At 45.2% G+C, this 62533-nt stretch overlaps 1 protein-coding gene and 1 pseudogene across 6 annotated transcripts; one reads left to right on the top strand and one right to left on the bottom strand.

The window, feature by feature from the left end:
• Positions 1-1891: 1891 nt before the first annotated feature.
• LOC124023944 lies at positions 1892-20011 on the top strand (annotated as a pseudogene). Its single transcript, XR_006836808.1, has 11 exons — positions 1892-1969; positions 2171-2488; positions 9536-9550; positions 9665-9710; positions 9797-9883; positions 10013-10071; positions 10232-10274; positions 10449-10492; positions 10536-10703; positions 14922-15056; positions 15208-20011. The product of XR_006836808.1 is annotated as an E3 ubiquitin-protein ligase TRIM71-like (transcript).
• A 2702-nt stretch (positions 20012-22713) lies between these two features.
• Positions 22714-38812, bottom strand: LOC124023946 (CCR4-NOT transcription complex subunit 10-like). 5 transcript variants are annotated; one of them, XM_046338110.1, is made up of 20 exons: positions 38617-38812; positions 37961-38004; positions 37590-37751; positions 37253-37403; positions 36911-37050; positions 36555-36656; positions 36150-36227; positions 35960-36043; positions 35532-35649; positions 31886-32044; positions 31463-31665; positions 31237-31358; positions 30876-31055; positions 30604-30684; positions 29160-29273; positions 25035-25165; positions 24833-24868; positions 24573-24697; positions 24362-24437; positions 22714-23513 (listed from the first exon to the last, which is right to left on the bottom strand). In XM_046338110.1, the coding sequence occupies exons 1-20, from the start codon at positions 38633-38635 to the stop codon at positions 23347-23349; spliced, it is 2292 nt and encodes a 763-aa protein (XP_046194066.1). In that variant the 5' UTR covers positions 38636-38812; the 3' UTR covers positions 22714-23346. The 5 variants fall into 5 exon arrangements, with proteins under 5 accessions (XP_046194066.1, XP_046194064.1, XP_046194065.1 ...); XM_046338108.1 differs by having other exon boundaries at positions 24573-24700; positions 38617-38810; XM_046338109.1 differs by having other exon boundaries at positions 24573-24700; positions 36911-37047; positions 38617-38809.
• Positions 38813-62533: the final 23721 nt, after the last annotated feature.

Here is a 62533-nt window from a genome sequence, read left to right as displayed (position 1 = left end):
TCAATACACTCCTGTCCTGACTCCGGTGCAGACAGTGTGGTGTAGGAGTGCCTGCTCCCAATAGAGAAACAGACAGGAAGTCTTTACTCAGTGGAAGGCCAGTCAGAATGTTGTGACGTTAGCCTTCAGCAGAGCAGAGTCATCTGGGAGACATGTTGAGGATGGACTACACACATTCTCTCTGTATTCCCACACCCCCACAGACACTTTCTATTTGTTCTACCCATTCATCCTCTTGTCTACTACTTCTCTCTACAGTCTCTGGTGAGAACGTTGAATGTTACAGAGAACACTGTAACACCAGCTCAGTGAGATGGTTGAACATTCCTGCCTTGTAGTGGGGCAAAGAAATCCAGCATCTGAATAGCCATGACAACAAGTGGTTAAGAGCGTCTGCTAAATGACTTAAATGTAAATGTAAATGTAAGTAGGTTGGGTTGAAGTTAACCACCTCAGACATAGAGTGCATCCCAAATGGCACCCTATTCTGTAAATAGTGCACTACTTTTGACCAGGGCCCATAGTGTGGACATAGTTTTGGTTAGATTTGTATTTATTTTTCCCTGCCAGCCGTTTGACTAGAAACTCAACTCACTACGATACCTTATGTAACTTATTGTCTAAAAAGCAGTTTCCCTTTTCTAGTTGTGAATGGCCTTTGGTCAGAACAAGTAGGAGGTCCATATCCATTCAATGTTTAAGCTGAGAGAATGTTGTGCTCTCTCTCTCTCTCTCTCTGTCTCTCTGTCTCTCTCTCTCTCTGTCTCTCTCTCTCTCTCTGTCTCTCTCTCTGTCTCTCTCTGTCTCTCTCTCTCTCTGTCTCTCTGTCTCTCTCTGTCTCTCTCTCTCTCTCTCTCTCTCTCTCTCTGTCTCTCTCTCTCTGTCTCTCTGTCTCTCTGTCTCTCTCTCTCTCTCTCTCTGTCTCTCTCTCTGTCTCTCTCTCTCTGTCTCTCTCTCTCTGTCTCTCTCTCTCTCTCTGTCTCTCTCTCTCTGTCTCTCTCTCTCTCTCTGTCTCTCTCTGTCTCTCTCTGTCTCTCTCTGTCTCTGTCTCTCTCTCTGTCTCTCTCTGTCTCTGTCTCTCTCTCTGTCTCTCTCTCTGTCTCTCTCTCTCTGTCTCTCTCTCTCTCTGTCTCTCTTCTCTCTGTGTTCACTTTGTTCCAACAGAAGGTCACAAGGTGGAAGGGACGGAAGCCCGTCACTGCATTGTTGCTGTTGTCTGTTTCTCCCTCAGGCTTGGGGTCAGGGGTTACGAGGGCGTGGCCACTGGTTGCCATGTGATGACAGTGTAGAACATTCAGTAAAGACTCACCAAACCCAAACCTTTTTGTAGATTACATTAGGATAGGAAGACTTGATTATTCTATAATGAGGAAATTTGAAAGTTGCTGGTATGTTTAGGCCTTGAGTCATTTGGATAGCCAACCTAGTTTGCTGTGCAGCTTAATGCATTCCTCTAAAATGTCATATAACTCATCCTCTAATCAACAGGACAATAAGAGGTTAGTGGTTAGAAGAGAAGCCTTTTGTGTGATGACACTCCCATCCTGTCACTAACCAGTTTAGTCTCTGTCTGTAATTCATCTAATGTCAGGACGATCTGATGAGACACTGCTACAGGCTATAGGTTCATGTGTTTTCAGACATTGTCTCAGTCACTGAAATAAAAGCCACTGTTGCCGTTATTGACTACACTGACAGCTATGAACATTCAGTCAATGATTCCACAGTACATTAGACAGTTAACTGGGGGAGAGGCCCATCTCTCATTGACTACAGGGGCTGCTGAGGGAGAACGGCCATAATAATGGCTAGAATGGAAGAGTGTCGAACACAAGGAAACCATGGGTCTGATGTGGTTTATACCATTTCATATTCCTTTCTAGCCATTACTATGAGCCTGCTCTCCCAATTAAGGTGCCAGCTACCGCCTGTGATTGGCTACCATCGCTCCTACCAGTGCAGTGAACTCGTGAGGAATCTTGTCTGGTTTGTCATTCTGTCTAGCAGGGGATCTCCTCTGTGAACCAACCTCAGTCACTATTTTATTATTCTGTTTCAGTTCTTCTTCCTCTTCCTCCCTGTGAATCTCTTTTTCAACCCATTTCATGTAAGAGAGGAGCCCCTCCCGGTGCTTTGATATGGAAAACTATTGAAAACTGCCCTGGCCCAGCCCCAGTTTATCCCGGCCCAGCCCCAGTTTATCCCCAGCCCAGCCCCAGTTCATCCCCGGCCCAGCCCCGGTTCATCCCGGCCCAGCCCGGTTTATCCCGGCCCAGCCCGGTTCATCCCGGCCCAGCCCGGTTCATCCCGGCCCAGCCCCGGTTTATCCCCGGCCCAGCCCGGTTCATCCCGGCCCAGCCCCGGTTCATCCCGGCCCAGCCCGGTTCATCCCGGCCCAGCCCGGTTCATCCCGGCCCAGCCCCGGTTCATCCCGGCCCAGCCCCGGTTCATCCCGGCCCAGCCCCAGTTTATCCCCGGCCCAGCCCCAGTTCATCCCCGGCCCAGCTTAGGACCTAACCAGAGAGAGAGAGTGGTTCCTTTCCTCCTATGGTAGGACCAGACCTTCATCAGGAATGTGGAACGGTCTTCATTAGGGATGAGGAAGGAGGCCTGACTGGCAGTATTACTAATAGACCTCTTATGTAACAGAATTAGAAGGCAGACAGAAGAACTGGAGATCTGTTGTTTTATTCCCATGGAAAGTTCTCTCTCTAATGTAGCTCTATTCCTCCTCGTTCAGCTGGTTCTGAAGGTGGATGAACATTGTAGATGTTGTCCATATTGATTAGTTCTAGACCAAACCTTTAATACACGTTAAAGTTCTACTGTAGGCTACACATGCACAACCATTGCATTGGCAGGACTCAGGTCTTTTAATGAAAGGAATTGTACATCTTTTCTCCCCGTGACTATAAATCTCTGTGTTGAAGAGACTTTGAAAATAGTTTTAATTTGACAGCGTGGACGTTTGGTTTCCCTGCTGGTCCTACAAGGCGGCAGACATCAGCAGACATTGCATTAACGATGGGGCCCAGCCTTCACATTGGGAATATCAAAACCATGTCTAGCCAAAATAACTCTGTTTATACGTCTCAAATGGCACCCTATGCCCTAGATAGTGCACTACTTTTGACCTGCCCCCCTAAGGTAAAGTAGTGCACTATGAAGGGAATAGGGTGCCATTTGGAACGTAGACTCTGTGTTGCCATAAAGCAGGCAACACGGCTGGCGAGTCAGTGGAACATATGTCTGAACATTTAATGCTGTTGTATGAAGAAGACAGATGGAACAGTCAGTCCAGTCCAGGGACATAAAGAAAGCAGTTGGAATGGTCTGCAGATTGTGTTTCTGATGAACAGTGGGAAGTAGAAGGGGGATTCACTCAGTGTGGGTCACGTTTCTTCTTCTGCTGAGTGTAGATTTTAGTACAGATGGAATATCACCATTGTAGGAAACAGAATTGGTGTACACACAGTCACAGCTGTGTGGAAGTGTTGGACACATCGATCAGTGTAGAGCTGGAGCTTGTCAAAGAGAGATGTGTCCGTGACACTTCCCTGTAGTTGGGTAGTTCCTTCACTCTACCAGTAACCAGGGGCTCATATGGGTATGTGTGGGAGGGGGTAAGTGTGTGGACTGTAGGGTAGTCCCCCTCCCACACGCACAGCTCACATGGAAGCGCTTTCATAATTTTATATACAAGAAATGTCTGGCATGGCATCAAAGCAGCTCTTTCTCTGGGATGGGATGGAAGCCCTGTTCCTAGACAGTGAGGGGCTCTGAAACGTCTCATGTGTTTTGGCTCATGGTCAGTCCATGAGGAGGCACAGTTCTTTACTAGGGTTCTGAAATTCTGGGAACTTCCCCAAAAACTTTTCCAGAAATCCTGGTTGGAAGATCACTGGAATCGGGAGGGAATAAGCAGGAAATCTGAACGCTCCAAACAGGAATGTGAAAAACCTGGTTTCGGTAAAGTTACACTAGTGTTGCTAAATTCCTGTATCAGAACTGGAGGTCATCTACACACAGAACAACTTGGTGTATTGCTTGTAGTGTTCTATTGTAGAGCTGAGCCATAGAGATCAAGTCCTGCATGTTGGAAGAACACCCAAGCCAACAAACAAATCAAATCCAGTTTTATTTATGCATAAACATGGTCAGCAGATGTTATTGTGAGTGTAGTGAAATGCTTGTGCTTCTAGTTCGACCATGCAGTAATATCTAACAAGTCATCTAACAATTTCACAACTGCCTTATACACACACCAGTGTAAAGGAATGAGTAAGAATATGTACATAAAAATATATGGATGAGCGATGGCCGAACAGCATAGGCAAGATGCAGTAGATGGTATAGAGTACAGTATATACATATGAGATGAGTAATGTAGGGTATGTAAACAATATTTAAGTGGCATTGTTTAAAGTGTCTAGTGATACATTTATTACATCCAATTTTCATTATTAAAGTGGCTAGAGATTAGTCAGTATGTTGGCAGCAGCCACTCAATGTTAGTGGTGGCTGTTTAACAGTCTGATGGCCTTGAGATAGAAGCTATTTTTCAGTCTCTCAGTCCCTACTTTGATGCACCTGTACTGACCTCGCCTTCTGGATGATAGCGGGGTGAACAGGCAGTGGCTCTGGTGGTTGTTGGCCTTCCTGTGACGTCGGGTGGTGTAGGTGTCCTGGAGGGCAGGTAGTTTGTCCCCAGTGATGCGTTTTGCAGACCTCACTACCCTTGGAGAGACTTACGGTTGTGGGCAGAGCAGTTGACGTACCAGGCGGTGATACAGCCCGACAGGATGGTAAAAGTTTAAGTGTTTTTGTGACGAGCTGAATTTATTCAGCCTCCTGGAGGTTGAAGAGGCGTGGCTGCGCCTCTTCTTCACCACGCTGTCTGTGTGGGTGGATCATTTCAGTTTGTCCGGGATGTACACAGAGGAACTTAAAACTTACCACCTTTTCCACTACTGTCCTGTCGATGTGGATGGGGGACTGCTCCCTCTGCTGTTTCCTGAAGTCCACAGTTATCTCCTTTGTTTTGTTGACATTGAGTGTGAGGTTATTTTCTGACACCACACTCCGAGGGCCCTCACCTCCTCCCTGTAGGCTGTCTTGTCGTTGTTGGTAATCAAGCCTACCACTGTAGTGTCGTCTGCAAACGTGATGATTGAGTTGGAGGTGTGCATGGCCATGCAGTCGTAGGTGAACAGGAGAGGGCTGAGAACGCACCCTTGTGGTGCCCCCAGTGTTGAGGATCAGCGGGGTGGAGATGTTGTTTCTACCCTCACCACCTGGGGGCAGCCGGTCAGGAAGTCCAGGGACCCAGTTGCACAGGGTGGGGTCGAACCCAAGGTCTTGAGCTTAATGACGAGTTTGAGGGTACTATGGTGTTAAATGCTGAGCTGCAGTCATTGAACATTATCCTTAAATGGGTACCCTCTTGTCCAGATGGGTTAGGGCAGTGTAGTTGAGATTGCAAGTCTGTGGACCTATTCGGGCGGTAAGCAAATTGAGTGGGTCTAGGGGTGTCAGGTGGAGGTGATATGGGTCCTTGACTAGTCTCTCAAAGCACTTCATGATGACGGAAGTGAGTGCTACGGTAGTCATTTTGCTCAGTTGCCTTAGCTTTTTAAACAGGAACAATGGTGGCCCTCTTGAAGCATGTGGGAACAGCAGACTGGGATAGGATTGATTGAATATGTCTGTAAACACACCAGCCAGCTGGGTGATTGTGCACTGCTGGACAGAGCGGTACGCACTCAGTCATGGTGCTCTCTGTCTCGCTCTCTCTCTCAGCTGATATTGTCACCCTATTTGTCTTGATATGGGGGTCTTACACACTGTTTTCAGCCTGGCTGTGTGTGTAGCGCTGTGCGCGTGTGACTTCTGGGAAACCGGATTAGCACGGACAGGGCACCCTGGGGTTGTGTTGATCTGTATTTGCTCTTATCTTACAAATGCTCTGTCCAGGGACAGTCACTTAACAATGTTTAAAACAGTGATTACTTTTTATCTGTATGCTCCATGCTCTGTGTGTGTTTTACAGTGTTTATAGCCAGTATAAACTTCATCAAAATAGTCCCAATTAATTGAAGATAACCCAAGATACACGGCCATTCATTTAGACATTTTTATGTTTGCTGCAGCATGAAAATGTGTGGCCAAACAGCTGAAAAAAAACCCCTACTAAACGTGGTGTTGAGGGCTGTGTTAGAGGTTGTCAGCCTGTTGAGGGCTGTGTTAGAGGTGTTAGTCAGCGCTGATGGTTGGCCTTTGTTGTGGGGAGCAGAAAGGCACCTCCGAATCCATTGACATTTTCAAATGGCTGACTGGGAAGAGGGAAGGGGCCAATGGGTGAGCGTTATGTACCCCGACCCATGCTGAGTGATCCATCATTTAATTTGAGGGCTTTGTGGTGCTGAGTGGACTAAACACACACACACTCGTACTGAATCTCCAGAACTAACTCCAGAGCATCCAGTCTAAATGAACTCATTGTGAAAACTCTCTGACAACTTAACCTCTGCATTAAACCTTAGTATCGTTAGGAGTATGTCCCCACACCAGCACCAAGTTATATTATGACTGTTGCTATAGAGACATGTACTATACAGTGCTTGAATGGATTTCTGGATACGTACCACACATACATACATTTGAGTGGTAATACATAGGAACACAGCTAAGATAAACATCTTCAGGGGCTCTGTATTGTAAATATTGATGTTCTTGGCAACAGACCAATGTAATTGTTTATTGGCCTCCTTTCTCTATACAATGTAGTGATTGGCCTGCATCACTCACCCTGCTTTCTCCATCCTATCCTGTACGCTCTGCCCTTTCACTCCTGCAGTGATGGGAAAAGTAGCCAATCGTCATACTTGAGTAAAGGTATCTTAATAGAAAATGACTCAGGTGAAAGTCACCCAGTAAAATACTACGTGAGAAAGCCAAAGTATTCTGTTTCAATATACTTAAGTATCAAAATTATTATTTCAAATTCTTATATTAAGAAAACCAGACGGCATGATTTTTTTGTTTTTTTAAATGTATTTACGGATAGCCAGGGGCACAGGGATCAATACTCAGACATCATTTACAAACAAAGCATTTGTGTTTAGTGAGTCCCCAGATCAGAGGCAGTAGGGATGACCAGGATGTTCTCTGTTTAGTGAGTCCTCCAGATCAGAGGCAGTAGGGATGACCAGGGATGTCTCTCTGTTTAGTGAGTCCTCCAGATCAGAGGCAGTAGGGATGACCAGGGATGTTCTCTGTTTAGTGAGTCCTCCAGATCAGAGGCAGTAGGGATGACCAGGATGTTCTCTGTTTAGTGAGTCCTCCAGATCAGAGGCAGTAGGGATGACCAGGGATGTTCCTCTGTTTAGTGAGTCCTCCAGATCAGAGGCTGTAGGGATGACCAGGGATGTTCTCTGTTTAGTGAGTCCTCCAGATCAGAGGCTGTAGGGATGACCAGGGATGTTCTCTGTTTAGTGAGTCCTCCAGATCAGAGGCTGTAGGGATGACCAGGGATGTTCTCTGTTTAGTGAGTCCTCCAGATCAGAGGCTGTAGGGATGACCAGGGATGTTCTCTGTTTAGTGAGTCCTCCAGATCAGAGGCTGTAGGGATGACCAGGGATGTTCTCTGTTTAGTGAGTCCTCCAGATCAGAGGCTGTAGGGATGACCAGGATGTTCTCTGTTTAGTGAGTCAGAGGCTAGGGATGACCAGATCAGAGGCAGAGGCTGTAGGGATGACCAGGGATGTTCTCTGTTTAGTGAGTCCGTCTGATCAGAGGCTGTAGGGATGACCAGGGATGTTCTCTGTTTAGTGAGTCCTCCAGATCAGAGGCTGTAGGGATGACCAGGGATGTTCTCTGTTTAGTGAGTCCTCCAGATCAGAGGCTGTAGGGATGACCAGGGATGTTCTCTGTTTAGTGAGTCCTCCAGATCAGAGGCAGTAGGGATGACCAGGGATGTTCTCTGTTTAGTGAGTCCGTCTGATCAGAGGCTGTAGGGATGACCAGGATGTTCTCTGTTTGGTGAGTCCTCCAGATCAGAGGCAGTAGGGATGACCAGGGATGTTCTCTGTTTAGTGAGTCCTCAGATGAGAGGCTGTAGGGATGACCAGGGATGTTCTCTGTTTAGTGAGTCCTCCAGATCAGAGTCTGTAGGGATGACCAGGGATGTTCTCTGTTTAGTGAGTCCTCAGATCAGAGTCAGTAGGGATGACCAGGGATGTTCTCTGTTTAGTGAGTCCTCCAGATCAGAGGCTGTAGGGATGACCAGGGATGTTCTCTGTTTAGTGAGTCCTCCAGATCAGAGGCTGTAGGGATGACCAGGGATGTTCTCTGTTTAGTGAGTCCTCCAGTTCAGAGTCAGTAGGGATGACCAGGGATGTTCTCTGTTTAGTGAGTCCGTCAGATCAGAGGCTGTAGGGATGACCAGGGATGTTCTCTGTTTAGTGAGTCCTCCAGATCAGAGGCTGTAGGGATGACCAGGGATGTTCTCTGTTTAGTGAGTCCTCAGATCAGAGTCAGTAGGGATGACCAGGATGTTCTGTAGGGATCTGTTTAGTGAGTCCTCCAGATCAGAGGCTGTAGGGATGACCAGGGATGTTCTCTGTTTAGTGAGTCCGTCAGATCAGAGGCTGTAGGGATGACCAGGGATGGTCTCTGTTTAGTGAGTCCGTCAGATCAGAGGCTGTAGGGATGACCAGGATGTTCTCTGTTTAGTGAGTCCGTCAGATCAGAGGCTGTAGGGATGACCAGGGATGTTCTCTGTTTAGTGAGTCCTCCAGATCAGAGGCTGTAGGGATGACCAGGGATGTTCTCTGTTTAGTGAGTCCGTCAGATCAGAGGCAGTAGGGATGACCAGGGATGTTCTCTGTTTAGTGAGTCCGTCAGATCAGAGGCTGTAGGGATGACCAGGATGTTCTCTTGATCCAGAAGTGCGTGAATTGACCAGGGATTTCTCTGTTTAGTGTCCTAATCATTCTGACCAGGGATGTCATGAGTACTTTTGGATGTCAGAGAAACTGTATAGAGTAAAATGATGACCATTATGTTTCTGTTTAGGTATGTAGTGTAGATACAGGGAAAAATATATACTTATGTAGTATTTCAGAAGTATTTTTACTTAGGGATGTACTTCACACCACTGCACTCCTGCTTCCTCTCTTTTATTCCTTTCTTACCAGGGATGTTCTTGTTTAGTTCCTTTCACTCCAGGGACTCTGCTTTAGACAGGACTGTAGGGTCCAATGTTCACTGAGTGAGTGTGATGCCATACAGGATGTTCTCTGTTTAGTGACAGATCAGAGGCAGATGACCAGGGATGCTTAATGTCAAAACACTGAGTATGTGATGCCATAGATCAAGGGCAGGGCTGTAGGGCCAGATCGAGGCAGAGCCATAGCTTAATGTCATTGTTACTATTACTCAGAATGGTCAGGACCCTGAGTCATCATGTTAGATACTGTACAGAATGTGACAATTGTGACAGGGGTTGTGTGCTTCTGTGCCTCTCCCTCTGCAGGTTCTGTTGCTGACTGTCTGCTCCTGTGCCTGTCCCTCTGCAGGTTCTGTTGCTGACTGTCTGCTCCTGTGCCTGTCCCTCTGCAGGTTCTGTTGCTGACTGTCTGCTCCTGTGCCTGTCCCTCTGCAGGTTCTGTTGCTGACTGTCTGCTTCTGTGCCTGTGATCCCTCTGCAGGTTCTGTTGCTGACTGTCTGCTCCTGTGCCTGTCCCTCTGCAGGTTCTGTTGCTGACTGTCTGCTCCTGTGCCTGTCCCTCTGCAGGTTCTGTTGCTGACTGTCTGCTTCTGTGCCTGTTCCCTCTGCAGGTTCTGTTGCTGACTGTCTGCTCCTGTGCCTGTCCCTCTGCAGGTTCTGTTGCTGACTGTCTGCTCCTGTGCCTGTCCCTCTGCAGGTTCTGTTGCTGACTGTCTGCTTCTGTGCCTGTTCCTCTGCAGGTTCTGTTGCTGACTGTCTGCTCCTGTGCCTGTCCCTCTGCAGGTTCTGTTGCTGACTGTCTGCTTCTGTGTCTGTTCCCTCTGCAGGTTCTGTTGCTGACTGTCTGCTTCTGTGCCTGTTCCCTCTGCAGGTTCTGTTGCTGACTGTCTGCTCCTGTGCCTGTTCCCTCTGCAGGTTCTGTTGCTGACTGTCTGCTTCTGTGCCTGTTCCCTCTCCAGGTTCTGTTGCTGACTGTCTAATTCTGTGCCTGTCCCTCTGCAGGTTCTGTTGCTGACTGTCTGCTTCTGTGCCTGTCCCTCTGCAGGTTCTGTTGCTGACTGTTTAATTCTGTGCCTGTCCCTCTGCAGGTTCTGTTGCTGACTGTCTAATTCTGTGCCTGTTCCCTCTGCAGGTTCTGTTGCTGACTGTCTAATTCTGTGCCTGTTCCCTCTGCAGGTTCTGTTGCTGACTGTCTAATTCTGTGCCTGTCCCTCTGCAGGTTCTGTTGCTGACTGTCTGCTTCTGTGCCTGTCCCCTCTGCAGGTTCTGTTGCTGACTGTCTGCTTCTGTGCCTGTCCCTCTGCAGGTTCTGCATTTCTTCTGTGATACGTGCTCCGTGCCTGTCTTTAGGGAGGCCAGTGTGGGTTGTCACTCGGGCCACAGCCTCCTCTACCTCCAGGATTCCCTGCAGGACTCCAGGACCCTCACCATCCAGCTGCTGGCAGACGCCCAGCGGGGCAGGCACGCTGTACAGGTGGGTACTGGGATGCAGGGCAGGCACGCTGTACAGGTGGGTACTGGGATGCAGGGCAGGCACGCTGTACAGGTGGGTACTGGGATGCAGGGCGGGCACGCTGTACAGGTGGGTACTGGGATGCAGGGGCAGGCACGCTGTACAGGTGGGTACTGGGATGCAGGGCAGGCACGCTGTACAGGTGGGTACTGGGATGCAGGGCAGGCACGCTGTACAGGTGGGTACTGGGATGCAGGCAGGCATGCTTTAAGTGGGTAATGTGATGCAGGCATTCTGTAGGTGGTGGGGACTCTACATAGATCTATAGGGGGATATACAGAGGGGACTCTACATAGATCTATAGGGGATATACAGAGGGGACTCTACGTAGATCTATAGGGGGATATACAGAGGGGACTCTACGTAGATCTATAGGGGATATACAGAGGGGACTCTACGTAGATCTATAGGGGGACATACAGAGGGGACTCTACGTAGATCTATAGGGGGACATACGGAGGGGACTCTACGTAGATCTATAGGGGGATATATACGGAGGGGACTCTACGTAGATCTATAGGGGGATATACAGAGGGGACTCTACGTAGATCTATAGGGGGATATACAGAGGGGACTCTATGTAGATCTATAGGGGGATATACAGAGGGGACTCTACGTAGATCTATAGGGGGATATACAGAGGGGACTCTATGTAGATCTATAGGGGGATATACAGAGGGGACTCTATGTAGATCTATAGGGGGATATACAGAGGGACTCTATGTAGATCTATAGGGGGATATACAGAGGGGACTACGTAGATCTATAGGGGGATATACAGAGGGGCCTCTACGTAGATCTATAGGGGGATATACGGAGGGGACTCTACGTTGGTCTGTGTATACAGTGTGTGTGTGTGTGTGTGTACGGAGGGGACTGTGTGTGTGTGTGTGTGTGTGTGTGTGTGTGTGTGTGTGTGTGTGTGTGTGTGTGTGTGTGTGTGTGTGTGTGTGTGTGTGTGTGTGTGTGTGTGTGACGACCACTAGTCAGCTCTGACAGTTTGTATTCAGAGTCTTGACGGCATCAGGAGCAGAATGGATCATTAGTGTCCTCTATCACTCCAGCCTCACACGGCCCGGAGAATGGGAGTGGGAGGGCGGGAGAGAGGAAGGAGAGCGGGCTAGAGAGAGAGGCCATAGTGCCCATTTCTAGCCCCTCTAATACTATTTTGCGTCCCAAATGGCACCATGTTCCCTACATAGCGTTCTACTTTTGACCAGAGCCCTATGAAGGGAATAGGGTGTCAGCCCGTGAAGGGAATTAGGGTGTCAGCCCCGTGAAGGGAATAGGGTGTCAGCCCCGTGAAGGGAATTAGGGTGTCAGCCCCGTGAAGGGAATAGGGTGTCAGCCCCGTGAAGGGAATAGGGTGTCAGCCCCGTGAAGGGAATTAGGGTGTCAGCCCCGTGAAGGGAATTAGGGTGTCAGCCCCGTGAAGGGAATAGGGTGTCAGCCCCGTGAAGGGAATAGGGTGTCAGCCCCGTGAAGGGAATTAGGGTGTCAGCCCGTGAAGGGAATAGGGTGTCAGCCCCGTGAAGGGAATTAGGGTGTCAGCCCCGTGAAGGGAATTAGGGTGTCAGCCCCGTGAAGGGAATTAGGGTGTCAGCCCCGTGAAGGGAATTAGGGGTGTCAGCCCCGTGAAGGAATTAGGGTGTCAGCCCCGTGAAGGGAATTAGGGTGTCAGCCCCGTGAAGGGAATTAGGGTGTCACCTGGGATGCAGACAACCACTCAGAACATTAGGCTTCTCCTTCTTAGTCGGCTGGCTGGGAGGTGGGTTGTCCTCCAGCTGTGAATAGAGAGTGAAGGGTGTTGGGAACAGGATGGCTTTGGGAGGACGGACACAATGGAGAGGAATTCTAGGAAGACACTTCCTTCCCCCGCCCTGTCCCCATACACCCCCTCCCTCTCCCATATCCCCCAAACCAACTCACTCACATGCCAATGAAATATGTATGCCCCTCCCTTCCTCAAAACACAATAGAAAAACACACCCCTTCAGCCCGATCCTACCCCCTTCAGTTCTGCTAAATGGCATACATTACTCAGTTGGTGTTTTGAGGCTCACTTAACTTGAAGACCTAATTCACCAAATGCTGCTAACTCAGTCTAGGTTGAGTGTTTTTAGCTCCTGTGAAGAGGCTGTACTATGACAAGGACCAGCCTGATAATCCATTATTTCCTATGAAGAGATTTCATGGGCTGTGTCCCAAATGGCACCCTGTTCCCTATGGGCCCTGGTCAAAAATAGTGCACTACATAAACAATGGGTCCAATTTGGGACACACATAATGTTCATGGGCTTGAATGGTACAAAGCCCGAGCTGTAGAACTCTGTCCTGAAAGGTAGAAGACCTTTGGCCTAAAGGGTTACATTAAAACACCATCATCTCCATTTGCTGCCTTTTTCTGCCCGTTCTGCCACCCCCTTAACCTCTGAACCAGGATTTGTTATCCCTATAGATGACGTCATTGGTGCTTTCTCTCTGATTGACACCACCACCCTGGTAGTACCCCTCATTCCATTGGTTGAGCTCAGTCCTGCCGGGACGGATCAGGTTATGGACGGTTGTCAGCTTCCACCTAGTGAGAAGTTAATTGAACCTTTTTGTCCTAGTCGGTCACACTTTATATCAAGGCCATTTAGCAGACACTTTTATCCCAAGAGACTTAGTCATGCTTGCATTCACTCTCCCTACAGTTAAAGGCATGTCTGCTGATTAAGCATTTTGGTAGCAGATCTTAACACAGTCTTAACTTAACGCTCTGAGCTTTAGTTCCGACCCCTATATCCACCAGAGGTGCCTCTATAGAGTGACTTCATGATGAGGACCAACTACTGTGTGGAAAACAGCTGCTGTGTTGGCCTGGGGTCAACAGCCTCTCTCCACCAGTAGTACTGGACCCAGTCTGAGGTATTTAATTCACTTAACCAGCTGGCCTCCTACTGAAAAGACTGAGGTCACTCATCAATTCATCCACTGATATGGAGGGGAGGAGAGGAGAGCCATTTACACCATAGTCTCATGATAACCAGTAGCTTGCTGGTCCCTGGTGCAAAAAGGTTGAGAAACACTGACCTCCTGCATCCGGTGAATTGCAGAGCGCCAAATTCAAATTCAAATTAAATTACAAATTAAATTACAAATATTTCATTTTCCTGAAATCACAAGTGCAATACACCAAAACATACCTTAACTTGTTGTTAATCCAGACGGTGTGTCAGATTTCAAAAAGGCTTTCGGTGAAAGCAAACCATGCGATTATGTGAGGACAGCTCTCAGCAGACAAAACATTACAAACAGCTAGCAGTAGATTGGTCACGAAAGTCAGAAAAGCAATAAAATTAATCACTTACCTTTGATCTTCGTATGTTTGCACTCACGAGACTCCCAGTTACACAATAAATATTAGTTTTGTTTGATAAAGAGTCTCTTTATATCCAAAAACCTCCATTTGATTGGTGCGTTTTGTTCAATAATCGTGCGGTCACGACGGGCAGACAAAAATTCCAAATAATATCCGTAAAGTTCATAGAAACATGTCAAATGTTTTTTATTATCAATCCTCAGGTTGTTTTTACAATAAATAATAGCTAATATTTCAACCGGACGGTAGCCTTTTTAATAGAAGAGAGAAAGAAAAGGTATCGCTCCCGGCGTGCGCGCATGCACAAATCTGAGGACATCTGGCTATCCACTGACGCAATGTGATCATTCTCTCTCATTATTTCAGAATAAAAGCCTGAAACTATGTCTAAAGACTGTTCACACCTTGTGGAAGCCATAGGGAAAGAATATGGTTGATATCCATTTAAATGGAGGATAGGCTTGCAATGGAAAAGAGTAGTTTCAGAAAAACAGCACTTCCTGGATGGATTTTCCTCAGATTTTCGCCTGCTATATCAGTTCTGTTATACTCACAGACAATATTTTGACCGTTTTGGAAAATTTAGAGTTTTCTATCCTAATCTGCCAATTATATGCATATTCTAGCTTCTGGGCCTGAGAAATAGGCAGTTTACTTTGGGCACGTTTTTCATCCAAACATCAAATACTGCCCCCTAGCCAAAAGAGGTTTTAACCTGTCAGGACTTAACCTGTGAATAATGTGTCAATGTACCATTCAAAGGTCATGCTACATTTTGTCCCCACTAAAGCAGTTTCTTAATGATTTACCTGCAGCTGAGCATTGAGAAAGCACAGGCCGTTGCTGAGCAGGTGGAACTGAAGGCCATGGTGGTCCAGTCAGAGGTCAAAGCCATCACACAGCGTCATAAGAAGGCCCTAGAGGAACGAGAGTGTGAACTACTGTGGAAAGTAAGTTGGTTTTCTGCTAAGTAGTATCATACTGTAGGACCTACAATACATTTACACATTCCAGCAATGTTACAAAACCTGACAAGTGTAACTATCTTTTCTTTCTCACTTCTGTCCCTTTCCCCTCTCCCTCCTTTTGCCCTCTCTACAGGTTGAGAATATCCGTCAGGTGAAAGCCAAGTCCCTCTATCTCCAGTTAGAGAAGCTGCACCAGAACCTGACCAAGCTGGACAGCACCATCTCTACAGTAACCCAGGTCCTAGAGAAGGGCAGTAGTCTGGACCTGCTGCTGGCCAGAGAGAGCATGCTCCTCCAGATCACAGAGCTTAAGGCCCTCAGGGAGCTGTTACTGCCGCAGGATGATGATCGCATCCTGTTCACCACCCCCGACCAGACCTTGCTCCTCGCCATCCAGTCCCTAGGTCTGGTCAGCTCCGGGGCCTTCGCCCCCCTCACCAAGGCCCAGGGAGAGGGGCTTTGTCGGGGCTTGCAGGGTAAGCAGGCTTCCTTCACTGTGGTGGGGTATGATCATGATGGAGAGCTCAGGCTGTCTGGTGGGGACGGTGTGTCAGCTGTGGTGGTGGCGTCCGATGGTAACCTGCTAAATGCTGAGGTGACCGACCATCAGAACGGGTTGTACACGGTCAGCTACCTGCCCAAGGTAGAAGGAGAACATCTGGTGTCAGTCCTTATCTGCAACCAGCATATCGAAGGCAGCCCCTTTAAAGTGCTGGTCAAGTCTGGCCGTAGCTATGGAGGTATACCCTTGCCGGTGGCCTCGTTCGGCAGGGAGGGGGACGGAGATGGGCAGCTGTGTCGCCCCTGGGGGGGTGTGTGTGGACAAAGAGGGCTACATAATCGTAGCTGACCGAAGCAACAACAGGGTGCAGATCTTCAAGCCGTGCGGTTCCTTCCACCACAAGTTTGGTACGCTGGGCTCCAGACCAGGCCAGTTGGACCGACCAGCTGGGGTGGCCTGCGACAGCCAGAGGAGAATCATCGTTGCCGACAAGGATAATCACCGCATCCAGATCTTCACCTTTGAAGGCCGGTTCCTCCTCAAGTTCGGGGAGAAGGGAACCAAGACCGGTCAGTTCAGCTACCCCTGGGACGTGGCGGTCAGCTCGGAGGGAAAGATCCTCGTCTCAGACACCCGGAACCACCGCATCCAGCTCTTCAGGCAGGACGGCACCTTCCTCAACAAGTACGGCTTTGAGGGGGCTCTATGGAAACACTTGGACTCCCCCAGAGGCGTGGCCTTCACTCAGGAGGACCACCTGGTGGTGACAGACTTCAACAACCACCGTCTGTTGATCATCCGGTCGGACTGCCAGTCGGCCCGCTTCCTGGGATCAGAGGGAAGCGGTAACGGTCAGTTCCTGCGGCCGCAGGGCGTAGCAGTGGACCAGGAGGACCGCATTGTGGTGGCTGACTCCCGGAACCACCGGATCCAGGTGTTTCAAACCAACGGTAATTTCTTATGCAAGTTGGGGACTCAGGGTAGCAGCTTTGGACAGATGGATCGCCCATCGGGTATAGCTGTTACTCCTGACGGAAGGATTGTTGCCGTGGACTTTGGAAACAACCGAATCATTATGTTCTAGGCTAGGCAGTTTGTCTGCTGGTTTGCAAAGAAAGAAACATTGAAGAGGAGATTTTGAGACACACCCAGCAGATGCAAATGTCTTTGTGAGCAAATGGAGACGGTAATATTGAAACTTGACCTTTTCTCTCAGCTTTACCTCTATTTTGAAAGAGCAAATCAATGGAGAACATGAACCGCTGCCAACAAGGGGTTATTGTCATAAGCTGACATTTTGAACCCTATAGAAGGCCTTCTGTGACAGTATCTGGCTCGACAGTTGTTTTTGCTCCTGATGTGTGCGTCAAAATCTCTGATTTTCTCAGGGAATTTCTTGCATTCTTGAAATACTTCCACTGCATCATACCTACCTCATGTAGCTGTGTATGAATGTACTCCTTTATTATTTGATGGAGATTTTGCTAGTGGAGTTTTGATAAAGTAACTACCTCAATGCAAGAGAAAAGTATAGTTAACATGAAGCAACATTTGGTTGATATTTGCACAGAAAGCACTCACACATTTTCTCTAATTGTTACTGTTGACATAAAGCGTGTGAAATCCCAGAATGTTGCTGAGAACAATGTATTTCCTGTGTTACATACATGTGGAAACGTGGAGTCAGACATTTTTTATAAACTCAGCAACTGTTATTTTTCCATTTTGTTTTTAAATATGCCTTCATACCTCTGTAAAACCTTTTTTACCTCATGTCACAACCACATAGTACCTCAGAACTCCAGTGTCCTCAGGTCAATAGTATGCTGAGTCCCAAATGGCACCCTATTCCCTAAATAGTGCACTACTTTTGACCAGGGCCCATAGGGCACTGGTGCACTAAATAGCGAATAGGTTGTAATCTGAGACTCGTCCTGTAAAATGGATTCTCTCCACAAAATGGCTGCTGCCAGTTTGCTATAGGCAGGTTGAATATTTGATATCAGTGACCATTGTCAGTTCAGTCAGTTGTGTGATTTCAGGGAAAAAACATTTAACAAGGAATTGACCATCTTGAATTGGGTGAATCATCAGAATTGTTATTTTCTGGGCATCTATGAAGAATTGTGACTTGAAACTACTGGCAATCATCATTGTTGTTAGATGAATGAATACATGTCAGGATTAATATATCCTAAGGCAACTAGTGCATTCGGCCACAACATAGTGAAGATTAGACAATGACACATTGGTGTGGGTTAACTTGGATTTAATCTCAACCATGTCTGAACCTGAGTCTAAATCTATTTACTGATATCCATTTAGAAATCATTGAAATCTGTGTAGACTAACTTTCCTAAGAGTAGAGGGGTCTAAGAGTAGTGAAGTTTCATTCTGATATTTTTTGAAGAACAACCTTTGTGCACATGTTTGGTGGTTTAGATTGGCACCCTAATGACGCTACCATGTTCCTTTCTTTGTGATCGTTGTTTGAAAAGTCTATCGTTGCCTCTGGGCCTCGACTATGTTCCCGTCAAAGAAAGTCATCCGTTTAGCTTTTTTTCCTTCAAAATAGAATGCGTCAATCATGGGAAACCGCGAGAATATTGTTTTATCCTGGTGGCAAATAAAATAATTTAAAAAAGTAAAACTGACCAGTAAATGAAGTAACAGCATTGATGTTGATCTTCATTGCCTCCATAGTGTTTTCAATAGATATTCTCCGTAGTAAAACCCCTAGCTGCTTGTCAGTTGCCTGATTACCCACTCATGTAGCCTACAGGTGGCTGAGTAACCAAAGCAAAAGGCTCCACATAAATAGAATTCCATCAGCTGCTGCTCCCACACCCACATTCACCCTGCTCTGAACTGTGATGGCAGGGAGTCTGTTGGTCACATTAGACGTTGGAATATCAGTCAGCACAGCAGTTCCTCTCTATTGTATGTACCTCTGTCTGAGAGAACATAACCAAACCAGGTCATTCATGGTTCCACAGTGGCTATTAACTACAGAACATCAAGAACCAGTAAAAATGCAAATGTTAAAATTGAATTCATTTTTTTTTCACCAGCTGTAGCCTGCCCTGTGTTATAAACTAGCTGTTCATAGCTATTAATATTGTGCTTATAGCTTGAACTGTTAAAGCCAAGTCCCACTCTCCTCCCTCTGTGTCTCTGACTGTGTCTAATGGGCCAGTATTTCCTGTCTGTTGAGCCACATTGCCGCAAGTGCTGGTTTACGAGGAGAGCTCGGTTCTTTTCCAAATGGCACACTAATCCCTATACAGTGCACTAATTTTGACCAGAGCTTTATGAGCCCTGGTCAATAGTAGTGCACTAAATAGGGACTAGGTTGCCATTTGGCACACCTCTGTGAGTTGGTGAGGCACCATAGCTGTAGGTCTCCAGCTGCTCTAACCCCCAGAAGAGCTGGAAGGCATGCAGCTCGCCAGACACACCTCATATCTCTTTTACCTTAATAATCACAGCTGAATGTACAGGGGGACCAGTGAGACGTTGGGCTCCAGACACGGCTTACTCGGTTACATCCTCTTAATGATTCAACCAAAATGGCCACTTTTTAGATGTTGAGTTTCCAGGTGTTTTAGTGGATTATTCACATTGACACTGTTCCAGTGTTGTAGCTTGTGCCTTTTGATATACAGAAGATAAATTACACTGTTTCTGGGCAATTTGTGACCAGCAGGAAAGGCATTGTGACAAAAACAAACAGTATAAATGGACTATTTGAGGTAATAAATATAACTCTTATAAAAATGGCACACCATCACTGTCATTTAGTTGTTAAGTATTTAATGTTGTCCTTGCTGGTGTGACCCCTGGAATATAAAAAAAATAATAATGATATATATCTAACCAGGCAAGTCAGTTAAGAACAAATTCTTATTGACAATGACAACTCACTGTTCCCCGGTAGGCCAACTGCCTTGTCCAGGGGCAGAATGACAGATTTTTACCTTGTCAGCTCAGGGATTCGATCCAGCAACCTTTTGGTTACTGATCCAATGCTCTAACCACTAGGCAACCTGCCACCCCATATATACCTCATTATACAGAAAGATATAGGTATAATGTACATCTTTACCTCAGTATTACTGAGCTACGCCCATTACCTCATTGCTGAACCGTTAATACCTCGTTGGCATGGTTGCATTTTTCAAACCTCAGTTGAATTGCAGTTAGATGTGTGGTCTTATAATGTACTGTTGTTACACTAAAGAATGGAAAGGGAAGGCTTGGAGAAGTTATGAACAGTTTGATCAAGTAGATTAAACCGAGGACAATGCTGCTTCAAATCCACACTGATCTGATGTATTTTCAGTACATTGTTGGTTCCTATATTGTTCCTATAGTTTGAACTTAAGTTTGCAGTGAATGTTTCTTAAAAGACCTCAAGGTCTTGACACTTAGAAGACAAGACTTGTATATTTTAATGCATGACTCAAAAGTAATTGTGGAAAAGATTTGTCACTGCTTTTTAATTATTTTAGGGTTGTAGTATGTTAGGTTGAGGAGGATGGCTTCCTTTGACTATAAGATTGCATCTATTTTATGAATAGCCTTACTGGGCTCAATCAAGTTACCTCATCATGTCAAACAACAGATTTCAAATAGAAATACATTTGCCTTAAATATTTCAGTATTTAATTAGGACCCTGATTAGCTACTGCTGAAGCAGTACATAACACTATACTAGTAGAGGACATTCAACATGTACTCTGTCTATACTTCCACAGTTGGAAGTATCACAAATAATCAAGAAAACTACCAAGGGCTTAAAGGTAACCTTTGAACTTTGTTATTTACCTGTTTCTGTAGTTAGTTTTTTGTCGGGTTGCAAAATTCTGGTAACTTTACAGGTTTTCAAGAATTCCAGGTTGGAGGATTCCGGAATCAGGAGTGGATAAAGAGGGAGGGTATCTTCTAAAGGGGTTTTCTGGGAATTGGGGGAAAGTTTATTTGCAACCCTAGCCGGAAGTATACTTTGGGCTCCATTTGATCCATATGGTGGAAATTCAGCCCTATAGAGAAATGAAAGGCAATGTTCCCACATTTTGTGGAGACTGGCAGCGTTAACCGTGAATGCAATGTCGACTCAAATCAGAAAGGACCTTTTTCCATTTTAATTGCGCTGAACTTCTTCTGTGCAGATTAAATGGAGCCTCAGTCTATCCAAACTATTAGAAATGGTCTGTGTTCCATCCTCCACAGTGAGGTTGAGCAGTATGGGAGGATTCCAGCATTAGTACTTTTCTTCTCATGGAGATAAACAACCGAAGCCTATCAGTTCATAAGAACATGGTCTTAGACAAATTGACTACATGATCATATTAAAGTCAAACTCCGGTAGGTATAATGCTAGTGTTCCACGTTTTGAAAAACTCTCAATAAGCAGCTTTTACCTATTCTGATGAAAAAAATGTTTTTAAAATTACATAAGTTCCAACTTTAAAATGCTTAATCAGATAATTTTGGGTGGAAAAAAAGTACTGACTCAAACAGATTTGTTTTACTTTTCCAATGTATAATTTTTGTTGGTGTCTCATAGTAATGTGGGGAAAAATGTCTCAAGGAAAAAATATTCTGTATTGTGACAATTCTATGCTGTTGTGAAATATACATTATACTGTCAGATGTCTCTGATCCTTAGTCCTAGTCAGGCCATTTGAGCATGGTGCATGGTGAACGGGGTATATTAATCATTTGATACTTTAGGCCATTTACTCTGGAATTGTGTTCAACCCCAAAAAATTCACTGTATGAAAAACGTTGGTCGTTTGACCCTTTTGTGGGGTTTATATAACCTGGAGTCGAGCCTAAATATTGTGCAGTTTCAGTTGAAGTGAAATGGAAGGCTGCTCCATATAGATTCCACTTATGAGTGTTTGAAGGGGATAGCAGTGAGATTAGGATACCCTATACCCTCTATTGACTGGTTGGAAGTGTTGGTGAGCCCTAAATACCACCCTGTTCCCCAGAGCACAGGTGTTAAACTCATTCCACGGAGGGCTGTTTGTTTTCACGTCTTCCTTGTACTTGATTGAGGAATTTAGGTCACCTGGTTGTCTTAAGTTTTAGCAGACGCTCCTATCCAGAGAGACTTGCAGTAGTACTGGTCCCTCGCGGGAATCGATCCCACAACCCAGATGTTGCTAGTGCCATGCTCTACCAACTAGACGCATGGAACCTGGGTCGTCTAGGTCTTAATTGAAAGGAAAAACCAAAAGCCTGCAGACACTGGACTAGGCCTTTCATGGAATGAGTGACACCCCTGCCCTATAGAGGGCACTACTTTTGACTAGAGTCCTATCAAAAGTTGTGCATTATATAGGGACTAGGGTGCCATTTGGGACTCAAGAAGCATTTTGAAGGATGTTAGGCGACTGCTGTTAACCTGCCGTATGCTTCTCGTCTATATGGACTTAACATTTCCTATGCAGTTTGGGACTTCAATAAAATGGGGTTCTTGTATGCAACATCCATTTCCTGATCCGTCTCTTTTTGAGTCCAGTTATTCAGGCACTGTAGAATAACAGAAAAGCAGTGTGTCCACATACCAAGAGGTGATCAGTGACCAGGCAAAGCCATGTGTTTATTAGTGAGGATTATTCTCATGGCTCAGTCTGGCAGCAGGGAAGGGGAGGCTTTAGGAAGTAACACCCCAGTCTCCTTTATCTCATCACCTGATTTACTTAAGGTACATTACAATGGGTGGTCCAGGTCTCATGTCCCATGTGGGGGGAGGCCGATGACAGAGGGCACCATCAGACCAACTCCTTGAAATTTGCGTTTGTCTAAAACTTCACTGTTACATGTGTACATTACCTGTATTTATACATTGTTTTAACAGGAAAATATCAAGTTGGAGTGTGTTTAATGGCACCCTATTCCAAATCCGATGGGCCCTGGTCAATCAAGAGTTGTACTATGTACCAAAACCAGATTTTAGTTTGTGTGGTCCTTGTGCCTTCCTATAAAAGGACAGACAGCAACCTCTTAACCCCCACACAAAGCATATTCCTCCTCTGACATGAGAGCAGCACAACTCCACCTTCTCCCTCCAGGGTCTGAAAACTATTACAGACCCACCAACCATATAAAATGCAAGTCAGCTTACTTCTGTAAATAAAATTTATTTTTTTATACAGGTATTTAATTTGCCCCAAGCAAAAGTCAGTCAGTATAGATCATAACGGATGTTGCTGTCACAAATGGAAAGTTAAAACTCTCAGAGAACAGAGAAATCATGTCAGATCTGCCCCAAAGACACTGCAGGTGATAGCCACTGAATAAAGGCTCCATCCCAAATGTTACCCAGTTCCTTATATAGGGCACTACTTTTATTAGGGCCCCATAGGGCTCTGGTCAAAAGGAGTGCACTTACATAGGGGATAAGGTGTAATTTGGGCCATGAACGCACCCTTCATCCACCCGACAGGAGACCTCTGCATTTCATACCAGGACCTGACCTGGAGGGGCTCCGTCTGGGCGCTGAGGAGTTCAAATTTCCCTAGATACAGATATAGGATCAGCTTCCTCTCCACCAATGTTAATCTTAACCATTAGTGGGAGGAAATACAAAGCTGAGTCAAGATCAGCATCTAGGGACAACTTCACCCTACACCGGCACTGAGTTGGGGTCAGCTTGCCTTAAATAAATAATACACTGAGGTGAAGTGATGAGAGGTGGACAGGTGCGTGTTGCTGTGCAATGGGGCAAGGAGGGTTAGGGGAACAAGGGTTGAGGACTCATTTGCGCTGGACTGTTGTGAAGGGTGAGGGCATCTGGATGGGTGGTTGGACAGGCTGGAAGGAGGAGGGAACAGGCTTCTTTCGTGTGTCTGGAGAGGGCGCCTGGAGCACTGAGGGGAGGAGCTGGTTACGTTTGATGATCTGTAGGGCGAGCTGTGTGTTCCCTGAGAGAGGAGAGGAGAGGGGTGGGGGGTGGGGGGGGGGGGGGGGGAGGGGGTGGGGACATAGAGGGGGGGACATAGAGAGGAGAGGGGTGGGGACATAGAGGGGTTGGGGGGTGGGAACAATGTGAGGAGAGGGGGTGGGGGTGGGAACATAAAGTGAGGAGAGGGGTGGGGGACATAAAGTGGGAGGGGTGGGGACATAAAGTGAGGAGAGGGGGTGGGGACATAAAGTGAGGAGAGGGGTGGGAACATAAAGTGAGGAGAGGGGGTGGGGACATAAAGTGAGGAGAGGGGTGGGGACATAAAGTGAGGAGAGGGGGTGGGAACATAAAGTGAGGAGAGGGGGTGGGGACATAAAGTGAGGAGAGGGGTGGGGACATAAAGTGAGGAGAGGGGGTGGGAACATAAAGTGAGGAGAGGGGGTGGGAACATAAAGAGAGGAGAGGGGGTGGGAACATAAAGTGAGGAGAGGGGGTGGGAACATAAAGAGAGGCAGAGGGAAACGGTGAGATCATACACAGCTCTTAGTAAGGTCATAAGGTCCTGACCCCTGCCCTTTCTACACTGGATAGAGGTTGACTGACAGCAGTAATCTGTCATCACTGCCTTTGTGCCAGAGTGTGGCCTTCGGCATTCTACCTGGAGAATTCTAGAACTGGAATGTCAAGAGTTTGACATCAGTCTCAACACTTCCTTGGAACCCCTCCCCCTTACCTCATACTATGCTAGAAAACAATAGTCAATAAGAATCTATAAAAGACAACTATCATAAGGGCCATATTGGGAAACCCGAGGGCCCCACATCACAACTTTGCAGGTGGGAATGAGACCCCAGAGAGAAGACTCACCGTTCTGCAGCTCCAGGTAGACAGCCAGTAAGATGGCTTCAGGAGGAATCTCCTTGGTGTTCACCATGGAGGCGGCCTGGGAGAGAGGAACAGGTTCACAGACATCTAAACACAGTCATGTTTGGGATAATAACACATCTGAATGGTTTCAAGAGATAAGTATGTACTGTAGCTGTGTGTGTGGTCGTGTGCCTGCAAGTATGAACCGTACCTGATGCAGGCACTTGCGGGCCTTCTCGTACTCACTCCTCAGACAATAGGCACTGCCCAGGTTGAACAGCATTATGGCCCGGGCTGAGCTCACTGTGCTGGGGTAACACAGAGGAGTCTGCTTCCCTGCTGTACCAACACACAACACACCCTGTCAACACATGATCACTGGATGTCACCTCACACACAGATGGGGAGTCTCTACTGAGACTGCAGGGAGTGTGTTAGGTGATAAGTGTGTGTGTGTATATATACACTCACATGACTCGACAGGCTCCAGATCCCCTTTATCTGGCCCTGTGAACACAAAATCAAACAGTGATCCAGTCATCATGTGACTCAGACATCAAACCATCATGTGGTAAAATGGATAGGTCATTTCAGTTAGGGCAGAATACTGGTTGGGGTGCTGTGTTTTCCAGCAGAGCCATCGATTGGAGGAGGGGTGGGTGTGAGGACTAACCTTGGTCCTGCTCGCTGGACAACACCCCCATGGAGACATCAGTGACATTCTCTGGGTTGAGGTGACCGATGGCCTCTGAGATCCGGTCCAGGGATATGAGGGCCTCTGCAGCATACAGGTGTCCCAGGAACCTGGAACAGAGAGACATTGGGTCAGACAGAATCAGATCACTAGTATTGGGGCTTGTTCATGGGGATGTGAACATAGCTAATCATATATACTGTCAAAAAAGGTGATCTACCGTGAAACTTCAATTAACAGCCTGGGCGTTAAATCACTCAACACAACACACTTCTTAGAGACAGGCGGATATTTGAGCCGGATTCTTTGTCCTTAATGCACACAGCTTTTGCATTGTTAATTGTTTAATTCCAGCATTATTATTATTATTCTTTTTTGAATTTTACCCCTTTTTCTCCCCAATTTCATGGTGTCCAATTGTTGTAGTAGCTACTATCTTGTCTCATCGCTACAACTCCCGTACGGGCTCGGGAGAGACGAAGGATGAAAGTCATGCGTCCTCCGATACACAACCCAACCAAGCCGCACTGCTTCTTAACACGGTGCGGCTGGCTTCCGGGTTGGATGCGCACTAATGCGCCGGAGGAAACACCGTGCACCTGGCCACCTTGGCTAGCGCACACTGCGCCCAGCCCGCCACAGGAGTCGCTGGTGCGCGATGAGACAATGACACTCCTACCGACCAAGCCCTCCCTAACCCGGGCGACGCTAGGCCAATTGTGCGTCGCCCCACGGACCTCCCGGTCACGGCTGGTTACGACAGAGCCTGGGCGCGTACCCAGGGACTCTGATGGCACAGCTGGTGCTGCAGTACAGCGCCCTTAACCACTGCGCCACCCGGGAGGCCCAATTCCAGCATTATTTTAATCAATTTCCTACACGGTCAGGTTTATTTTGTCTTAGTATGCGCCTCTATAAAAATGTACTAGTCTCCTTTATGACTGTGCATTTTCAGCAGTTCTTACTTTTGCCACTAGAGGGTGGTCGGACAATTTCTGTACTCCTAAAGTTTAGTGTTTTTGTGCTGGCCGGTTAGCTAGCAGTTATTAGTGCTTTCCTCCTGCCGATAAAAACGGATGATTGCCATAATTGATTTTTTTTATGTCACAAACCAAACATTAAACCTCGTAAACGATGAATGGTAATCACGTAAACAGTTAATTTGCTGAAATGTCTGCTGTTGCCTAGCTATTAAATGGGACTGGTGGCTATTTGATACTGAGTTTTACAGTATGTACAGGTGCGACCTAATATATTGGCACCCCTGCACTTTCCTTAAATAATTCCCCTATTCTCAAATCAATTTGACATAACGTTTTTTCCCCCGAACATTGTTATTGGATTTTCAACATTGCAGAACCAAATTTGGTTTTGTAAACTGAATTTACAATTTAGAAAATAAAGACCAACGACAAAATGATTGGCACCCCGGAGCTGAAACTTGCACAGCCTTTAGCCAAGATAACGGCAGACAAACACTTCTTGTAGCCATCAATGAACTTGCTGCACCTTTCTACTGACAATTAGGCCCCCTTTCAGCAGCAATCTGCTCTAATTCTTTCATGTTTGAGGGGTGCCCTCCACCTACTGGTGTTTTCAGATCTCACCATAGGTTATGGATGTACATGGTGTGGTGACCAAAAGTTTATTTACGTATTTTTTAACTTATTTTAGAAGAAATACATTAACCCTCCACATTCTGGGGTGAGGAGGACAGCAGGATACCCCCCCCCCTAGTCTGTCATTAACCCTCCACATTCTGGGGTGAGGAGGACAGCAGGATGCCCCCCCCCTAGTCTGTCATTAACCCTCCACATTCTGGGGTGAGGAGGACAGCAGGATACCCCCCTAGTATGTCATTAACCCTCCACATTCTGGGGTGAGGAGGACAGCAGGATACCCCCCCCAGTATGTCATTAACCCTCCACATTCTGGGGTGAGGAGGACAGCAGGATACCCCCCCCCTAGTATGTCATTAACCCTCCACATTCTGGGGTGAGGAGGACAGCAGGATACCCCCTAGTATGTCATTAACCCTCCACATTCTGGGGTGAGGAGGACAGCAGGATACCCCCTAGTATGTCATTAACCCTCCACATTCTGGGGTGAGGAGGACAGCAGGATACCCCCTAGTATGTCATTAACCCTCCACATTCTGGGGTGAGGAGGACAGCAGGATGCCCCCCCCCCTAGTATGTCATTAACCCTCCACATTCTGGGGTGAGGAGGACAGCAGGATACCCCCTAGTATGTCATTAACCCTCCACATTCTGGGGTGAGGAGGACAGCAGGATGCCCCCCTAGTATGTCATTAACCCTCCACATTCTGGGGTGAGGAGGACAGCAGGATGCCCCCCCTAGTATGTCATTAACCCTCCACATTCTGGGGTGAGGACAGCAGGATGCCCCCCGCTAGTATGTCATTAACCCTCCACATTCTGGGGTGAGGAGGACAGCAGGATACCCCCCCTAGTCTGTCATTAACCCTCCACATTCTGGGGTGAGGAGGACAGCAGGATGCCCCCCTAGTCTGTCATTAACCCTCCACATTCTGGGGTGAGGAGGACAGCAGGATGCCCCCCTAGTCTGTCATTAACCCTCCACATTCTGGGGTGAGGAGGACAGCAGGATGCCCCCCCCCTAGTATGTCATTAACCCTCCACATTCTGGGGTGAGGAGGACAGCAGGATGCCCCCCCCCCTAGTATGTCATTAACCCTCCACATTCTGGGGTGAGGACAGCAGGATGCCCCCCGCTAGTATGTCATTAACCCTCCACATTCTGGGGTGAGGAGGACAGCAGGATACCCCCCTAGTCTGTCATTAACCCTCCACATTCTGGGGTGAGGAGGACAGCAGGATGCCCCCCCTAGTCTGTCATTAACCCTCCACATTCTGGGGTGAGGAGGACAGCAGGATGCCCCCCTAGTATGTCATTAACCCTCCACATTCTGGGGTGAGGAGGACAGCAGGATGCCCCCCCCATGTCATTAACCCTCCACATTCTGGGGTGAGGAGGACAGCAGGATGCCCCCCCCCTAGTATGTCATTAACCCTCCACATTCTGCAGTGAGGAGGACAGCAGGATACCCCCCTAGTCTGTCATTAACCCTCCACATTCTGGGGTGAGGAGGACAGCAGGATACCAAGGAAGGAGGAGGGGCTGACGGGAAGTCTGTGGTCATGAAGTCATTAAGTAGTCTGAAGAGTCAAGAGGTCTGCTAGGGCCACATTACCATTACCAGACGGTGAGTCATGTTGAGTGCTGTAAGCTTTGGGGGAGGGGGTGGTAAGTCATATGGAGGTTAATGAAGTGATAACAAGAGGTGCATGGGTAGCGGGAAGGAGGGGGGAGAGGAAGAAACAGAAAGAGGTGTTGAGGGGAAAGGGGGAGTGAGGATGAAAGGCTAAGGGAAAAGGGGATAGAGGAATGAAGTCCATCTGGTGTAAGAGTTTATCTGAGTGGGGAAAGAGAGATGGATAGAGAGAGACAGATGGATAGAGAGAGACAGATGGATAGAGAGAGACAGATGGATAGAGAGAGACAGATGGATAGAGAGAGACAGATGGATAGAGAGAGACAGATGGATAGAGAGAGACAGATGGATAGAGAGAGACAGATGGATAGAGAGAGACAGATGGATAGAGAGAGACAGATGGATAGAGAGAGACAGATGGATAGAGAGAGACAGATGGATAGAGAGAGACAGATGGATAGAGAGAGACAGATGGATAGAGAGAGACAGATGGATAGAGAGAGACAGATGGATAGAGAGAGACAGATGGATAGAGAGAGACAGATGGATAGAGAGAGACAGATGGATAGAGAGAGACAGATGGATAGAGAGAGACAGATGGATAGAGAGAGACAGATGGATAGAGAGAGACAGATGGATAGAGAGAGACAGATGGATAGAGAGAGACAGATGGATAGAGAGAGACAGATGGATAGAGAGAGACAGATGGATAGAGAGAGACAGATGGATAGAGAGAGACAGATGGATAGAGAGAGACAGATGGATAGAGAGAGACAGATGGATAGAGAGAGACAGATGGATAGAGAGAGACAGATGGATAGAGAGAGACAGATGGATAGAGGTCTTACTTGAGTGATCCAGACAGCTTGGTCTGGTGAAGGAGCTTCTCTGCATGGTTCAGGGCCATCAGGTTGTCTCCTAACACCAGGGCCACATAGGCACTGCAGGCCAGGAGGGAACACCTAGAGAGACAACACCATATAGGAGGACCCAGTCAACACGTCCAGGACAACAACAGATCACACTAACCCTGCACTGGGAAACATAGTGGGTTGCATAACTTTCAGATGTGGGGGAAATTCATTCTTTATTGAAATGAATACTAATTAAACAAATTCAGTTCTTTCAATTATTTTTCTTGGTTAAAGAAAAGTGCAGGTGAGGAGAGTCTGGACTGTAGTGGTCGTGTCCCTCCCAGACCTCTCACTGGTTGGCAACAGAACACTCAGGGATTCCAGGAAATAAACCCAAGTAGTTGACGGGGCTGCTCGTAAACTTTCCCTGTGGGGTCAGCCCTTCATTCAGCACATCCTCCCCAACTCTAACCCCTCCCCAACTCTACCCCCTCCTAATGAAAAGTGGAGGGCAAGCTTTGTCCAATTAGTCCAGAGAACAGAGACCCAGGAGGACCAGGGCAACAGAGACCCAGGAGGACCAGGGCAACAGAGACCCAGGAGGACCAGGGCAACAGAGACCCAGGAGGACCAGGGCAACAGAGAATGGAAAAAAGAAAAAGTGGATAAAGGATTATTAACTGACTGGAGGAGACAGGAAGGGGAGAAAGGATTATTAACTGACTGGGGGAGACAGGAAGGGGAGAAAGGATTATTAACTGACTGGAGGAGACAGGAAGGGGAGAAAGGATTATTAACTGACTGGAGGAGACAGGAAGGGGAGACAGGATTATTAACTGACTGGGGGAGACAGGAAGAGGAGACAGGATTATTAACTGACTGGGGGAGACAGGAAGAGGAGAAAGGATTATTAACTGACTGGGGGAGACAGGAAGGGGAGAAAGGATTATTAACTGACTGGAGGAGACAGGAAGGGGAGAAAGGATTATTAACTGACTGGGGGAGACAGGAAGAGGAGAAAGGATTATTAACTGACTGGGGGAGACAGGAAGGGGAGAAAGGATTATTAACTGACTGGGGGAGACAGGAAGGGGAGAAAGGATTATTAACTGACTGGGGAGACAGGAAGGGGAGAAAGGATTATTAACTGACTGGGGAGACAGGAAGGGGAGAAAGGATTATTAACTGACTGGGGGAGACAGGAAGGGGAGAAAGGATTATTAACTGACTGGGGGAGACAGGAAGGGGAGAAAGGATTATTAACTGACTGGGGGAGACAGGAAGGGGAGAAAGGATTATTAACTGACTGGGGGAGACAGGAAGGGGAGAAAGGATTATTAACTGACTGGGGGAGACAGGAAGGGGAGAAAGGATTATTAACTGACTGGGGGAGACAGGAAGGGGAACAGAAAGGTCTGGGTAGAGAGGTCTCTCTTACCTGAGGTTTTCAACCTCCTGTTTCCTCAGAGGTGAAGACGGTGCTGCAGAAAGGAACTTGTCTCCTTCTTGACCCTTCCCACTGTCAAACCAACGATAAGGACGTCGGGGAAATGGAAAGAAAGATACTTCCTGTAAAGTTCTTCTTCTATAAGAGGACATGGAGAGCTGAATCCTTGTTAATAGTCTATAATCTTAACCACAGTGCTCTACAAAAATAGATTTGACAAGGCATGTTTTAGCACCAATCTCAGGGTGAGATGAGACACTGACCTGCAGGCGTCGCTGTTCTCTGAGCCGCTCTCTGTGCTGCCTGACTGGCTGGTTGTCTTGGAGCCGTTCTCTGCCTTGTTCTCCTGCTGCTGGTGATCAGGGAGGAGGACCAGGCCGTTCCTCAGACAGATCGCTGCAAACTCCATACTGGCCACCGGAATGGCTGCAGACTGCCCATCACTACACACACCCACATTTAGGAGAGGAAAGAGTAAACCAAGAGGTTAATGGAGATATAGTAATGATCAACATCTTGAGTTGTCTCAGAGTACCCTCTAATTTCAGCAATCACTACCACGTAAACAAATGTTTTAGCGCCATCTCCTGGACAGCACTGGTTATAGGGAGAGGGAAAACGGACCTGTAGATTGTGTTCTGGGTGGACTGTGATGCCAGGATGATCTTGCGATGGTAGCCCTGCCCAACGATGGCCTGAACAATGCCCTTTTTACTCGGAAGACCCTTGTTGTCTTGTTCTAAGCTCTGGAAAAATAACAAAATGCTAAATTTGAATGTTGTTAAGTTTTATTTCACTGTAAGAAAACAAGTGTGTGTGTGAGTGTGTGTTTTTTAAAATCACAACTCACACCCTTGTTGGCAGCAATGCAGCACTCTGCCAACCGTAACCAGAGGCCAGGGTTAGAGTGGTACACCTGCACAGCATCCATCAGACAGTCGAAAGCCGCCAGGGGCCGGCCGATGTGCAGCAGCTGGATCCCACAGTTATACAGCAGCTCATAACGCTTGTTGGCTAGCAGTGCACACATGGGGATGCCCGAGAACTGCTTAGCTGGAAGGACAGAGAGACAACAGAGCTAGTCGGCGTACAATGACAGGAGAAACATGTAGGACCAGTTTCCCAGACACAGATTAAACTAGTCCTGCACTAAGATACCATTTTGATGTCCGAATCTGCATAACATACTTTTAAGTCCAAGACTAGACTTAATCTGTGTCCGAGAAACTGTCCTGTGGCTTTGAATGGAGTTAAACCCAGTTTGTTGACTCACATTGCCCGTTCCCCGTCGCCCCACCGTCCCCCAGCTGTGCACACGTGTGGTCGTTCTCCTGCAGGGCCTTTTTGAAGTAGAATATACCTAGGTTGTGTTTCCCCATGGCAAAGTGTATGCAACCCAGATTGTTCCAGAACATACAGCGCACACATTCACCTGATGGTAGAAACAAACAAGAAAGAACATTTAGCGGAAGTTCACTTTCATATAGGGAAGTGGCTCCCAAACTTTTTATAGTCCCGTACCCCTTCAAACGTTCAATCTCCAGCTGCGAACCCCCTCTAGCACCAGGGTCAGCTGTACCCCCTCTAGCACCAGGGTCAGCACTCTCAAATGTTGTTTTTTGCCATCATTGTAACCCTGCCACACATACATTATACAATGCATTTATTAGACATAAGAATGAGTGTGAGTTGTCGTCACAACGCGGCTCATGGGAAGTGACAAAGAGCTCTTATAGGACCAAATCAAATCAATAATTTAGCTTTCTTACATATAAACTTAATTTGTTAATCGAGAATTGTGAAAAACTCACCACAATTTAATGAGAAAGGTGTGCGTGAAAGGATGCACATAACTCTGCAATGTTGGGTTGTATTAGAGAGAGTCACAGTCTTAAATCATATTCCACACACAGTCTGTGCCTGTATTTAGTTTTCATGCTAGTGAGGGCCGAGAATCCACTCTCACATAGGTACGTGGTTGCAAAGGGCATCAGTGTCTTAACAGCATGATTCTCCAAGGCAAACTGAGTGCAGCCCAATCCAGAAATCTGGCAGTGGCTTCTGATTAAATTCCATTTTCACAGAACCGCTTGCTGCAATTTCAATGAGGCCCCCTTGCTCAGATATTGGTAATTTGACTGGAGGCAGGGCATGAAAGGGATAACAAATCCAATAGTTTGTGTCGTCCATTTTAGGAAAGTACCTGTGTAATTACGCACCCAACTCACTCAGGTGCTTCGCTATATCACATTAGACATCGTCTGTAAGCTGGAGTTCATTTGCACAAAAAAAAAATCATACAATGATTGAAAGACCTGTGTTAAGACCTTGTTAATGCAGACAGAGAAGAGCTCCAACTTCTTCATCATAGCCTCAATTTTGTCCCGCACATGGAATATAGTTGCGAAGAGTCCCTGTAATCCCACCTAGATTCAGTTCATTCAGCCTAGAAAAACATCACCCAGATAGGCCAGTCGTGTAAGCGGTCAGACTAGTGAAAATTATGGCCAGTAATGAAAAGTTTAAGCTGGTCTCCTCAATTCAAAAAAGCATGCCAATACTTTGCCCCTTCATGACCAGGGCACTTCTGTTGTAAAAGCGTTACATGGTTGCTGCACATATTATTGCATAATGCAGAAAATACACGAGAGTCAGGGGCCTTGCTTTAACAAAGTTAAACATTTTTACTGTAATGTCCAAAACGTCTTTCAAGCTGTCAGGCATTCCTATGGCAGCAAGAGCCTCTTGGTGCACAGTGCATACTGCAGTGTACCCAAGAGCCTCTTGGTGCACATGGCAGTGTACCCAAGAGCCTCTTGGTGCACATGGCAGTGTACCCAAGAGCCTCTTGGTGCACATGGCAGTGTACCCAAGAGCCTCTTGGTGCACATGGCAGTGTACCCAAGAGCCTCTTGGTGCACATGGCAGTGTACCCAAGAGCCTCTCAGTGCATACGGCAGTGTACCCAAGAGCCTCTTGGTGCACATGGCAGTGTACCCAAGAGCCTCTTGGTGCACATGGCAGTGTACCCAAGAGCCTCTTGGTGCACATGGCAGTGTACCCAAGAGCCTCGGTGGATGTGCAGTGTACAGTGCATGCTGCAGTGTACCCAAGAGCCTCTCAGTGCATGCGGCAGTGTACCCAAGAGCCTCTCAGTGCACATGGCAGTGTACCCAAGAGCCTCTCAGTGCATACGGCAGTGTACCCAAGAGCCTCAGTGCATACTGCAGTGTACCCAAGAGCCTCTCAGTGCATACTGCAGTGTACCCAAGAGCCTCTCCGTGCATACTGCAGTGTACCCAAGAGCCTCTCCGTGCATACTGCAGTGTACCCAAGAGCCTCTCCGTGCATACTGCAGTGTACCCAAGAGCCTCTCAGTGCATACTGCAGTGTACCCTCTCAGTGCATACGGCAGTGTACCCAAGAGCCTCTCAGTGCATACGGCAGTGTACCCAAGAGCCTCTCAGTGCATACTGCAGTGTACCCAAGAGCCTCTCAGTGCATACTGCAGTGTACCCAAGAGCCTCTCAGTGCATACTGCAGTGTACCCAAGAGCCTCTCGGTGCATACGGCAGTGTACCCAAGAGCCTCTCGGTGCATACTGCAGTGTACCCAAGAGCCTCTCAGTGCATACGGCAGTGTACCCAAGAGCCTCTCAGTGCATGCTGCATACCCAAGAGCCTCTCAGTGGATGCTGCAGTGTACCCAAGAGCCTCTCAGTGCATACTGCAGTGTACCCAAGAGCCTCTCAGTGCATACTGCAGTGTATCCATACTGCAGTGTACAAAAGGGTCTCTCGGTGGATGCTGCAGTGTACCCAAGTGGCGTCGGGAGCAACTGCTTGCACGCGCGTTACCACTCCACTATGTCTCCCTGTCATGGCTTTTGCACCATCAGTACAGATACCAACACATCTTGACCACCAAAGTCCATTTGATGTCACAAAGCTGTCCAGTACTTTAGAAATATCCTCTCCTGTTGTCCTGGTTTCCAGAAGAGGATGTTTTTCTTAATTGACCCCCATAAACATAACGGACATTTACCAGGAGCTGTTGACACATCGAGCTATAACGCATAGAATTCACTGCCTTGTATGCGAAGCAGTAATTGTTTCAAAACATCTCCTGCCATGTCACTGATGCGCTGTGAAACAGTGTTGTTTGATGAAGATATTGTCTGTATAGTTTTGGGGGCCTTTTCCCCCAGCATTGTTCCAGCCATATCCGCGGCAGAAGCAAGAATTAAGTTATCCACAATAGTATGGGGCTTGCCTGTCCGAGCCACTCGGTAGCTCACCATATAAGACGCTTCTAGCCTCTTCTTATTAATGGTATCTGTTGCTTTTATACATCTTACTACTCAAAAGTCATCTTTATTCTCACTCAAAAAACTCCCGTGGCTTATTTTTCAAATGGTCATGTTTCGTTTCTAAATGTCTGGCAAGAGTGAAGGTTTCCCCGCGAGAAAGTAACGGTTAATGTGATTGGATGTTCATTATTTAACCAGGCTACCTGTATTTGACATTGTGTTGCTATTTCACTGAACACTAGATGGTTTCATTTTATTTCTGTCATTGAAACTAGGCTACTCAAGAGCAGAAAAAGACCCTCACCCAAATGTATAGACCCATTGGAAAAAATAAAAGCAGTTTACATGTATTTTTTTTTTTTTAAAGGAATCACATTTATTTGGCGTACCCCCCGACGGCATTGCGTGCACCCCAGTTTGGGAAAACCTGATATAGGTAATACTCAATTGTGCTCTGTCACTAACAGGACAGTCCTAAACCCTTTTCACACCATCTAGACAACCTGATCCATATAGTCCTGAATCGGATATATACTTTTACATTGTCTTTTCCAGCACGTTCCAACAACCTTGTTGGATGTATGACCAGGTAAACAGGGGTCTAAACATACCTGTTTTGATGGCCCCAGGGTGCTCTGCGATGTTGGAGCTGTTTAAGAGCTTCACTGCTTTGCGGTAGTTTCCTCTCAGGTACTCAAAGTTACTCTTGAGGAAGAGTGAGGAAGCAGACTAGTGGGAGATGAAGGAAACACAGGTTGGCATGGAAACATTGACATTCTAGTCATTTAGCAGATGCCCTCATCCAAAACGACTTACAATCAGTGCATTCGACTGAAGCAGGGAAAGGCAGGAAGGGGATGTTTGGGAGAGAGCAGGTTTAGTAAGCCAGTTTAATAACCTGGTTCCAGATCATGTCGTGCCATCTTTCTAACTCCTATGGTCATTGTCACGCCATTGACCATAGGAGTTGGTAAGACAGCACAAACAGAAACCAGGCTAGTTTAGTAATGTGTTTAGCAACGCAAACATCATGACTCACATTCCCTGCTGTGTTCATCACAGACTTGATCTCCCTTTTGCAGGCCTTTGATGACTTCATCTGAATGTACGCTCGCACTTTGTACTGTGGACGGGAAGAACGACAAGTGTGAAACAAAAGCAGCAATTCAAAAGCTGCTTTTCCGTCTTCATTTCCTCCACCTCAGGAAAAGGATTGGTGTTAAACGTACCTGGTGCATTTTGGATTTAGCCGCTTCGATCATGTCAATGAACTCTGCCTTCTGGTTCCGACCATCTTTGTTGACACTCTGCAATATCAAGAGAGACACCAACGTTTGAAAATAACCACATTGCAAAATATAGACTTCAAATGTCTTCTCATAGTAAGTGAAGTTTAAACCATTAGTAAAATAGCCTGCACTCAGATGTAACTAGCGTAACCGCAGTAAGATATTTTTGGGGGGCAACCAAAAATTACGTGGACACCCAAAGTAGGAGTGTATAGTGTTTGGTTCTAAAGGCACCTTTACACTGACCCAACATTGACCACCAACCGCCAAATCACACCTATTAAATTCTAAGTTTGTTGGTCAATGTTGTATCAGTGTGTAGCGCCTGAAGTATATTTTAGTAACCTGTCCTCCAGTAAGCTCCCTGAGATTATCCTGAATGAGGTCTGCTGCCTCCACTACCGGGTCCCTGTGAATGTAGAACTTGCACTGTGTCTGAAATATTACCTGGACATGACAGACAACCTCAATGTGAGTACACACGCAGCAGCACATCTTTGCCGTCAACACAAGAACCTTACAGTTGCCACTAATAATAACATATCTGCTTAGGAAGAACAGTCCTTTCTCCAAGAGGTGGAAAATAACATTCAACATACATGAGCACAGTAACAAACATCAGAACATCATGGGTGAAAGTCAGAAACATGACACCTGAGAATGGTGCATGCTGGCACACCCCTCTTTAGAGGGACACGTACCTCCCCTTTGCCGTTCTTGTTATTTCCCTGTACAGACAGTTTCTCCAGCACAGCAAGGAGATGGAGGGCCTTCTCTGGCTGGTACGTTAGCAGGTACAGATCCACCAGCAAGAAGCAGACCGCCAGAGCAAACTTCTCTTCTAGGACAAATAACACCATCAAGCTAAACTGTTGGGCTGCAAAGGCCAATTCATCAGGAACATTGCCAGTTGCTGTGACTAAGTGTGTGCGTGTGAGTGTGTGTACGGTGTAGTCATGCAATACATTTCAATGTTTGTGTTCTCTGACAAGAGCTTATAGTCTGACAAATACGACTGTCCATATAAAAACACCAAAACCTACCAAACGGCTCCAGAAAATGGTACAGCCTCTCTCCAATAGCAATAGCTTCAGAGTACTGTCTCATGTGGTAGTGAATGATAGCTTGATTGTAGTAGAGAAGACTGTTTTCTACATCATCCAAACCATCAATATCCTCCATTGAAGTGTGAACCTTGATAGACAAAAAAGATGCATGAATGTTAAGTATTAGCCAACTTAATGAACTATTGTGTGCATCTGTGAATATATTCATCAAGAATCAAGACATTTAAAACAGGAATCAACAATACTAGAATATGTTTAACATTTATTTGGCGTGTCATTGAGAGACTGGATAAAAGGTTTCAACGATAGTCACCTGGTTTTTCATTGCAATAAGAGTCTGCTTCAGGGTGCATGTGGTGGTTTGGCCGCTCTTGTAGAATTCAGCTATTGCTTTATTCAAAGCAATCTTGTAGTCCTCCTTGTTCAACTCTTGCAACTTCCCAAGGTGTTTCAAAGATTCCTCATAGTTTCCAGCCTGTGAGTAAACAAATTAAAATCAACAAATGTAACTAAAAAAAACGTGTGAATAGTTGCATCAACAAATGTAAACAAATATATGTAAATGTCAAATGTAAACAAACATGAATCAGATAGGTTTGATAGATGGAGTTGTAGCCAAGTTGGCTACAAACTCCCGAGGACAATTTGCAGAAAACTGTTGACGGTAAATAAATGCGACGTTACCGTAAACGCCTCCAACGCATTTGCAGCTATTGCTTTTTCTTGGTCTGAAATCCCAGGGAAGAAGTGTTATCATGCTTGACTTGAATTAAAACAAAAAATAATAATATATATAGCCCATTTAGCTAGCTAATAATGCCAACTGTTTGCTGCCAAGCCATAACATAATGTTAAACCAAGTTAGTTAACGTAAGCTAGCTAGGTCCAAATTCTGGTGGGCGTGTGTTGACAGTTAGCATTCATGACACGCTAGTCAAGATTGTTGACATGACAAGTTTGGGAACTAGCAAGCTAGTGAATAGGTAGTCGAGTGTGCCAATGTTGGCACACGTGACACAATTAACAACTAGCTAGCTAACTAAATAGTTGTTTATTGGCATGTTTAGTTAGTAAATATAAATTCATAGCTAGTTAGCTACCAACGCAGCTAGCGCAAGGACACTGGAGGGATAGCTAGCTAGCAACACTGGCGTTTGCTAATATCAGCTAGCAAACAACCGATGGTTGGTTAAATGTAAAGTCCATGTAAATGCTGGTGGATGATTAAAACTAGTGTTTGTACTAGCTAGCTATCCGTACAGTTAGGAAGATAGAAATAACCGCGTTAGCATACCACTTTAGTTAACAGATATTAGCTAGCAAGCTAGTCACTCTCCCACCTGTGTTGTTATCTGCCATTTCGGGGATCTCGTGCTTTAATTGATGGAAATGCCCCAGCCAGAAGGTTTACTAAGATAAATATTGGGACAAAACGATTCGTTTACTATGTTAGCTAGCCAAGATGATAAATGTAAGTACTCAGCTCGTTCGTAACTAGAACAATATATCCGAAATCTGAACGCTCTCAAATGCTTTTTTCAGTGTTCCGCCATTGAAATGACGCTTGAAGTAAACAAATCTGAAAGAGGGGCAGCTCGTGACACAGATGCCTGTCAACACAGATAAATAGTACCATCTACCGGTATGGAGGGAAAATTCAAGAAAAGTGTATTACTCAAAGCCTGGTCCCCATCCCATACATCAAATAATGTGGTCACTCTCACTGTAAAATAAAATAATCCTGCGTATTCATTTGCATTACCGGGTTATCAGAAGACATACATGATCTGCACAACTTAATAAAAACCAAAGCTAATAAAATATTTTGCATCAGTTTTCAATAACTCGCACCCCTAACTTATCTCCACACGGTGGCAGTAAATGATCATTATTGATACATGATGATGCCCCGCAGACTGGAAAGTAAGAAAGTCAGAGAAACAAAAATAAAATATAAAGTAGGCCTGATCGTTGCATTTGCTTCGCTTCAAAATCATGCATATTTGACACCGGTGAAATGTTGTTTACAAAATGATGTTATCTCGCTATAAAAGGGTTGCACTATACTGTCGTGAAGCTCCAGGGAGGACAATATAACTAACAAAGTAAACCAATTGTGTACTGCAGGCTAATAATGAAAATCAATTAAGCATCATTACAGAATCTCTCTCCATCTCTCTCTGTCTCATCAAAAAGGAAGTTAATAAAAAAAGACTAATGGCTTTTTAATTGTATTTCACTCAGGCAATTCTACACCGTCTGTGGTTCTTTGAATAAAGGACCCAGAGTAAGATCGGTTATTTGGCAAAGTCAAAAAGAAATAGAAGATGCTGGAAGATGTTTGAAACCCAGTGGCAGTTCCTGCTCTCAATAGTGAAGACTCGAAGGAGAGACTTGGCAAGAACAGCTGAAATATGCAAAGGGAAACAACAGTCCATCACTACATTAACACATGAAGGTCAGTCAAGCCAGAAAATGTCAAGAACATAGAAAGTTTCTTCAAGTGCAGTCGCAAAAACCATCAAGCGCTATGATGAAACTGGCTCTCATGAGGATCGCCACAGGAAACGAAGACCCAGAGTTAGCTCTGCTGCACAGGATAAGTTCATTAGAGTTACCAGCCTCAAATTGCAGCCCAAATAAATGCTTCACTGAGTAATATAATAATAATAATAATAATAATAATAATATATGCCATTTAGCAGACGCTTTTATCCAAAGCGACTTACAGTCATGTGTGCATACATTCTACGTATGGGTGGTCCCGGGGATTGAACCCACTTCCCTGGCGTTACAAGCGCCATGCTCTACCAACTGAGCTACAGGACCAGGACCAAGTAACAGACACATCTCAACATCAACTGTTCAGAGGAGACTGTGTGAATCAGGCCTTCATGGTTGAACTGCTGCAAAGAAACCACTACTAAAGGTCACAAATAATAATAAGAGACTTGCTTGGGCCAAGAAACATGAGCAATGGACATTAGACCTGTGGAAATCTGTCCTTTGGTCTGATGAGTCCAAAATTTGTGAGACGCAGAGTAGGTGAACGGATGATCTCTGTATGTGTGATTCCCACTGTGAAGCATGGAGGAAGAGGTGTGATGTGTGGGGGTACTTTGCTGGTGACACTGTCAGTGATTTATATAGAATTTAAGGCACGCTTAACCAGCCTGGCTACCACAGCATTCTGCAGCGATACGCCATCCCATATGATTTCCGCTTAGTGGGACCATCATTAGTTTTTCAACAATATCAACACACATCAAATCAAATCAAATGTTATTAGTCTCATGCGCCGAATACAACAGTGAAATGCTTACTTACGAGCCCCTAACCAACAATGCAGTTTAAAACAAATCCGGATAAGAATAATAAGGAAAAGTAACAAGAAATTAAAGAGCAGCAGTAAAATAACAATAGCGAGACTATATACGTACCGGTACAGAGTCAATGCGCAGAGGCACCGGTTAGTTGAGGTAATATGTACATGAAGGTAGAGTTATTAAAGTGACTATGCCTAGATGATAACAACAGAGAGTAGCAGCGGAGGGGGGCAATGCAAATAGTCTGGGTAGCCATTTGATTAGATGTTCAGAAGTGTTATGGCTTGGGGGTAGAAGCTGTTGAGAAGCCTCTTGGACCTAGACTTAGCGCTCCAGTACTGTTTGCCGTGCGGTAGCAAAGAGAACAGTCTATGACTAGGGTGGCTGGAGTCTTTGACAATTTTCTGGCCTTCCTCTGACACTGCCTGGTATAGAGGTCCTGGATGGCGGGAAGCTTGGCCCCAGTGATGTACTGGGTCGTTCACACTACCCTCTGTAGTGTCGTGCGGCGGGAGGCTGAGCAGTTACCATACCAGGCAGTGATGCAACCATGCTCTCTATGGTGCAGCTGTAGAACCTTTCGAGGATCTGAGGACCCATGCCAAATCTTTTCAGTCTCCTGAGGGGGAATAGGTTTTGTCGCTTCACTCTTCACAACTGTCTTGGTGTGCTTGGAATATGTTAGTTTGTTGGTGATGTGGACACCAAGGAACTTGAATCTCTCAACCTGCTCCACTGCAGCCCCGTCGATGAGAATGGGGGCATGCTTGGTCCTCTCCTCCAGGCTGTGTAAGGGCTATTTGACCAAGAAGGAGAGTGATGGAGTGCTGCATCAGATGACCTGTCCTGGTTTGGGATGAGTTGGATCGCAGAGTGAAGGAAAGCAGCCAACAAGTGCTCAGCATATGTGGGAACTCCTTCAAGATTGTTGGAAAAGCATTCCAGGTGAGGCTGGTTGAGAGAATACCGAAAGTGTGCAAACCTGTCATCAAGGCAAAGGGTGGCTACTTTGAAGAATCTAAAATCTAACATGTTTTTTTATTTGTTTAACACTTTTTTTGGTTACTACATGATTCCATGTGTGTTATGTCATAGTTTTGATGTCTTCACTATTATTCTACAATGTAGAAAATATTACAAATAAAGAAAAAAACCCTTGAATGAGTGTGTCCAAACGTTTGACTGGTTCTGTATTTCAAAGTTTAAGATGTGTACCAAATAATAACTATCTTGATTTAAGCATAAACATTTTAGGATTTTTTTTCTTCCCATCAACAAATTAGTTTGAAAGTGAGTGATAACAATATGGAACATTTGTAATATTACTCTGTAGAACCACTGTTTAGAATCGTTGAGATCCTAATTATACAGTCTCAGCACACTGATGGCTGTGTTTGTATGTATTACCAGTGGGAAATTCCTGTATTCCTTGTTCCTGGAGTATTCTAACCCATGCGGGTCTCATCCTGTTCTCACTATACAATAGCTCCCCTTTACCCATGAGAGAGGGCCAGCAGACGGTGTATGGGGATTGGTTAGATTCATATGCAGCTCAGCTCTGCAAGATTCATATGCAGCTCAGCTCTGCAATGTAGTATATGGTTAAACCCACAGATACCCAAAGATTTTTGAGTTGTTTTTTTATTGTTTATCAAACATTTGTTTAAACCTTTATTTAACTAGGAAAGTTGGTAGCCTAGTGGTTAGAGTGTTGGACTAGTAACCGGAAGGTTGCGAGTTCAAACCCCCGAGCTGCCAAGGTACAAATCTGTCGTTCTGCCCCTGAACAGGCAGTTAACCCACTGTTCCCAGGCCGTCATTGAAAATAAGAATGTGTTCTTAACTGACTTGCCTGGTTAAATAAAGGTTAAAAAAAAAAATTAAGAACATATTCTTATTTACAATGACGGCCTAGGAACAGTGAGCTAACTGCCTTGTTCAGGGGCTGAACGACAGATTTTACCCTGTCATCTCAGGGATTTGAACTTGTAACCTTTCAGTTACTGGCCCAGTGCTCTAACCACTAGGCTGGTTTGACTGAGGAAGGTGAAAGGGTAAAGGTTCTAATTCACAATATTTTTTCCCTCTCAATCCTGAAGAATACTTTTCAATGAATTGTCAAAGTTAGCTCAGACTCTCTGTCAGGTATAGATGTCACCCAGTAATGGATATAGTTGTGAAAAGGTCAATGGAAGAAGTAACATAACAATATAATCAAGCTGTGCTACGGACTGGGGCCATTTGTTTTTACTAATATCTGACACATATTTGACACATACTGTCTACTTTCTCAAAGGTGGTGGCTATATGTTTTCACTCACAATCCCTCACAAAACAATTTTAATTAAAATGTCAGACAATATTGTATAAATTCTTAAAAAGGAGAGCAAAGAAAGGTATGAGGACAGTCAAAGGAGAATATAACAGGGCAGTATCTCCTAAAACTGCTACACTTCTCCTGAACTTCTGACTTGAAGGAAATGATGACGCTGAGACAGAGAGATAAACTACTCAGGTTCAGGTGGAATTGTGATTGACTGTGGAGAATGGGAAAGGATGACTATTTTATGTATTTGGGCACAGGGAAATTTAGACATTCTGGCTAAGTGAAACATCATTACACCAATACCATTTTTAACAAGAAAACGAGGACATTGAAATGAAGAGCTCAAAACGTTAAAAAATATGATTTAATGTGTTTACTTCAGTTCTTGAGATAAAGTGGCTCTGTTGGTCTGGTAATCGATTCCACTGTGATTTGGAGCAGAGGATCCTAGGTAACTGCTTGGGGTGCACAATCAAAATCAAATCCAATTTTATTGGTCACATACACATGGTTAGCAAATGTTATTGCGACTGTAGCGAAATGCTTGTGCTTCTAGTCCCGAAAGTGCAGCAATATCTAACAGGTAATCTAACAATTCCACAACAACTATAAGAATATATACAAAAAAATATATGGATGAGTACTGACAGAGCAGCATAGGCAAGATGCAATAGATGGTATAAATACGGTATATGAGATGATATGAGATGAGTAATGCCAGATATGTAAACATTATTAAAGTGACTAGTGATCCATTTATTAAGGTGGCCAATTATTTGAAGTCTGTATGTACTGTAGGCAGCATCCTCTCTGTCTTTGTGACGGCAATCAGACAGTGCCTTAATGATAGCTCCCCAGAGACTATCATCACAACTCTGAGACCAGTCATTGTGGATGCTACAGCACCATTGAGATGTGGCAAGTTAGTGACAACTAGCCTGGTTAAACCAGACTGAACACTGTCCTCAACATTATTTCACTTGAAACAACAGTAAAATATAGTGAAATCAGCTTGGATGCCAAGCTAAGGGAAGCCCCCTCTAATTATGGCAAAGATGGAGGGTTGAACGGTACTATGGAAGTGGTCTCCTAAGGACAGTAACTTACTTTTTCATTTAGCAGACACTCTTATCCAGAGCTACTTACAGGAGCAATTAGGGTTAAGTGCCTTGCTCACGGACACATCGGCAGATTTTTCACCTAGTTGGCTCTGGGATTTGACCAACCAGCGACCTTTCGGTTACTGGCCCAAAGCTCTTAATTGCTAGGCTACCTGCCGCCCCATACCCCATAAAATTAAATTCAGGATATCCCCCATGTTAGAATAAATAAAGACCCAGGACAGCTCTGGGGGTTCAATCATGGATGCTCAGGTGTACAGTACAAACTTGTGTCAGGTAACATTGTCCTACTGTCACGCCCTGACCTTAGAGAGCCTTTGTATGTCTTTATTTGGTTTGGTCAGGATGTGATTTGGGTGGGCCTTCTATGTTCTGTTTTCTATGTTTTTGTATTTCTATGTTTTGGCCGGGTATGGTTCTCAATCAGGGACAGCTGTATATCATTGTCTCTGATTGGGAATCGTACTTGGGCAGCCTTTTTCCCTTTTATCTTTGTGGGAAGTTGTCTTTGTTAGGGGAACTATAGCCCTTGTAAGCTTCACGGTCGTTTTTGTTATTTCTTGTTTTCTTTGCAACATTTGACTAAATAAAGGAAAATGTACGCTCACCACGCTGCACCTTGGTCTTCCTTGAACGACGGCCGTGACACCTACCCTTGTCACGGTACATCCTGCTTCAGACTTGAACAATGTGTGAATATCAGGATATTAGATTAACGAGGCCAAGCTTGGCCTGCAAGAAGTCAACGCTTCTTGTTGTAATTTACAATCTAAGCAATTATATGGAATGACTGTAATTTGCAATAGACAAGGAAGTCATTACGGAAAGGAGGTGAAGCTTTTATTGGGCCCAGAGGCCCTTTGGACTGCACAGACACACATCCTACCCCGGAGAGAACCTGTGCACAGCTCTGGCCATTAGGATAAAGTGTTCCATTAAAACGCATGTCGGCTTAGAACAAGGGAAAGTGATGTATCTGCTCTGTCCAATCATATCGGTCTGTGCTTCTCCAAGGGCATGATGTGCAGACACAGACAGTTGCTGTTTGATAGAGGCTGTTTCTAGCCGTGTTGACTGTATTGTCATTAGGGTGTCCACATGTACTTTCCAGGGCTGTCCAACTTTAACAAGACACACTGTAGTGACCTGCTGAGCCAATAAGAGAAAGAAGCACAAACCTACAGAGGAATATTCTCAGGGATTCATTGAGCAAAAGGCACGGATGGCTTCTACAAGCTCTTCATGTTCTGAATTAGGTTGTGGAGATTTGAGGACAGGTCATAGGTCATACTGTAGAGATAAGATGTTGCAAACACACGTGGTCCTAGTTCTTCATAGTAAGTATTCACCATAGCCAAAGTTGTAAGGGAATAAAATTCCTTTGAGTGAAAAATATATTTTTGTTGTCCATTATTTGATAAAGTTGCTTGTGTACCGGCAATAGGTGGAACCTGACACCTTCAATACGGGGTAGAGGTGAGTACAGAGCTACACTGAGGATTTGTAGTAATATAATCACCACCAGTCTGAGTTTAAATTGGAAAAGAACCTGCTAATACATCAAGTGAAGCCACCACTCACCTTTGTTCACGGCAAAGGGAAAAGGCATTATGGGGAAAAACACTGAGGGAGGTTGCTTTACTGCAGGGATCCTCAACGAGGGAGGTTGCTTTACTGCAGGGATCCTCAACGAGGGAGGTTGCTTTACTGCAGGGATCCTCAACGAGGGAGGTTGCTTTACTGCAGGGATCCTCAACGAGGGAGGTTGCTTTACTGCAGGGATCCTCAAGGGATCTTTACTGCAGGGATCCTCAACGAGGGAGGTTGCTTTACTGCAGGGATCCTCAACGAGGGAGGTTGATTTACTGCAGGGATCCTCAACGAGGGAGGTTGCTTTACTGCAGGGATCCTCAACGAGGGAGGTTGCTTTACTGCAGGGATCCTCAACGAGGGAGGTTGCTTTACTGCAGGGATCCTCAACGAGGGAGGTTGCTTTACTGCAGGGATCCTCAACGAGGGAGGTTGCTTTACTGCAGGGATCCTCAACGAGGGAGGTTGCTTTACTGCAGGGATCCTCAACGAGGGAGGTTGCTTTACTGCAGGGATCCTCAACGAGGGAGGTTGCTTTACTGCAGGGATCCTCAACGAGGAGGTTGCTTTACTGCAGGGATCCTCAACGAGGGAGGTTGCTTTACTGCAGGGATCCTCAACGAGGGAGGTTGCTTTACTGCAGGGATCCTCAACGAGGGAGGTTGCTTTACTGCAGGGATCCTCAACGAGGGAGGTTGCTTTACTGCAGGGATCCTCAACGAGGGAGGTTGCTTTACTGCAGGGATCCTCAACGAGGGAGGTTGCTTTACTGCAGGGATCCTCAACGAGGGAGGTTGCTTTACTGCAGGGATCCTCAACGAGGGAGGTTGCTTTACTGCAGGGATCCTCAACGAGGGAGGTTGCTTTACTGCAGGGATCATCAACTAGATTCAGCCGCAGGCTGTTTCTTTTATTGAGTGGATGGTCAGGGGGCCGGAACATAATTACTAATCATTTGTACACTGTAAGAAGCCCAAACAGATATAATATTTGACTAAAACATAATAATTTAAAACATTGTTTACATTTGTATATAATCACATCTCTCTACTATGTGTGGGAATACTTGGGAACAGATTTCAAAATGAAAATTACTTGGAGCTGATTTCCTGGTGTTTTCACAGTCTTTAATGTCCAACAATCAAAAAATGTTTTTGTTTTTTAACCGGTACCTATTTCCGTCCAAGTCAAGCACTGCTCTACTGCATGTTACAGGTAAGAGACAGGAAGGTGAAAGTATCCCACACACCAACAAAAGACTCAAGACAGTTGACTGAAAAGTAGACTTACGATGCACCTGATGCTGTTGAAGGTGTTTCTCCACTTCTCCAACTGTATTACTCAAGTAAAGAGAGGGGGAAAATTGAAGGTGCCATTGTATGGGGAGCAAAGCCCTTGAGGCATTGAAGGTGCTCCACTGTTCTGAGAGATTGAGTTTATCCTCGGAGGACTGAATAGAAATGGCTCAAATTGCTTTGAACTCCACAGTCACCCCATTTCACTGACATCTTCCTACTGTGCCTCGAGGCAGGAAGGAGAGAGAGAGAAAAAGAGAGAGAAAAAATGAAAAAGGAAGAGAGAGAGAGAGAGAGAGAGAGAGAGAGAGAGAGAGAGAGAGAGAGAGAGAGAGAGAGAGAGGGGGGGGGGGGGGGAGGATGAATGCCTGATGAGTGTGTTTTGACCAGAGGCAGTGCTAGGGGACTGACCGTCTGTAGGGGCCTGTAGGGTCCTCCCTAGCAGCTGATGTTTTATTGAACTTTGGGAGCCCAGAGCCACTAATAAGCAACCTGTGCCACGGGGCCCCTGGAGTATTGACAGACGTATACGCTCGGAATAACCATCAAAGAGGAGCCTTGAATGTTCTGGTTCCTTTGATATCCCCCCTCCCCATCGCTCTGCATTCTGTTACCCTGACTGAGAGTGTATGAGGGAGTTACACTGCACAGCAGGCAGCAGAAGTGGAGAAGTGGAGGAGTCCATTTCTGTTTGCATTGCAGAGTGGTGCCATGCAATGAGCAGGAATGGGAAAGGGAATGTTGCCTGCTCCAGACACTATACAGATGCACTTAATTCATTTTAATTTGACCCTGCTTCTCACAGCAGGAAAATAATCCTGCAGTAACAGGAAATGTGAATTATTATGTGGATTATAATTAATGGTAATTTTTGTAGGAATCGGAGGTTAGATCTTTTTATTCCACTGTTGTTCTCCATGACGCTCTGTGCCAGCGTAATCCTTTTGAGTTTGGTCTGCTCTACCCAGAGGTGTTGGAATGAATGCCATGCCACACAGACCACACTCACATTCGTAGTTAGTAGCCTTACACAAGCCTTGGCTGGCGTGAACTGGAATGGCTCATAGGAGCAGGAGCATACTGTATCTCTGGTTTCTATAGCGTGAGTACAGCTTGTTGGTGTGAACTGAAATGACTCATAGGAGCAGGAGCATACTGTATCTCTGGTTTCTGTAGCGTGAGTACAGCTTGTTGGTGTGAACTGGAATGGCTCATAGGAGCAGGAGCATACTGTATCTCTGGTTTCTGTAGCGTGAGTACAGCTTGTTGGTGTGAACTGGAATGGCTCATAGGAGCAGGAGCATACTGTATCTCTGGTTTCTGTAGCGTGAGTACAGCTTGTTGGTGTGAACTGGAATGGCTCATAGGAGCAGGAGCATACTGTATCTCTGGTTTCTGTAGCGTGAGTACAGCTTGTTGGTGTGAACTGGAATGGCTCATAGGAGCAGGAGCATACTGTATCCCTGGTTTCTGTAGCGTGAGTACAGCTTGTTGGTGTGAACTGGAATGGCTCATAGGAGCAGGGGCATACTGTATCTCTGGTTTCTGTAGCGTGAGTACAGCTTGTTGGTGTGAACTGGAATGGCTCATAGGAGCAGGAGCATACTGTATCTCTGGTTTCTGTAGCGTGAGTACAGCTTGTTGGTGTGAACTGGAATGGCTCATAGGAGCAGGAGCATACTGTATCTCTGGTTTCTGTAGCTTGAGTACAGCTTGTTGGTGTGAACTGGAATGGCTCATAGGAGCAGGAGCATACTGTATCTCTGGTTTCTATAGCGTGAGTACAGCTTGTTGGTGTGAACTGGAATGGCTCACAGGAGCAGGAGCATACTGTATCTCTGGTTTCTATAGCGTGAGTACAGCTTGTTGTAGTACACCCACTGGACAGGATGCTAGTCTGTTGCTGGGACTATAAAATGGGACTGTGAATAAGTTGACATTTACAGGTAAGTGCTAAAAATAAAGGAAACACCAACATATAGTGTCTTAATAGGGCATTGGGCACCACGAGCCGCTAGAACAGCTCCAATGCACCTTGGTATAGATTCTACAAGTGTCTGGAACTCTATTGGAGGGACACAACACCATTCTTCCACAAGATGGTGGTGGAAAACGCTGTCTCAGGCGCTGCTCCAGAATCTCCCATAAGTGTTCAATTGGGTTGAGATCTGGTGACACACACACACACACACACACACACACACACACACACACACACACACACACACACACACACACACACACACACACACACACACACACACACACACACACACACACACACACACACACACACACACACACACACACCACAACACTGACATTACATATCATGTACCTCCCACCTCTGTGTCACACAGCACTGACATTACATATCATCTACCTCCCACCTCTGTGTCACACAGCACTGACATTACATACCTCCCACCTCTGTGTCACACAGCACTGACATTACATATCATGTACCTCCCACCTCTGTGTCACAGCACTGACATTACATATCATCTACCTCCCACATCTGTGTCACAACACTGACATTACATATCATCTACCTCCCACCTCTGTCACAACACTGACATTACATATCATGTACCTCCCACCTCTGTGTCACAACACTGACATTACATATCATCTACCTCCCACCTCTGTGTCACACAGCACTGACATTACATATCATCTACCTCCCACATCTGTGTCACAGCACTGACATTACATATCATCTACCCCCCACCTCTGTGTCACAACACTGACATTACATATCATCTACCTCCCACCTCTGTCACAACACTGACATTACATATCATGTACCTCCCACCTCTGTGTCACAACACTGACATTACATATCATCTACCTCCCACCTCTGTCACAACACTGACATTACATATAATGTACCTCCCACCTCTGTGTCACAACACTGACATTACATATCATCTACCTCCCACCTCTGTGTCACACAGCACTAACATTACATACCTCCCACCTCTGTGTCACAACACTGACATTACATATCATCTACCTCCCACCTCTGTGTCACACAGCACTAACATTACATACCTCCCACCTCTGTGTCACAACACTGACATTACATATCATCTACCTCCCACCTCTGTGTCACACAGCACTAACATTACATACCTCCCACCTCTGTGTCACAACACTGACATTACATATCATCTACCTCCCACCTCTGTGTCACACAGCACTAACATTACATACCTCCCACCTCTGTGTCACACAGCACTAACATTACATACCTCCCACCTCTGTGTCACAACACTGACATTACATATCATCTACCTCCCACCTCTGTGTCACACAGCACTGACATTACATATCATCTACCTCCCACCTCTGTGTCACACAACACTGACATTACATATCATCTACCTCCCACCTCTGTGTCACACAGCACTGACATTACATATCATCTACCTCCCACATCTGTGTCACAGCACTGACATTACATATCATCTACCCCCCACCTCTGTGTCACAACACTGACATTACATATCATCTACCTCCCACCTCTGTCACAACACTGACATTACATATCATGTACCTCCCACCTCTGTGTCACAACACTGACATTACATATCATCTACCTCCCACCTCTGTCACAACACTGACATTACATATCATGGACCTCCCACCTCTGTGTCACAACACTGACATTACATATCATCTACCTCCCACCTCTGTGTCACACAGCACTAACATTACATACCTCCCACCTCTGTGTCACAACACTGACATTACATATCATCTACCTCCCACCTCTGTGTCACACAGCACTAACATTACATACCTCCCACCTCTGTGTCACAACACTGACATTACATATCATCTACCTCCCACCTCTGTGTCACACAGCACTAACATTACATACCTCCCACCTCTGTGTCACAACACTGACATTACATATCATCTACCTCCCACCTCTGTGTCACACAGCACTAACATTACATTTACATTACATTTACATTTAAGTCATTTAGCAGACGCTCTTATCCAGAGCGACTTACAAATTGGTGCATTCACCTTATGACATCCAGTGGGACAGTCACTAACAATAGTGCATCTAAAACTTAGGGGGGTGGGGTGAGAGGGATTACTTAACCTATCCTAGGTATTCCTTAAAGAGGTGGGGTTTCAGGTGTCTCCGGAAGGTGGTGATTGACTCCGCTGTCCTGGCGTCGTGAGGGAGTTTGTTCCACCATTGGGGGGCCAGGGCAGCGAACAGTTTTGACTGGGCTGAGCGGGAGCTGTACTTCCTCAGTGGTAGGGAGGCGAGCAGGCCAGAGGTGGATGAACGCAGTGCCCTTGTTTGGGTGTAGGGCCTGATCAGAGCCTGGAGGTACTGAGGTGCCGTTCCCCTCACAGCTCCGTAGGCAAGCACCATGGTCTTGTAGCGGATGCGAGCTTCAACTGGAAGCCAGTGGAGAGAACGGAGGAGCGGGGTGACGTGAGAGAACTTGGGAAGGTTGAACACCAGACGGGCTGCGGCGTTCTGGATGAGTTGAAGGGGTTTAATGGCACAGGCAGGGAGCCCAGCCAACAGCGAGTTGCAGTAATCCAGACGGGAGATGACAAGTGCCTGGATTAGGACCTGCGCCGCTTCCTGTGTGAGGCAGGGTCGTACTCTGCGGATGTTGTAGAGCATGAACCTACAGGAACGGGCCACCGCCTTGATGTTAGTTGAGAACGACAGGGTGTTGTCCAGGATCACGCCAAGGTTCTTGGCGCTCTGGGAGGAGGACACAATGGAGTTGTCAACCGTGATGGCGAGATCATGGAACGGGCAGTCCTTCCCCGGGAGGAAGAGCAGCTCCGTCTTGCCGAGGTTCAGCTTGAGGTGGTGATCCGTCATCCACACTGATATGTCTGCCAGACATGCAGAGATGCGATTCGCCACCTGGTCATCAGAAGGGGGAAGGAGAAGATTAATTGTGTGTCGTCTGCATAGCAATGATAAGAGAGACCATGTGAGGTTATGACAGAGCCAAGTGACTTGGTGTATAGCGAGAATACCTCTGTGTCACAACACTGACATTACATATCATCTACCTCCCACCTCTGTCACACAGCATTGACATTACATATCATGTACCTCCCACATCTGTGTCACAACACTGACATTACATATCATCTACCTCCCACCTCTGTCACAACACTGACATTACATATCATGTACCTCCCACCTCTGTGTCACAACACTGACATTACATATCATCTACCTCCCACCTCTGTGTCACACAGCACTGACATTACATATCATCTACCTCCCACATCTGTGTCACAGCACTGACATTACATATCATCTACCCCCCACCTCTGTGTCACAACACTGACATTACATATCATCTACCTCCCACCTCTGTCACAACACTGACATTACATATCATGTACCTCCCACCTCTGTGTCACAACACTGACATTACATATCATGTACCTCCCACCTCTGTGTCACAACACTGACATTACATATCATCTACCTCCCACCTCTGTCACAACACTGACATTACATATCATGTACCTCCCACCTCTGTGTCACAACACTGACATTACATATCATCTACCTCCCACCTCTGTGTCACACAGCACTAACATTACATACCTCCCACCTCTGTGTCACAGCATTGACATTACATATCATCTACCTCCCACATCTGTGTCACAGCACTGACATTACATATCATCTACCCCCACCTCTGTGTCACAGCACTGACATTACATACCTCCCACCTCTGTGTCACACAGCACTGACATTACATATCATCTACCTCCCACCTCTGTGTCACAACACTGACATTACATATCATCTACCTCCCACCTCTGTGTCACAGCACTGACATTCCACATTGCCATCACTGCACCTTGTTTGTGTGGGTATGTATGTAAACCCAGGCTATAATTAGACAGGGAAAGGAATGGTTCTAATTGTTGGACTCATCCATAGGTTGCCTCTCTAGGCAGGTTTTCATCAACGTGAGAATTCAGATGGATTTTGAATCTGAAGCTGCTAATAATTCCAGATATTGTTACATTCATTACAAAACTAATTACATGAGCAATATTCCTAATGAAGATATGCACAAAATAAGACTGATTTAGGTGATAATTAAACATGGTTAATTAAGGCTTGTTCTACAAACACTAATTATTTGTCAACAGTTAGACAATAATAGCTTGTTGAGAGACAAATATTTTTACAACACAAAATATGATCTGATTTGTCATATTAACTTGAGCAAATGTAAACAAAGAATTACCATTCCAAATGCACCTTTGTCAGTGTTTTGACTGAGGCCTACAGCTAATTCTATATTGTCATCTTTAAAATGAGCTATGTTTATGCCGTTTCCTGAATTACATAAAGACATTTGTGTCACGCCTTGGTCATTGTATCTTGTGTTTTTGTTATATGTTTGGGTAGGCCAGGGTGTGACATGGGTTTATATGTTGTGTTTCGTATTAGGGTTTGTATTAATTGGGAGTGTGTATTAGTAGGGGTGTGTCTAGTTAGGCTTGGCTGCCTGAGGCGATTCCTAATTGGAGTCAGCTGATTCTCGTTGTCTCGGATTGGGAACCGTATTTAGGCAGCCTGAGTGCGCGTTGTATTTCGTGGGTGATTGTACCTGTCTCTGTGTTAGTCACCAGATAGGCTGTATTAGTTTCACTCGTTTGTTGTTTTTGTATTTTCAGTTATTTTCATGTACCGCATTTTTCTTTATTAAAAGTCATGAGTAACCTACACGCTGCATTTCGGTCTGACTCTCTACAAACAACAGACCAAGTTCATTACAATTTGAACAAAGAGATCAGCTAGAGATCATGTCTGCTCAGGACAAAGCAAAAATATATTTTGAGTGTGTCACTCTGAAAGCTGTAAATAACTTTTCTGTCACATATTATACTAATTGGCACCCCCAGTATAGCCTCATAGACTTAAAGCGAAGCAACAAAACTCACTCACTGCCTTGCTCTCTGCTGCTCTAAGCAGTCTTGTGGCAGAATGGGTTAGAATGGGTCAACTTAGTTGTTGAATACTCATTATTTCATTCATATTCATCATATTTACCCTCCTTTTCCCAGTTCTAAAGAAGATTACTTTTTAAGATGGTCACCCTGTGAGACCCAAGCATTTTTGCAAATGCGTTTTTGTAACATAAATACCTCTAGCTCTGGCTCAGAATGTTTGTTTCACTACTACATCTTAGAGAAGACAGGACACTCACCATGTGCTACTAAGAGATGTATCTGGGTCTAAGGAGATTAATGACTGTAAGAAGTGTTTGACCTAAGTTAGAACCTGTTGTATTTTTGCAACGGGGGTCACGTAAAAACAATGACGGACACGTATGAGAACATTTAAAAGGTACAGCTTGATTTTTGAGGGATACTTCAACCATAGTTAGGATTTATAAATGATGTACTATTGTAGTAAACCGTATACTACTCACAAAATATTATATCAAAACTGAAACACTCATGATAACAAAACTAAAACACTCATGATAAACTATAACACTCATGATAAACTATAACACTCATGATAAACTATAACACTCATGATAACAAAACTATAACACTGATGATAAACTATAACACTCATGATAAACTATAACACTGATGATAAACTATAACACTCATGATAAACTATAACACTCATGATAAACTATAACACTCATGATAACAAAACTATAACACTGATGATAAACTATAACACTCATGATAAACTATAACACTCATGATAAACTATAACACTCATGATAAACTAAAACACTCATGATAAACTATAACACTCATGATAACAAAACTATAACACTGATGATAAACTATAACACTGATGATAAACTATAACACTGATGATAAACTATAACACTGATGATAAACTATAACACTGATGATAAACTATAACACTGATGATAAACTATAACACTGATGATAAACTATAACACTGGTGATAAACTATAACACTCATGATAAACTATAACACTCATGATAAACTATAACACTGATGATAAACTATAACACTGATGATAAACTATAACACTGATGATAAACTATAACACTGATGACAAACTATAACACTGATGATAAACTATAACACTGATGATAAACTATAACACTGATGATAAACTATAATACTGATGATAAAATACCCTTAGAGAGCACCTGTTCTGGTGAATATTATGGAAATATACTTGGGACCTGTCCCAAATGGCACCCTATTCCCTACATAATGCACTACATTTGTTCAGAACCCCGGTAAAAAAATAGTGCGCTATGTAGGGAATTGGGTTCCATGTGGGACGTAAAGCTGTATGTACATAGTGGTGGAAAATATACTTGATTCAACACAGATTTGTTAACAGAAAACAGGTGGCAATCATTAATGATTCTATTTTGACTAATCTATGATTGAAGGTAGTTTAATAAATCAAGTTTATGACTAAGCTGTCTCTGTAATGGTTTTATAACTATTTGATCACCAATGAGAATGTCACTGAAGCAAATAGAATGGAGGAGACACAGGGGCGGTGAAGGAGCCCTATCAGAAACCGGAAAACAATGTGTCAATGTCTCTTAAATCTAACAGGCAATTCAAACTGATCTGAGATATACACAACATCTTCATGGATTAATATCTCCCTATTACATGACTGACACAAGCAGACAACTTGGGATTCAACCAGACAACTTGGGATCCAACCAGACAACTTGGGACCCAACCAGATGGGACCCAACCAGAGACAGCTTGTGATCCAAATTTACACAACAACAATGATTAAGACTCATTCAAAAATGTGACATTTGAATTCTGTGCCTTTTCATCTGCGTGACTTGAATGAGGTCAGTTTCTGCCATAGCTTTTGGCTAGAGATGATGATTTAATTGACCGCTGACAAAGATTAGCTGGATCCAGGGCTTATTTAATTGTGTCCTGAAGCCAGTGTGTGATGTGTGATGAGTTTTGGCACTATTATTGACAATAACATTCGGTTGAACCGTAATTTGAAATGGTATTATTCATGCAGGATGTAAGTGGAACGATTATGTTACAAACATTACACGGATGAAGACAGACAGGCGCAGGATGGCACTTTACCATTCTTCGAGTTCAAGGGTGCCATAATGAGATGCGTGACATCAGCAGACATTAGAAATCTACAGGCAACACACGCCTGGCCTGAGGCACCTCTCTTTCTCTCTCTCTATATATATATATATATATTCCTGGCTGAGTGTTTTAGTGTTTCACACATTAGATTACATAGAGATAGAGATACAAGTGCTGGACTTGTGCTCTGAAGCATCCATAACTATTCCCTAAAATATGTATATAAGAGCTTCCAAGCAAGATAGTGCTAAACAAATGTGACACTCACAATAAGAGAATGCTACCTAACAGGCTGTTATTTTGCCCTTTTCAAACACATTTTCTGCAATTCTACAAATGTTTCCATCGCTCATGCCGTGTTCTTATGCGATCTGAGTGACTCAAACATTATAACAAAAACAGTGGAGGTAATCCAGCCTGGCGGCAGGTAGCCCAGTGGTTAGAGCCGTGGACTAGTAACCGAAAGGTTGTTTGATCAAATCCCTGAGCTGACAAGGTCAAAATCTGTCGTTCTGTTCCTGAACAAGGCAGTTAACCCACTGTTCCTAGGCTGTCATTGTAAATAAGAATTTGTTCTTAACTGACTTGCCTGGATAAATAATAAAATAATAATGTGTGAGCCTAAAGTGTGAAAAATCTGTCGTTGAGGATCAGGCTCGCCATTTCTGCTGTGGCTTACAAATGTCAAAGTGTCATCCACAATAAAATCCAGTGTGTCGTGAGGTTAAACATGTTCTTCAGTTGCTCAAGCTGACAAAGGCTTTAGACACGAGAGTGAGAAAAGAATACCTACTGCATGTGTTGTATGTAAAAAGACATGTCTGTATTGTACTTTTTTTAACCAGGCAAGTCAGTTAAGAACAAATTCTTATTTACAATGACAGCCTACCAGGGAACAGTTCAGGGGCAGAACAACAGATTATTACCTTGTCAGCTCTGGGATTTGATGTAGCAACCTCTGGGTTACTGGCCCAATGCTCTAACCTCTAGGCTACCTGCCGTAATGTGTTGTGTATTGCATTGTGTATTGTATTGTGTACTGTGTTGTGTATTGTATTGTGTACGGTATTGTGTATTGTATGGTGTGTTGTATTGTATTGTACTTTAATAGTAATTATATCACAGTGATAAGTATTATAGCTGTTTATGTTTCTTAACAATTTCACTCATATGGCCTGCATTAAATAATGTGTACAATTAATGTACAGTTCATTTAGAGAGCCCACAACATATTGAGCGAGCCAGGATGTTGTCACGACTTCCGCCAAAGTTGTTCCCTCTCCTTGTTCCAACCTTCTCGTCATCGCTGATCCATTTTTCATTTTCCATTGGTTTTGTCTTGTCTTCCATCACACCTGGTTCCAATCCCATCAATTACATGTTGTGTATTTAACCCTCTGTTCTCCCTCATGTCCTTGTCGGTGATTGTTTATTGTAAGTGTTTGTGTACGTCTGTACTGGTGTGTATTTAACCCTCTGTTCCCCCTCATGTCCTTGTTGCTGATTGTTTATTGTAAGTGTTTGTGTACGTCTGTACTGGTGTGTATTTAACCCTCTGTTCCCCCTTATGTCCTTGTCGGTGATTGTTTATTGTAAGTGTTTGTGTACGTCTGTACTGGTGTGTATTTAACCCTCTGTTCCCCCTCATGTCCTTGTTGCTGATTGTTTATTGTAAGTGTTTGTGTACGTCTGTACTGGTGTGTATTTAACCCTCTGTTCCCCCTCATGTCCTTGTCGGTGATTGTTTATTGTAAGTGTTTGTGTACGTCTGTACTGGTGTGTATTTAACCCTCTGTTCCCCCTCATGTCCTTGTTGCTGATTGTTTATTGTAAGTGTTTGTGTACGTCTGTACTGGTGTGTATTTAACCCTCTGTTCCCCCTCATGTCCTTGTTGCTGATTGTTTATTGTAAGTGTTTGTGTACGTCTGTACTGGTGTGTATTTAACCCTCTGTTCCCCCTCATGTCCTTGTCGGTGATTGTTTATTGTAAGTGTTTGTGTACGTCTGTACTGGTGTGTATTTAACCCTCTGTTCCCCCTCATGTCCTTGTCGGTGATTGTTTATTGTAAGTGTTTGTGTACGTCTGTACTGGTGTGTATTTAACCCTCTGTTCCCCCTCATGTCCTTGTTGCTGATTGTTTATTGTAAGTGTTTGTGTACGTCTGTACTGGTGTGTATTTAACCCTCTGTTCCCCCTCATGTCCTTGTTGCTGATTGTTTATTGTAAGTGTTTGTGTACGTCTGTACTGGTGTGTATTTAACCCTCTGTTCCCCCTCATGTCCTTGTTGCTGATTGTTTATTGTAAGTGTTTGTGTACGTCTGTACTGGTGTGTATTTAACCCTCTGTTCCCCCTCATGTCCTTGTTGCTGATTGTTTATTGTAAGTGTTTGTGTACGTCTGTACTGGTGTGTATTTAACCCTCTGTTCCCCCTCATGTCCTTGTTGCTGATTGTTTATTGTAAGTGTTTGTGTACGTCTGTACTGGTGTGCATCAGGTTGTTACCCATTGATTTGTATTATTCTGTTTTCCGGTGGGTTTTTTGTAAATAAACTGCGCCGTTGGAAACACTTATTTCTCTCCTGCATCTGTCTTCTCTGTCGCCAGTTAAACACCCTTACAGATGTAAAACGTGGACAAGGCCTGAGGTGCCAGTTAAACACCCTTACGGATGTAAACGTGGACAAGGCCTGAGGTGCCAGTTAAACAACCTTACAGATGTAAAACGTGGACAAGGCCTGAGGTGCCAGTTAAACACCCTTACAGATGTAAAACGTGGACAAGGCCTGAGGTGCCAGTTAAACACCCTTACGGATGTAAACGTGGACAAGGCCTGAGGTGCCAGTTAAACACCCTTACAGATGTAAAACGTGGACAAGGCCTGAGGTGCCAGTTAAACACCCTTACAGATGTAAAACGTGGATAAGGCCTGAGGTGCCAGTTAAACACCCTTACGGATGTAAACGTGGACAAGGCCTGAGGTGCCAGTTAAACAACCTTACAGATGTAAAACGTGGACAAGGCCTGAGGTGCCAGTTAAACACCCTTACAGATGTAAAACGTGGACAAGGCCTGAGGTGCCAGTTAAACACCCTTACAGATGTAAAACGTGGACAAGGCCTGAGGTGCCAGTTAAACACCCTTACAGATGTAAAACGTGGACAAGGCCTGAGGTGCCAGTTAAACACCCTTACAGATGTAAAACGTGGACAAGGCCTGAGGTGCCAGTTAAACACCCTTACAGATGTAAAACGTGGACAAGGCCTGAGGTGCCAGTTAAACACCCTTACAGATGTAAAACCTGGACAAGGCCTGAGGTGCCAGTTAAACACCCTTACAGATGTAAAACGTGGACAAGGCCTGAGGTGCCAGTTAAACACCCTTACAGATGTAAAACGTGGACAAGGCCTGAGGTGCCAGTTAAACACCCTTACAGATGTAAAACGTGGACAAGGCCTGAGGTGCCAGTTAAACACCCTTACAGATGTAAAACGTGGACAAGGCCTGAGGTGCCAGTTAAACACCCTTACAGATGTAAAACGTGGACAAGGCCTGAGGTGCCAGTTAAACACCCTTACAGATGTAAAACGTGGACAAGGCCTGAGGTGCCAGTTAAACACCCTTACAGATGTAAAACGTGGACAAGGCCTGAGGTGCCAGTTAAACACCCTTACAGATGTAAAAAACGTGGACAAGGCCTGAGGTGCCAGTTAAACACCCTTACAGATGTAAAACGTGGACAAGGCCTGAGGTGCCAGTTAAACACCCTTACAGATGTAAAACGTGGACAACCCCTGAGGGGCCAGTTAAACACCCTTACAGATGTAAAACGTGGACAAGGCCTGATGTGCCAGTTAAACACCCTTACAGATGTAAAACGTGGACAAGGCCTGAGGTGCCAGTTAAACACCCTTACAGATGTAAAACGTGGACAAGGCCTGAGGTGCCAGTTAAACACCCTTACAGATGTAAAACGTGGACAAGGCCTGAGGGGCCAGTTAAACACCCTTACAGATGTAAAACGTGGACAAGGCCTGAGGTGCCAGTTAAACACCCTTACAGATGTAAAACGTGGACAAGGCCTGAGGGGCCAGTTAAACACCCTTACAGATGTAAAACGTGGACAAGGCCTGAGGGGCCAGTTAAACACCCTTACAGATGTAAAACGTGGACAAGGCCTGAGGTGCCAGTTAAACACCCTTACAGATGTAAAACGTGGACAAGGCCTGAGGGGCCAGTTAAACACCCTTACAGATGTAAAACGTGGACAAGGCCTGAGGTGCCAGTTAAACACCCTTACAGATGTAAAACGTGGACAAGGCCTGAGGTGCCAGTTAAACACCCTTACAGATGTAAAACCTGGACAAGGCCTGAGGTGCCAGTTAAACACCCTTACAGATGTAAAACCTGGACAAGGCCTGAGGTGCACATTCATAGGAAACACTTTATTGGGATAGTCTCTAGTAGATGGTTTTTAGATGCTCAATCACTGTCAACAACATTTCAACTAACCATCCATAACCCATAACCTTAACCTTTATTCTATACCTAACCCTAACCCTAACGCTGACCCTAGCAAAGCAGTTGCTTATCACCAGATAGTTTGTTGATAGTATGAACATCTGTAAAGCATCTATATGAGTCGGTTCATATATGGTTCATATCATACAGTATCTTTCTGTTCTTAGATACAGACAGCATCATGTAGACATGGTAACCATCAGACAAAATGATGACTTTTTAAGCACAGAATGATCCTGTATGTTCAACGTCAGTGGAAATGTGATTGATTACATTTGCTCCCGATATTACCAGAATGCAGTTCTTTATTGTTCCAGGAAGTAATTAAGATGATAATGACATGGAAGCTTCGCCAAGACCCTCATGCTTGGATCGATAATGTATGAGTGTGATCATTAGCGTGATGGCAATATTTATTAATTATGGTCACCGTTGATAAGAATGTCCTCTCAGCTAAACAATAAAAATAAATGGTTATTTGTAATTCATATTCATGATTACAGTATTTGTAAATGCCAGCTACATTTGACCAGCCATGCACACATTGTATTTCACTATTACACTGTGTTTAATTTGTGTGTAAAAATGTAAATGCTCTTTTCTTTTATCAAGTGATGACCAGCTTTTTGTTGTTTCTAAGCTGTCCTGTGTAATGACCTCTGTTATTGCACCATAATGTCAGACAACAGTCATTGACTTGAAGTGTTTTGTTGCGTGGAATCCACACTGCCTGAATATCACTCAGACTCCAGGCTAAGTGGTTTGCCTTCTTCATTAGTTTAGATGCAAAGCTCTCAAAACGCCATTCATTTCTGTGTTATGAAACTTCAGTGACCAATATATTATATTGTATGTATTTCTAATTGAATTTCCTACTGAGTTCTGCAGTTCAGCGATGTCCTCTGCTGTTTGAACCAAAAACAGTTTCTGCACATAACCAGTGATGGTTTGTGCTTTGTGCATCACACAACTGACTTTCCTCAGTCACAGAGCGTGATGTCATCACAATCACTCAACCGCTTTTGGCAGAGCAGGTGTGAGGACATTCTCCTAACCATTTCATGTCGGTGGTCCATTCATAGACATATTTCCTTTGTGTAGAGTTATTTAAAGGGTTTATAAAACATTGAGAAAGCCTAAAGAAAGTTGAAATAGTATCGGCTCTAACATTTTGCCAGCATTGCAATGTTGACTATGTAGCACAGGAGGCTGCTGAGGGGAGGACGGCTCATAATAATGTCTGGAACAGAGTGAATGGAATGGCATCAAACACATGGAAACCACATGTTGGTGTATTTGATAGCGTTCCACTCATTCCGCTCCAGCCATTACCACTAGCCTGTCCTCCACAATTAAGGTGGCGCCAACCTCCTGTGCCATGTAAGTCATAGCAAGCTGACACTCATTCAGGCTCATCCAGACTGAGCCAGACTCGTCCACAACACTCAGCAGGAGAGACAGCGAAGGCCAATGGCAGGACAATGTCACTTCTCGTCCCCTGTTAATAATGCCCTGCCTCTGCCTATCTAGTCCACACCACTGACAGTGGCCATCTGCATCCACAGAGCATTGTCTGTCTAGTCAGAGGCCATCCATATCAACAGAGCCTCTTTGTGCATCCCAAATGGCACCCTATTCACTACATACTGTACAATCCTTATCTGAGCCAGAAGGGCCCGTAGGTCAGGAGTCTCCCTTGGGGCCCTAATCAGAAGAAGTGTACTATAAAGTGGATCGGGTGCCATTTGACACACACAGCATCTAGTCTGCAGCACTGCCACTGACAGTGGCTCTGGACAACCAAATCCACATGGACAAAGCATCTGTGTCTGTGTCTGTTAACTGGCTGAGACTAGAAACTAGAAATTGAAACAGAGGCTCAATCTCTCCCTGTTAGCCATGCAGGCATTTCAAGACAAACCAAAGTCTTCTCTGTTCAGTGCTGATCAGGGAGAA

This window comes from Oncorhynchus gorbuscha, unplaced genomic scaffold, assembly GCF_021184085.1.
Source record: "Oncorhynchus gorbuscha isolate QuinsamMale2020 ecotype Even-year unplaced genomic scaffold, OgorEven_v1.0 Un_scaffold_1731, whole genome shotgun sequence".
NCBI classification, from domain to species: domain Eukaryota; kingdom Metazoa; phylum Chordata; class Actinopteri; order Salmoniformes; family Salmonidae; genus Oncorhynchus; species Oncorhynchus gorbuscha.
This window is presented reverse-complemented; position numbering and strand designations above follow the sequence as displayed.

Bases quoted from the DNA above. Each gene is read 5' to 3' on its own strand.
- LOC124023946 (XM_046338108.1), bottom strand. The intron at 36,228-36,554 runs GTTACTAAAATA...TTGATATTGCAG, and splicing joins GGGAGCTTACTGGAGGACAG to AGTGTCAACAAAGATGGTCG. The intron at 30,685-30,875 runs GTCAGTGTCTCA...TTGGTTTGACAG, and splicing joins GAGAACAGCGACGCCTGCAG to TGGGAAGGGTCAAGAAGGAG.